The following is a 72,089-nucleotide window of genomic DNA, read 5'->3' on the forward strand; positions in this document are numbered from 1 at the left end:
CACTAAAAATTGGTACATTTGCTCTATTTGATGTCCTGAAAAACATATCAAAAGTCCCCTAATCTTCCGTGGTCGCTTCATAAAATTCCAAGTGGCTGAACTGCTGGAACGCTGCAGAAACGCAAAGAATCGTTGGAATCGCTCTTAAATCCCAACGAATAGGCCTCGGAGTTCAGATAGAGATCAAATGAAAGATTTTTAAAAAATGGGCTTTATTGTGAAGTGTTCATTTTATATCATTTACTGTCGCACAAAGAAATAAGACTTTTAAAGCAACTAAATAACTTTTTTTTTTTTTACTCTGGAAGCCTTAGCATCACAGGTACTGCAAAAACTCGATGTAAATCTTTTGAAGCTACTTTTGTCTTTCTAATGATATCAATATTGTTTACACAAGACCACTAGTACCGACGCACTGCACCTACACTGATCTTTGTCCAGCCTCACGTGATAATGCTTCCGTCGTTTGCCCAGCCAATATGCAAGATATACAAACTATGCACGCGGAATTCATGAAAAATTTCGTTTCTTATGATGACGCCTGTAAATCCAATGCTCTCGCAACACTTTTATCTACATGACCTATCATCTAACAGCCGCTTTTCAGTACTTTGGATACAGTATGTTAGGTAGGTGAATTTGATTTGTCTGTTTAATAGAGATGAAAGAACTGGAGATTGGGATCTGCAACTTAACAGCGTGAAAAAGTATGTTGCCTCATCTATATGCTGCAGGTCACCTAAAATATGCTAAATTTGCGTATTTGTACATTCAGGAGATGCAAAATTTGGAGCCCGAAATCGCTGCCTAAGAATATGAGAAGTTCGCCTTTCAAGGTTATTTCACGATAAGAAGTGACAAATTCTGGAGTGGAGTATGGAGTGATATGGTTTTGGAGCAGCAATTAAAACCTCTGGAGGACTTACGAAAGGTCGAGGTATAACGGACAGTACCCTGGCTCAGTGGGTGCCTGGAACTTTGCTAATGTGTGAAGCCTTCGGAAACTTCAGTGGCATCTCCTCATCGTCGTCCGAACAACATGTCTATCTCCGAGAATCTCGGCAACAATGCGACTACAATGATCTTGAGGAGTTTTTTTCTATGGTTCAATGACCATAGTCCATTTGACGTGGACACTAACAATTTTATCTCTATCGCGACTGGAGTTATTTCTGATGCTTCAGTTAACTGCGGTTCCGTTGAAACTTTGGGGAAAGCCTTTGTAGAGAGAAAGGTTGGGAAGGATTTTGGAAATTTAAAATTGATGAGATCTGACCGAGTAAAACCTATTTCGTACACAGATAAATGTATTAAGGTGCATGAAAATGTCCCGGTCCGGTAGATACGAATCAAATGTTTATGGGATAGCATGTGTGATGAAAACAGAGGAGATTCTAAACAAGTATCTGAAGTAAGAGTTAATCCCTTATCCACCGGCGCTATTCCGAAACACGGAATTAAGAAAACCAAACAAGTCTTCAATCTCTGATCTCTTCCAATTGAGCACTCCTAGTGATGATGATATCAAAGAAATGTTGTCCCATGAATTTGAAATTATAGGGGACGGAGATACGTTGCTTCGAAAAGTTGTTTAACCAAATTCAGCTATATACGAACAAGTTTTTGAATCCTATATTTGCTATGTGAAAACTCACTATATCAAATTATCCACTGTAGTTTTCGATGGTTATCGTGTTGCTACCAAAAAAACAAGAACAAATCCGAAGGGCAAGGAAACATAGCTGTACAAATATTTTAGTTGAAGATGCAAAAATGGTTACATTTAGTCAAGGGGATTTTATGTCAAACAGCTCAAACAAAACACAACTAATGAAACAATTGAAAATTCGTCTTGAGAAGGAAGGAATCCACGTGAAGGAAGCCAAGGGAGATGCTGATGCCTTAATAGTTGCTACTGCTTTAGAAAAAGTCGAATGTAATCGCAAAATGGCTGTAGGAGCCTCAGATAGTGTTATTCTGATCATGTTTGTGGTTATGATCCCTAATGGAGCAACCACCTTATGCCTAGCGTTGGGTCACATTCTGCCCGTTTACACAATATTTCAGATATCCAAAACAAGATTGGTGATATGTCAAAAACATATAATTTTGTGCATGTCATGAGTGGAAGTGATACTTCTTCTGCTACTTACATGAAGGGGAAAAATGGCTTGGAGAGTACTCGAAAACAGCCTACAACTACTGGAAACGGTGGATATATTGAATACCACTGACGCAGATTGTGACAGCGTATCAGAAGCGGGAGAGAAATTCCTCATTAAAGTTAATAAGGGCCATGATTTTAAATCATTAGATCAACTGAGGTTTTTGCAAGTACAACAGACTTGTTGCTAAGACCGCAAAAACTACCTCGATCAATTTAGCAACTCTGCCTCCAACGTCAGCTGCAGCATGTCAACATTTCCTCCGAGTGTACCACCAAAACAACAGTGGCTAGGAAATGGTCAGGACGCTTCACAATGGGGATGGAGACTTTTAAATTGCAAATATATTCTTCAGCTCACCATAATACCACCTACATCCGGGAGCTACTACACATCATATCCTGCAACTGCAAGGAAGGCTGCGCCGAAAAAAGGAACTGCAAATGCAGAACGGCTGGACTACCATGCACCAAAATGTATGGACGATGTTATAAATTATGTCCAAGTAAAGTAGTTGAGTATGAAGATGAATCAGACGAGGTCGAACTTCATCTTTAATGAAACTAAGTAAGAATATATGGATCTTTAAAAAGTTCATTTTTACTTTGTATATCACTGCAACCGTGTTTCCTAAGCACCTGTTGTATTACGTTAAAACAACCCAATAATTAAGAATGAATATAACTACCTAATGATGATTGTAAATATACCCTTTAGGTATAAAATGCAGAAACGAGAAATTGACGGAGAAGATGGTGCAACCTATAATTAGATAAAATCGGGAGCTCAGTTGTCACGCGAATTACATTAAAGCACGACGTGTTTTGTTTAAATCCAATGGCGGATCTAGCCCAGGGCCCGGAAGCCTGGCATCCAGTTTTTTGAGTAACAAAAGTAATTGAAGCTATTATTTATATATTTTAAAAGTTTATAGTAAACTCATGATATACCTATCATAGTCTGGGTTCTGGTTGCGCCCACCTCCCCAGATTTTACCATCTAGTCCGCCTCTGTTTAAATGTTTAACACCCAACTACAGGTCCTACATATAAAATATAGGTCTAGGCATATACTATATGTCATTGGATTTATATCGAGTTTTTGCAATACCTGCTACACTAAGGCTTCCAGAGTTAAAAAAAAGGTTTATTTTAGTTGCTTTAAAAGTTTTATTTCTTTGTGCGACAGTAAATGATATGAAACGAACACTTCATAATAAAGCCCAATTTTTTAAAAAATCTTTCATTCCAACCCTATCTGAACTCTGTAGACCTATTCGTTTGGATTTAAGAGCAATTCCAGTGATTCCTTGCTTTTCTCCAGCGTTCCAGAAGTTCAACCACCTGAAATTTTATGAACCGAACACGGGAGATTAGGGGACTTTTGATATGTTGCTAAGGATATCGAATAGAACAAATCTGCGAATGTGAACTGTAGACGTCTCACATAGCCTCGCTTCTAAACGGGACGCTAAACTAAAAATCAAATCAAATCAAAATCTTCCTTTCCTATACCACAGTAGATTCTGGGCATCTTTTCGACATTCATGAATATTCATGAGTGTCGATAATTTTGACATTTTAGCAGTTCCTAACGCACGTTTTAAAAAAAATGGATACACCCTTTTACGCATACTAATGACACATAATGTATGCAGGTGCGGCCGGAGGTAACATGACATATAATAAATGGTTTCCGGTCAAAATAAATGTTAATTGGACAAGCAGAATATAGAAAAGACCTTTCGGAAATAAAATATGCAGATCACACACGTAGAACAAGGTAATTCATTAATATTCAGCACATGTAACGCGGCAGCTGCTGCTGGAGAATATGCTAGAAATTTGGATCGTTGGTATGAGTGAAAGAAAGCACTGGAAACTTCCAGATCTTTTTTTTTAATTTATTATTGTTGGAATAGGGGAAAGAACACACTCGAAACTTCTGGAAAGATTGAAGGGCATATAAATACTGATGCATTTGCATGATGTGTACATTTAGAAAGAAGAGGGCACCAAGAACATCAAGTGTTAACTTTGCGAAGAAGATATTTTATTACTAGGAGAGATTGGAAGATTGGTAAGTACTAACGTTGTAGTTTTCTTGTATTATACTTGTTCATTTTTTATATGGGAAAGGGACATATTGTAATTGTTTGGAGTATAAGGGGGACGGAACTGTTTGGTTTTATCGGAAATTGATTGCGGATTTTCCGGCATTGAAAAATGATATGACTCGGTGTACTTTTATGGAATTATAACGTGACTAAGATATAGTATAATGTAATATGTAGGGAATCATCATTAATGATAGCACCGGGACTCGAATGAGTATTCTCCCACGTGGAGAACCGTACGCTAAATATTTTTGCTTGCAGTGCGAACTTGTTACTTATACATAGCTATTTATTGTGTTTAAACACATTCAGGTATATATAAATTATATTGTACAGAAAGTTAGCAGAATGCGCCCCCCCGGGACTCGAATGAGTATTTTCCCACGTGGAGAACCGTACGCTAATTTTTATGCTTGCAGTGTGAACTTGTTACTTATATATAGCTACGAATTGTGTATGACATAACAGGTATATATAAATTATATTGTATAGAAAGTTAGCAGAATGCGCCCCCGGGAATCGAACCAGAGCTTTACCACGTGAAAAGCCGTACGACAAACATTTTGCTTAGCAGATGTTGTTACTTATATGTAACTATGAATTGTGTAAGACGTATAACTGGTATTTAGAAAGTATATGGGAAATTTTATTGAGCAGGGAGCCATGATACTGCCGGAACTCGAACCAGGGCTATCTTATAATGGATAGGTAGTTAACAGAATCTGCATTGCGAATCGAACCATGGCTCTCTTACATGCAAAGCCAATATGGTTGAGCGTTAGTGTTACGTTGAATATCATATTTTGTAATTTGAAAAGTCGTAATACGGTAACTAAGTACACTTTTTTTCTTTTTTGTTTTAGGTGCTGAAGCAAATAAGTGATAGAATCGAGAAAAAGCAGAGAGCACGAAAGACGTGGATTGTATTTGGATCATCACTTAAACAGAGATAAACTAATATTCGGTAAGTATTATTATTATTATTATTATTATTATTATTATTATTATTATTATTATTATTATTATTATTATTTTCAAAATTTTGTTTGTTTTCAGGTTTTTAGTCATTGTATACATATATTGATTGCACTTTTTTGTCTTGTATTTTACAGAAAAAATGGAGTTTTACTTTGAGGAATTTAACGTGATTGATGAAACCATTTTCCAGGGAAGATTGAGAGGGTTGGATACTGCTGAACGTGTTTTACATACGTGGCAGCAGGTAGTGGACCTGCAAGCAGCAGGGTATATTGGATCGTCTGAAATTGATCTACTATCGCTTTTGTACCTATATTATAAAAATAATCAATATATTATACTGAATAATGTTCGCTCAGCAGCGGACATTATAGACCTTTTTGACCACGGATTTTTCCGTGAAGATCGACTGTATGATGCGGCATTTATGTCATATTTAAATTATATGGCTTCTGAGAAGGGGCAGTTAGAGCGGGTGAGTGACAAAAGTGTATCCGCGTTCTTTTCATTTACGGGAAATCGAGAAAATGTTCAATCAGAACATAATGATGATGATGACTCATTACATATTGATTGGGCACTATTAAATGAAATTAATTTGGATGAACCAGTAGAAATTCAAAATTCCGAAACTGACTTTACAGAGATGTTGTGGCAAAAATTGCAAGAAATTGAGGAAGAAAATGCGCGTGTTGATCGTCTGAATAATGCACATTATTCAGAAGATATGCGACCCACAACTTCTCAGCACCCTCCATTGCGAGGGTATGGAGGGAATGAAAGAGAGTGTAATATGTTTGAAATTGTGGGGAGAAATGTGAGAGAGTACCCGCGTTTCAATATGAAAGGGGTGGAAATTATTGTAAAACCAACGGTGCAACATATAATTACAAATCCCATGGATTATATTACATCCATGATGGATTATGCGCTTTCTACCGTTCTGAGGGATACACGACCCCACGATTTTGTTGGTTTAAGAATAAATTCCGACAGAGATCTCCTGAATAAAGAAGTGTTTGTTCCATGGCGAAAACGTCAAAATTTGAATACCGATGTGGTTCTTAGAACGGTGGAGAACGTATTAAATAGCAATGAATCATTTCTTTTAGGAAATCAATTAGAATTCCGGTTTGACATCGTTGATGGATTACACGGACAGGGTATACCTAAACGCGCAGCGGTAAGAAAATATGCAGAAATGAGTATGTTTTTCAAGGATCATGTGGTGGCCACAAAGGCTAGTGATTTTCTTTGTCTGCCAAAATCCATAGTATATTGGATTACGAAACATGAACAAAGTAAGGATGCACTATATGTTATGACCCTGCCTACACGCAAAACATGGGAAAATAAAGCACAAAAATTGTGTAACGATGCAAAAATGTACGTTGAACGGAAACAGGGATTTGATTTGGAAGATGTAGTTGCTTTTCAAAATTATTTAGTGAAAAAGAATTATCAAATTGTAGTATATGAATTACCTGAAGATTCCAGAACACCTGTGGTACGCTACCCAGGAATAAATGCGGAGAAAAAGATATTTATTCTGTATCAGAGAGGGGATACAGTGGGCCATTTCCAGCCCATTAAGAATATTAATTCATTTATGGGTAAGAGGAATTTTTGCTTTTCATGCTTGGAAGGATTTAGATCAGATTGTGGTGTTCACCAATGTCAGATGAGATGTTCGTACTGTGAACATTCTCATGGCAAAGAAACTAACGCGAAATTGGTACATTGTACACAATGTAATAGAAACTTTGCTGAAGGCATTTGCTTTAATAACCATTTAACACTAAATAAAGTAAAGAAATCCACATGTGATTACGTAAAATTGTGTAACGCATGTGGTGTAATTTATGATGTGAGAAAAAGAAAATCTCCTCATGTATGCGGCGACTACTATTGTAGTCTTTGTAAAGTGCACGTAACTGTTGGCCATCGATGTTTCGTTCAAAAGTGTAAACTAAAACGCACTGAACGGTTTTTGTATATTATATTTGATGTGGAAACCATGCTATTAGCACCAAATGAGAAAGGTGAACGGGAGCATGCTGTAAATTTATGTTATTGTTTGAATGTATGTTTTCACTGCATAAATACAGGAGTAGATAGTTTGTGTTTCAAGTGCGGAGATAAAATAACCGGGAACCGTATGTTTTCTTTCACAACCATGGAGGCGTTTATTGAACATGTGCTTATGGAAAGGCCAGAGTATCAGATCATTGTGGCACTTGCTCACAATAATTCGCGATATGATGGTCTATTTTGTGTTCGCACACTTATTGAGAAACAAAAAATAACTCCACATGTTCTTATGCACGGTCAAAAGATATTTCAAATTAGTATTAGTAATCGTTTTTATTTTCGGGACACTTTTCTTTATCTTGGTGTAAAATTATCCAAATTACCCAAAACCTTAGGATTGAATGTTGAATTGAAAAAAGGAGATTTTCCATATCTCTTTAATACAGAGGAACATCAAAATTATGTTGGAGAATGGCCGGCATTGCATTATTATGACCCAGACTCACGTAGTACGGCAGACCGGGCAGAACTTATGCTGTGGCATGAAGAGCGAGTACGGAATGGTGATATTTTTGATTTTCAGAAAGAATTGATGGAGTACTGCCGGAACGATGTGCGTATATTGGCGGAGGCAGTAATTAAATTTACCTCCATGATTGAAGAGAAAACAAATGGTATTCAATGTTTTATTTCCAGCACGACGATCGCTAGTCTAGCAATGTTGACGTACCGGTGTCATCACCTGATTGAAAACACAATTCCAGTTATTCCTCCAAACGGGTTCCAACTTACTCAACAACAGAGTATTAAAGCATTAAAATGGTTGAAGTATATGGAACATGTAACAAAGAGATCTATTGTTACTTCGAATAATGCGTTGGAGGAACGGTTTGGCAGATATAAAGTCGATGGTTTTGACGCTAAAACAAACACTATATATCAGTTTATGGGATGTTACTGGCATTCCTGTAAAAGCTGCTACAAAGATAATAGAAATAGCATTTTATGCAAAGAAAATGGTGCGTACAACACTTTTGAAAAGAGATACGAACAAACAGTGCACTGCCGCAACTATTTGAAAAAATTAGGTTATAATTTAATAGAAATTTGGGAATGTGAATGGGATGCAATGGTAAAACGTGATAAACATATACAGAAGATCCTCGAACAACGGTGCAAACATATTCGTGATCCTCTCATTCCGAAATCTGCCTATCAAGGAGGTAGAACAGAAAATTTTAAGTTATATGTAGACTGTACAGAGGACGAATACGTAGTTTACGTAGATGTCACCTCGCTTTATCCCGCAACAATGTGTAAACGAGGCATGCCTGTGAATGTACCTAAAGTACACAATGGCCCCAATTTCCCCAATGTGCGAAACATTCATGGACTTGTAAAATGCAGTGTTCTTCCACCCTCCGATTTATATTTTCCAATCCTCCCTTATGTTACGGGAGGAAGATTAATCTTTGGATTGTGTAAATCGTGCATGGATGAACAAAATGATGATGAATGTACGCACATAGATCTTGAACGTATCATTACCGGTACGTTTTGTACCCCCGAACTGCACAAAGCATTAGACAATGGGTATGAGCTAATTGAAATTCATGAAATATGGGAGTTTGATTTATTAGTCCCGGAAAAAGATGTTTGTGAAGGATTATTTGGGTCATATGTGAAATCCTTTTTACAAATGAAACAAGAAGCTTCAGGCTTTCCTGCAGAATGCACTACAAAAGAAGAGCAGGAAAAGTACATTCAAGAATATTTCAGGCATGAGGGAATACAGTTAAATTATGAGAACATAGAATATAATCCAGGCCTGCGCAGTACAGCGAAACTGTTTTTGAATTCGCTGTACGGGAAATGGGGACAAAGAACAGACCTTTCACAGTGCACAATGGTTGATACAGCAGAAGATTTTTTAAAAATTTTAACAGATCCTAAATATGAAATTCAAGCTGTAACACCAGTTGGTGAAACTCATTTAATTGTTCAATATAAAGACTGTGAGAGTGAAAATATCCCATTAGCATTTTCAAATGTTGTGCTGGCAGCATTTATAACCTCATGGGCACGACTGTGGCTGTATGATCTACTAACAAGTGTTGGAGAACAGAATGTAATCTATTGCGATACGGACAGTATCATGTTTATACAAAGAAAAGATGAGCAACTCCCATTAAAATTAAGTTCGTATTTGGGTGGGTTAACAAATGAAGTTCCCGAAGGTTGGGAAATACGTAAAGTAATAGCATTAGGTGCAAAGAATTACGCCTACGCTTTACGCAATGCTAGTGGGGAAATGAAATATGTGTATAAAATACGTGGAATAACATTAAATCACAGAACAAGTGATAAAATTAATTTTGATAGTTTTTATGATTTAGTGACGGGGAATCGGGAGGCAACTGTAATCGAAATGCCATCCAAAATTATTCGGAAACCAGATTTGCGCATCTTTTCTCGAAGAGAACTAAAGACACATCGAATGGTAACCAGTAAACGCAGACGAATAGACGCTGACATTGTGACTGACGTACCAAAAAGTGTTACTGTTCCGTATGGCTATAGATCTCATAAACGATTGGCCAGAGACTCGTTTTTTGGGGAATAAAAAGCAGAGTTTCTATCACATTGTGTCATTTGCAACGAAGATGTTACGTTTTAAACATCCGTGCACTATTCTCATAGCCGGCCCTTCTCGTGCTGGTAAAACTCACTTTGTGAATCGATTAATCAAAGAAAGAAATGATATGTTTAATGTTTCCTTTAAAGAAATTGTATGGTGTTATGGCGCAGTTATACCAAACTTGGACGTTGATGCAAAAATACGTTTTCTGGAAGGAATCCCCGATATAAATACTTTTGATATAAGTGAAAATTCATTACTCATATTAGATGATTTAATGTCAGAAACAAATGACGATGTGGCCAAATTATTTACCAAGTACGCTCACCACAAGAAATTAACCGTAATATTTATTGTTCAAAATTTATTTCCAAAAAACCGGCATGCTCGAGATATTAGTTTAAATGCACATTATATAGTGGTATTTAAGAATCCACGTGATAAGTTACAAATTGAATATTTAGCAAGACAAATTATGCCTCGTGAAAGCAAACAACTCGTGAATGTCTTTGAGGAAATTACACAAAAACCACACACGTATTTATTGTTTGACCTTACACAACAAACACATGATGCCCTACGACTGAGAACAAATATATTTCCCGGAGAAATAATGCATGTGTACAGTAGTGTTAAAAACGCGGCCACACCGTTTTATGTTTAGTTGGCATCAAGATGTTGAAGGTAAAACATCATTATAATACGCTCTGCACGCTTGCGAAATGCAAGCCATCCGATCGGAAAGTTATTCTTCAAAACGCACCGGGTGATTTGATTCGTACCATATCACAAGTAGCAAAAAATACTATAAAAGGAAATATCCCCATATCATTAATTCAGAAGCAAAGGCTCCGTAGACATAAGAAGATCTTACGTGCTCTCTCCTCAAAACTTTCTCTTAAAAAGAAAAAGAAGTTATTACTACAGAAAGGTGGTGCATTACTTCCATTAATTCTCGGGCCACTCATTGGTGCCTTAGCCTCAACAATTTTTGGAAGATAACATGTCGGAATTACGTAAAATGCTATTAGTTCCAGAAAATGCACTTCATAGAATACAATCTAATTTAAAGACGCATGAAGCACATCAATCAAGACTAGATAAAGATATGAGCGAAATCTTACATCGTACGGATTTGAGTAGAGAACAAAAATGGAAATTGTATCAGCAAGTATTACATCAATATTTACATTATAAATCGAGTCCCACACCGGAAAATCCTATTGCCCTACCCATTGTTGACTCAGAAAATGCAAGTAGTCGTACAGATAGTGGTATTTTAACTCTTGTACCCGATATATTACAATCAGTACCAAAAACACTTCGAAGGAAAACGGATTTATTACTTAAACAACTCATTAATTCACAGAAAATCTCGTGGGATCAAACAGGTACAGTAGCTATCGATGGAAATATCATTCCCGGTTCCAATATTATCGATTTAGTAAATGATGTCGTTCGTACACGAAAATATTCAACACAACCAGTAGGATTACAGCCATTTAAAACGTTATTGGATGATATTAATGTTCCTCGGGAATTTATTAGTTCACGTACACCAGGACCGCCTTCACCTGCTTTTACAACCCCGAAAGTGACTGGCAGTAAAATTCGAAAACGGCATTCTTCTTCGACTGCAGTATCCCCCGCAATTGCAGCTAACGTATTTCGGTATTGGAAAGAATATAAAATGTAAATAAGAAATGACAAAATTATCAAAAATCTATTACAAGTATTCAGATCCTGCATCTTTATCCAGTGTTAGTACATTAGAACGTAAAACAAAATTATCCCGAGAGAAAATTAAAAAATGGTTAGCATCACAAGATGCATATACAATGCACGCTCCAATACGAAAAACATTTCCACGGAAACAATATTATGTTAGTGGTCCTAATGAAACATTACAATGCGATTTGGCGGACATGCAAAATATTGCAAAGTATAATGACGGATATCGCTATATTTTATGTGCAATTGACATTTTTTCGCGGTACTTGTATTGCATTCCTGTGAAAACAAAGAAAGGGCCTGAAATGGCTAATGCAATAACTTCAATTTTAAATCAAGTGCCATTACTGGTTCACGTACAAACTGACTTAGGGTCAGAATTTTATAATCGCCATGTAAAGAAAGTGTTTAAAGATTTTGGGATTAATCATTATAGTGTACATTCGGAAATGAAATGTGCGTTAGTAGAAAGAGTAATTCGTACCATTAAAAGTAAAATATATCGTTATTTTACTGCAGAAAATACGTATCGGTACATTGGTGTGTTGGATCAAATTGTACACAATTATAATCATAGTTATCATTCAACTATTAAAATGGCACCCGCAGAAGTAAATGATTCAAATATCAATCAAGTGTGGAATACGCTGTACGGAAAGACTGTAGATAAGAAGAAATTAACTTGTAAATTTCAAGCAGGAGAATATGTTCGTATTACTAAATATAAACATAAACTTGAAAAAGGATATTTGCCCAATTGGTCTCGAGAAATATTTCTTGTTGATAAATGTATAAAATCAAATCCTGTAACTTATAAATTAAAAGACTGGAATGGTGATGAAATTAAAGGAATATTTTATGATGAAGAATTACAAAAAGTATTTCTAAGCTCAAACAAGACCTATTTAATTGAAAAAGTTCTTCAACGTAAGAAGGGGTGGGTTTTCGTAAAATGGTTAGGCTACCCAGAAAGTATGAATTCGTGGATTCGAGTATCTAGTATTCAGTCTGCATAATGAATTCGTCATTGAAACACGGTTTTTACGTGACGTTACCTTCCAATGCAAGTAGTACACTTTTTGATAATACAACATCCTCATTTCGAGTAAAACTTGCAAGGGCCATAGATTTAACGGACGGAGAGTGGGTTGTGGGCTTAACACAAATTAATATACCGTGGAGTTTTTATAATGTTGGTCCGAGTGAACAAATTACAATCGATACATTTATTGATGGTGAATATATTCGATATCCTGTTAAAGTAACAGAGGGATATTATGCATCCATTAAAGCCATCTTAAATCTAATTCCCGAGAAAGTACGTATGATAAAATATAATTATTTTAAGAATCAAGTGTATATTCAACATTCCTTCCGGTCACGTGATCGGTGTATTCTAGACATAACAAAAGGTTTACAACATATACTCGGTTTTATGAATGAAAATTCAAATTTTTATAATTCAGTGGTGTATATAAAAGATCAACATAGGGAACAATTTCTGGCTCCTCAGGGAAAATATCCCTGTAACCTTGATTATAATATTCCAACAGAAGTTAACGTATGTGTGGATATTGTAAAACAACAAGAAGAAATTGGACCTTTACTTCGTAAAATTAGTATATTTTACGAGCGGTATGGACGAATCAAAAATATTTTATTTCATAACCCGCAGTACGTGAAAGTTGAAAAGAAATATTTTGATACGATAGAAGTAAACTTAAAAGATGAACTCGGTATAAACTTACCATTTCGTTTTGGAACTTCGAACTTGACACTTCACTTTAAACGAAAATGATTTCTGAAAGCATCGAAGACAGCTTCTACATTACACTGGTTTCAAATGCAAGTACAGACGTTTATCCTAAAAATAGTCCAACCCATTTCATTAATAATTTGAAAAATACTGTACGTTTAACAGATACGGATTGGTGTGTCGGATTAAGTGAAATACATATTCCTTTAACGTGTCATAATGTCACCGAAGATGAAAATATCATTTGGTACAAATTAGAAGGTCATGAAATTATGAAAAGTAAAATTACTCCTGGATATTATGCAGTGAAAACATACATTCAAACAATAACATAAATTTACAGCATGCTCCCGTTCACCTTTCTCATTTGGTGCTAATAGCATGGTTTCCACATCAAATATAATATACAAAAACCGTTCAGTGCGTTTTAGTTTACACTTTTGAACGAAACATCGATGGCCAACAGTTACGTGCACTTTACAAAGACTACAATAGTAGTCGCCGCATACATGAGGAGATTTTCTTTTTCTCACATCATAAATTACACCACATGCGTTACACAATTTTACGTAATCACATGTGGATTTCTTTACTTTATTTAGTGTTAAATGGTTATTAAAGCAAATGCCTTCAGCAAAGTTTCTATTACATTGTGTACAATGTACCAATTTCGCGTTAGTTTCTTTGCCATGAGAATGTTCACAGTACGAACATCTCATCTGACATTGGTGAACACCACAATCTGATCTAAATCCTTCCAAGCATGAAAAGCAAAAATTCCTCTTACCCATAAATGAATTAATATTCTTAATGGGCTGGAAATGGCCCACTGTATCCCCTCTCTGATACAGAATAAATATCTTTTTCTCCGCATTTATTCCTGGGTAGCGTACCACAGGTGTTCTGGAATCTTCAGGTAATTCATATACTACAATTTGATAATTCTTTTTCACTAAATAATTTTGAAAAGCAACTACATCTTCCAAATCAGATCCCTGTTTCCGTTCAACGTACATTTTTGCATCGTTACACAATTTTTGTGCTTTATTTTCCCATGTTTTGCGTGTAGGCAGGGTCATAACATATAGTGCATCCTTACTTTGTTCATGTTTCGTAATCCAATATACTATGGATTTTGGCAGACAAAGAAAATCACTAGCCTTTGTGGCCACCACATGATCCTTGAAAAACATACTCATTTCTGCATATTTTCTTACCGCTGCGCGTTTAGGTATACCCTGTCCGTGTAATCCATCAACGATGTCAAACCGGAATTCTAATTGATTTCCTAAAAGAAATGATTCATTGCTATTTAATACGTTCTCCACCGTTCTAAGAACCACATCGGTATTCAAATTTTGACGTTTTCGCCATGGAACAAACACTTCTTTATTCAGGAGATCTCTGTCGGAATTTATTCTTAAACCAACAAAATCGTGGGGTCGTGTATCCCTCAGAACGGTAGAAAGCGCATAATCCATCATGGATGTAATATAATCCATGGGATTTGTAATTATATGTTGCACCGTTGGTTTTACAATAATTTCCACCCCTTTCATATTGAAACGCGGGTACTCTCTCACATTTCTCCCCACAATTTCAAACATATTACACTCTCTTTCATTCCCTCCATACCCTCGCAATGGAGGGTGCTGAGAAGTTGTGGGTCGCATATCTTCTGAATAATGTGCATTATTCAGACGATCAACACGCGCATTTTCTTCCTCAATTTCTTGCAATTTTTGCCACAACATCTCTGTAAAGTCAGTTTCGGAATTTTGAATTTCTACTGGTTCATCCAAATTAATTTCATTTAATAGTGCCCAATCAATATGTAATGAGTCATCATCATCATTATGTTCTGATTGAACATTTTCTCGATTTCCCGTAAATGAAAAGAACGCGGATACACTTTTGTCACTCACCCGCTCTAACTGCCCCTTCTCAGAAGCCATATAATTTAAATATGACATAAATGCCGCATCATACAGTCGATCTTCACGGAAAAATCCGTGGTCAAAAAGGTCTATAATGTCCGCTGCTGAGCGAACATTATTCAGTATAATATATTGATTATTTTTATAATATAGGTACAAAAGCGATAGTAGATCACTTACAATTTCAGACGATCCAATATACCCTGCTGCTTGCAGGTCCACTACCTGCTGCCACGTATGTAAAACACGTTCAGCAGTATCCAACCCTCTCAATCTTCCCTGGAAAATGGTTTCATCAATCACGTTAAATTCCTCAAAGTAAAACTCCATTTTTTCTGTAAAATACAAGACAAAAAAGTGCAATCAATATATGTATACAATGACTAAAAACCTGAAAACAAACAAAATTTTGAAAATAATAATAATAATAATAATAATAATAATAATAATAATAATAATAATAATAATAATAATAATAATACTTACCGAATATTAGTTTATCTCTGTTTAAGTGATGATCCAAATACAATCCACGTCTTTCGTGCTCTCTGCTTTTTCTCGATTCTATCACTTATTTGCTTCAGCACCTAAAACAAAAAAGAAAAAAAGTGTACTTAGTTACCGTATTACGACTTTTCAAATTACAAAATATGATATTCAACGTAACACTAACGCTCAACCATATTGGCTTTGCATGTAAGAGAGCCATGGTTCGATTCGCAATGCAGATTCTGTTAACTACCTATCCATTATAAGATAGCCCTGGTTCGAGTTCCGGCAGTATCATGGCTCCCTGCTCAATAAAATTTCCCATATACTTTCTAAATACCAGTTATACGTCTTACACAATTCATAGTTACATATAAGTAACAACATCTGCTAAGCAAAATGTTTGTCGTACGGCTTTTCACGTGGTAAAGCTCTGGTTCGATTCCCGGGGGCGCATTCTGCTAACTTTCTATACAATATAATTTATATATACCTGTTATGTCATACACAATTCGTAGCTATATATAAGTAACAAGTTCACACTGCAAGCATAAAAATTAGCGTACGGTTCTCCACGTGGGAAAATACTCATTCGAGTCCCGGGGGGGCGCATTCTGCTAACTTTCTGTACAATATAATTTATATATACCTGAATGTGTTTAAACACAATAAATAGCTATGTATAAGTAACAAGTTCGCACTGCAAGCAAAAATATTTAGCGTACGGTTCTCCACGTGGGAGAATACTCATTCGAGTCCCGGTGCTATCATTAATGATGATTCCCTACATATTACATTATACTATATCTTAGTCACGTTATAATTCCATAAAAGTACACCGAGTCATATCATTTTTCAATGCCGGAAAATCCGCAATCAATTTCCGATAAAACCAAACAGTTCCGTCCCCCTTATACTCCAAACAATTACAATATGTCCCTTTCCCATATAAAAAATGAACAAGTATAATACAAGAAAACTACAACGTTAGTACTTACCAATCTTCCAATCTCTCCTAGTAATAAAATATCTTCTTCGCAAAGTTAACACTTGATGTTCTTGGTGCCCTCTTCTTTCTAAATGTACACATCATGCAAATGCATCAGTATTTATATGCCCTTCAATCTTTCCAGAAGTTTCGAGTGTGTTCTTTCCCCTATTCCAACAATAATAAATTAAAAAAAAAGATCTGGAAGTTTCCAGTGCTTTCTTTCACTCATACCAACGATCCAAATTTCTAGCATATTCTCCAGCAGCAGCTGCCGCGTTACATGTGCTGAATATTAATGAATTACCTTGTTCTACGTGTGTGATCTGCATATTTTATTTCCGAAAGGTCTTTTCTATATTCTGCTTGTCCAATTAACATTTATTTTGACCGGAAACCATTTATTATATGTCATGTTACCTCCGGCCGCACCTGCATACATTATGTGTCATTAGTATGCGTAAAAGGGTGTATCCATTTTTTTTAAAACGTGCGTTAGGAACTGCTAAAATGTCAAAATTATCGACACTCATGAATATTCATGAATGTCGAAAAGATGCCCAGAATCTACTTACCACTGTTAATGACATCACCATTGATCTTGAAAGTGGATAGTGTGCAAAACCATAGTATAACTGGTCTTGGATTCGAATCCCGGTGGTAGAACAGTGAACACAATGCGGTGGTTCTGTTTCTATTTTAAAATGTATGTTCATGTCACATTTAGCTTCGATATTGAAAGGGGATGCTAAACTTCAACAAATAAACGTTACTGTTCGTTATGAATGACATCTTGATGTTTGTACTTCGTAGAGTGTGTGCCTGATCGTATATTTTATTATTTTTTCTCAAATAACTGTACCTTTGGACTGGATTTTTTGTCGTATCTATATATTAAAACGCTAGGTTTATATGTTCGTGGCCAAGAAAAGTTTACCTGTTTGTCTCCAATCCTTTCGACAGTGAGGTCTCGAAAACCACAAGTGCTAGAAACGTGCCGTTTTGTCGATTCCAAATTTTGTGTAGATTGTCCAATTTTTATTGAATATCTTTTTCTTTTTTTTTTTTAAAAAAAAAAAACATGGCCATTATTTCTTTATTACATTTTTAGGCGTATACTGAAAGTGTTGAAATTTTAAAAGAGCATCATATCCTACAAGTTATATATTCCAACACCACATATTTGTTTACAAGGGGTTGTATATCTCTCAGGCGTTTATTTCATGTCCAAATGATAGGAAGAAACGAAGGATAACCCATTTCTGAAGTCTAAGATGAATCTTTATTGTTTGGAATATTTTGCCCAATGAATAAAATATATCACTGACATTATAATTAATTGTGTATGTAAAGTATTTGCTTATTACATAGGGCATGCAAGAAGAAAGAAATCACTGATCATATATGAATTAGAAACTCCAACCGGAAGTAGTCTCTGTGTTACAAACGGTGCGAGATATTGAAAAATTAATCGAAGAAATCTCCCCTTTATGGTATTTCTTGCCGATTTTTATCAAGACGTCTTTCACTTGTATCTGTAAACGGACATGTACAGATATTCATGCTTATATGTGAATAATGCGCTGTGTAGAGCTAGTAGCTGGTATATATATAAAAGAAAAAAGTATTCTACGAGAAATAGTTTAATTTGAATTTCAGACGTTATTCATCGGTAACCAAATGAGTAATAGCTGAGAGAAACAACATTCATTATTTGAGCTAGCAAATTTTTATTTATGTAATCGTATTACATGTGTGCCGCCAATTTTCTCTCATTCAAAATCCTATTGTGTTAAAAATGCGTGTAAACGAGTAATTTATATACCATACCATTCTCTACAGCAGCTAAAACTCTGCTCTGGAACGAAAAATAGTTCAGTGCTGCAAGTAACGGAAAAACATGCTTTTCCTTTAAAGTTGAAATCCGCTTTGTTCTTCCGATGTTAACGCCCGGTGTCACGGTGTCAAGACAAAATGGCAATAAAACAACGAGAGATGTGTTGTTGCAACAGAATAGCTTTCCAGGAATGAGGAAACAGTATGACGTTAGGCAAGGAAGCTTCTTCTGAAAGAATCGTGGAGATGAATATTATTTCCTTAAACGTGAGGTGAGCTCTTAGCCAAGACTAAATTGTGATGTGTCCCTAGCTTCCGTGTGGGAGGCTTTGATTCGAATCCCGGTGGAAATTCTTCGTTAAACTGTACTAGGTTCACGTTTAACCCTTGTGTATTCCCGTGAAAAATATAGCATAGGAAATACCGTGGGGTCCCTTAGATACCTATAGAAAAGTACAGGGGGTCTACATTAAAAAAAAAAAAAACTTTATTGCATTACACTGTAATTCTCAGTCAAACTGTCATCTTCGACAACACTGACATCATTGTCAACCGAAATAGAAAATAAATACTTGATGACATTGTCATCAGGTAACGGGCCCAACTACAACCCAGAATAGTCAAGTTATGTCATCTTCTTGAGATTGTTGAAAATATAAGGCATTGAATTATAATATTATACTATTATAATATTATACTATGATATATTATAATATATTAATGTGTCCTCTTGGTCGGTCTATCAGCTGTACTGGAATCTGGACAAATGCTCAGGAATTTGGTAGAGAAAACTCGCTTGGCTTAAAAATATAAATCCCACAATTAAGATAATATTTTCTCATGCAATGCTACTTATTTGCATTCCCAATTATGTCTCGTCCCACAACAAAGATAAAAAACCACTTAAATTTATAATTGCCTTCTTTGGGGTTAGACCACCTGAAGTTCAGTCTCTGCTTAGTCGCCACAGTTACCGTGAGAAAATTTCACCTTTTATACTGGCACAATATTAAGGTTTCCAGGACTTTTATTTAGCATGTAGGTGGTCAAGGTAAATTCCAGCATTAACCTTAGTACTGTATTTCCCGATATGGATTCAAAGTACTTTACAAGTCGGAGTAAGGCAAACAGTGGCGACAACTGTTAATTCAGAACTTATCCTGTCAGACATTTAAATTTTTTTGAAAAAAAAAAGAGTAATTTTTGGGAGAAAAATGTTTGCTTTCAAATTATTACTACTACTAATTACTATTATTAGTATCTCTGTCTTTCATTAATATACTACCAATGTAACAGTGTCTAAAATTTTATATATATTTCAGAAAAACACTGGTTTCACATTTTATGTCACCATGTTTTCTGTTAAAAGGGCGTATGTGTCCAAAGTTTAATATCTCTTGCAGATTAAACCATAATTCTCAGTTACATCCTGTATAGTTAATAAACAATCAGTAACCATGTACATTTACACATATTTTTCTTTTCTTTTTTTTTTCATCAACCAAACCGACTCGTGGAAAAACTTTTTTTTTTTGTCATTTCCTGAAAATTATGTTTACTGCACATACGCCCTTTTAACAGAAATCGATTCATATATGAAATAATAGAGTAACTTTGTCTTCTTAACACATATATTAATTTTCATTTAACAATTAACATTCTTCTACTATAACACAATATGAATTCTTAAACTATCAAGAAACCAGGCCCTTGTCAATCTTCGAATGAAACTAACAACTTCTACAAAATCTTGCTTATCAAATCAGATAAGCATTAGTACTGTTAAAACTCGAATAACTCATTATTCGAAAATTTGAACAATGCATTCTTCGAAAATTCGAACTATATTTGGTTATTCCACAAATTATTTGAATAACGAACAACTATTCTAACAATAAGAAACTTATACATGAATCAACAAGTAAGTGTTAGGATAGGGGAAGAACTGACGGAAGAGTGCAATTGGAAGGGGAGTTCGACAAGGATGCTGCCTCTCGCCAACACTATTTAATGTCTATCTAGAAGAGATAGTGAAAAAGAGCCTACATGATGATGATGGCATTTCGGTAGGAGGTAGAATGATTAGATGCATAAGATTTGCAGACGATATGGCGCTTCTTGCAGAATCAGAAAAGAAAATCAATAAAATGTTAGAAAAAATGAGAAAGGGCTTTGAAGAATATGGGATGAAAATAAATGTTAGAAAGACAAAAGCCATGGTGATTGGAACGAAGGGGTCTGTGTCAAATACAAAAGTAGGAGGGGAGAAAATAGAACAAGTGAATAGTTTCCGATATCTGGGTAGTATTCTTAGTAATGACATGAAGTGCGAACGTGAAATAAAAGCAAGGATAGGAATGGCGAAAGAAGCCTTTAGGAGGAACAAAAGTCTGTTTTGTGGGACCTTGAATAAAGAGTTGAGAGAAAGACTCATAAAATGCTTCGTGTGGAATCTTGTACTGTATTGTGGCGGAAACATGGACATTATGTAAAGGTGACGAAAATCGACTGGAAGCCTTTGAAATGTGGGTGTGGAGAAGAATGGAAAGAATTAGTTGGGTCGAGCGCAAAACGAATGAGAGAGTGTTAGAAATGGTGGGTGAGAAAATAACACTTTTAGATATTATTAGGAAGAGGAAGAGAAACTGGTTGGGACATTGCCTAAGAAGAGATTGTATCATGAGGGACGTCCTAGAGGGTATGGTGGTGGGAAAGAGAGGGAGGGGGAGAAGGAGACTACAATTAATGGATGATATTAAATCAGAAAGATCATACGCGAAGACGAAAAGGTTAGCGGAGGACCGTGGAGCATGTAAGCTTCTCAGCTGCGGCAAGTGACCTGTCAATAAAGGCAGAATACCTATGATGATGATGACTCTAACAATTATTTGAATAACGAAAAAATGTTCTAAAAAAATATTTGAATAATAATTAACAGTAGAAAAAGAATTCGAATAATTAGAACAACACTCATACGGTAATCATAAATATTCTACTGTTTTCTGGCAGGTGAATGGCAAACTGAAAAGCTTCTAGTTACCACTGTCCTCAACCAAGCGTACACCCAGAAATTTTTGTTGGGAGGGGTCCAATGCTACAAACCACTATGTTAGTATTGAACGTGTATTATTCTGCCCCCGAAAAGACGGTAAGTAATTGTAAAATACTTCCCACTATATTTGCAGAAATAAAATGATAGATATAACTCGACAAGTTTCAAACCAAGATGCGCAGATCGCTACGGAGCACTTCGTATTCCGCCTTCCTCCCCACTACTCTTCCATCCACTTGTCTGGCTTTGAAAGTTCCAGTGATACTAACTCAGCAAACTTATGCTACAACAAATATCACCTGCTAAAATGTTTAAAGTCCGAAACTTACTTTTTTTTTTTTTTAAAGTAGGTAAGCAACCTCGTGGTAGAGGTCTGCACGAGCTCGGGCCTAGGGCCGGGCCCGGGCCGTAAATTTTTAAATAAACAATAATATTTCTCTGGACCTTTTCGGGCATAATACAACTTTATTTTCTGGAGAACTTTTGACGTACACCTAAATTTGTAACTTGAGACGCCTACACTTAAAATCACTGTGCAATTGAGAGAAAAGCTGTGTAATAGAAAAAAAAAGCTAAAAGTAACAGAAATAAATATGCGTAGCTTGTCTGAGTGAAAATACTGCTTCTTACACTGAATTAAAGAACAAGAGCATTGAGAACGTGTCTTGTTTTTTTTTTTCTTCAAGACAATGTCAGTTTATGTTATATGAGCATTTATATAATGACTTTTTTAAAAAGAGAATTCATAGTTAACTAAATGTAAAGGATAACCTTTATTTCCTTGTTGGTTCTGAATCATGAAAGCTTTTAAACTGCAAAATTAAACATTTAATTGTTGCAAATAAAAAAATACAATTTTGCCTTAATTGTTAAGTTTTTGTAATTCGGGCTTATTTCGGGCTCATTTGATTATCACATGGGGTCTGGCCTAAATGCTAAAACATATTTCTAACTCGGGTCGGGCCTCATATTATTAATTCATGGGCCGGGCCTGTGCAGACTACCTCATGGATACACTGTAAGCAGTGACGCTTTCCGACGGGGCGATCCCTTCACGCCTTCTGAAAGGAAAATTTCTCTTTTTGTTATTATTTTTTCATTGGTACAAACTGGCACAGTCAATATACAGCTTTTACCTCAAATGTCGTAGAAAATCCTCAGACCATTCCGCTCCCTGCAGATTGCAACACTGTAAAACATCATCGTCGCGGAAAAGGGAGTGGGGAAATGTAGGATTAGGTGCGCGACAGCTAGGCTGCAGCGTTCTGTTTACAAACTTTTTTACTTATAGTTTTTATAAGAGAAAGACTACAGATGACGTGTAAGATCAAATTTTCATGCTACATCAGTCATTTAGCTGTTAAATTAGTTTAGTTTTATTGTGAAAGTGTACAAATGTATGTTGAGTTAGGAAGTTTTCGGGCAGGATCCGGATCCGGTAGAGTATAGAGACCCCGTCCCCCTGTGGGTGCGCTTCTGTCCTCAGTTAACTTCTTCTTCACGTAGCATTCATGATTTGTAACCTTGTTCGCCCAGTCCCTATCTTTTCGTGTATCACGTCTCGTAGGATAGAAAAGGTACATCTTTTTACCCTTTCATACAAAAAACATTTTGCTTTTTCTAGATGCATATTTCGCTATTCCTATCTTTACTATTGTTTCACGTTCTGTCTTCATATACTCACTAATAAAATTCTACCCATATTCATTCCAGATAAGTTGATAGACAATCACAACTCTCCCATTCTCCTCACCTCTATCCCATTGCAAGTCCCAACCTTGACAGTGCCGTGTTGTGGGAAATCAGCGCCCGGGGTGAGAGTATACAATGGCGTCCCCTTACCCCGTTACATATGAGTGAGATCGACAGAGCACCAGCGAAGCGCCACCATGGTTTGCGCGAAGCGTAGGAAAATTTACAAAAATAATCCCTGCTTTTCCTTGATTTTGAGCACTTCTTATTACTTTTTCCTTCTTTTATATCTTTTCTTTCTTTCTCCCGAATTTTATGCCCCCTTACTTCGGCGCCCGGGGCAGTCGCCCCGCTCACCACCCTTCCACGGCACGGTACTGGATACAGTACTGGTATCGCTGTTCATTTTAAACACTATCGAACCCCGTCACCAAAATTTGTCATTTTGAATTTTTGTTTCTAAAAGAAGTATTGCTTATTATTTTTGAACTGAATTTTGGACTTCAGTAGTATTTTTTAAAATTAAATTTCCAGAAATAAATCTAGAAGAAGTCATTTGTTATAAGAATTTCGACAATTTTTTTAGTTGAGTCGGAAGAATTTGTGAATCAAACCAATCCTGTTTGTATTCTATCTTTTCTCTCTAGTGTAAGAACATATATTTATAAGAGGTCCGGAAGAGACACGTCTTATTTTTCTTACAATTTCTAGTTCTTCCGTTATCATATTAGCGCTCTGATACTTTTTCCATACCGATTGTACAGTATTTGTTCTTAGATCGTATTAATACGAAATTATTGTATGATTTCAGTAAGTACTCTTCCGATTTCAATCCTATGCTTGGAATTACGTTGCTTGGAATTACGACACCATGTATTACGCCCGACTATCAAAAAACCGACAATTGTTCATAAATTTACCATTATACTAAAAGATGTGTTCCTTATCTAACTAATAAAGATAATGTAATAAAGTGTTCTAAAATAGGTAAGTATAGCTATTATGAAAGTTATAATTATTATTTTTTAGAATATTTACTTACATTCTATGCATTCACGTGCGAGAGTTGATGGTGGAATTCACGCTTATCAGACCACGTGCGTGAGCGTGATAGGGGGGGGGGGGAGAACTTATTTTGTTCTTCTATCAGCTTAGTTGGAATGAACCATAAATACCGGTCGCAAACTACCAGTAATCTGTTATAATTTCTTCTCTCTTTCTTCTATATTTGATACCAAACTCTTTGTTCCAATTATTGATTTTAGCTTTCTACGTATTTTGTATTTTGGAATATGGGAAGTACTTTCATCCCATCTTCTTCACAGATTTTCCGCAAATTTTCTTGTTAGCTTTCTATTCAGTTTTAGCAAACAATTACTATATAATTAAATCTGCAAACTATATCCTCAGAATACTATGTTATTTATTTTCATACTTCTACCTTTACTTTTTGGTTTACATTAAGTATTTAGGAGACTTTTAAAACTAGAATAATCTCATAAAGTTGTCTTATTCAAATGAAAGAGGTCAGGAATTCTTTACTACTCCCTTACATGATACATCCGATGTAAAGACACTAGATTCCCCAAAACTTTAACATTCCTTTTGTAGTACAAAATAACGCAAACAAATTCTATGCTTTGCATGGCTATAGGTGTGTAGGTTTAACCTTTATAGATGTCTTAATAGGCTCTCAGGTTCATTTACTTTACTTCGCTGTGTTAATCCTAGTTCCGTGTCATTTTCGTTGATAAAATACCATAGTACATATAATCTTTGTAGTTTCGGTTCGATTTTTGGTATGGATACATGAAATATTTTTTAAAATCATCCCCTTTTAGCGTATATGGTACTGTAAAATCTTCAGTACCGGTACTCTTCTTTTCCTTCTTCGGGGACACGGTAGTTCTGTGGTAGAGTTGCGTGGGATTCCTGTTTCGATCCCCGGTTAACTTAGTTTGTGGTAGACAACTGGTGTTCGTAGGTTTCCTCAGGATATTCTTGTTTCCTCCCACATTCTCATTCTCATTCCACCAATTCTTCCATCATTATTCACTTCCCTTAATAATCCGTCTCCCTTAGCATAAAGGGCATAATTGTGGGACGTTAAACTAAAAGATTTCATTTCCCCCTTTTTTTCTTATCGATCACTTACAGACAGGACCCTAGAGCCACGACTCTCATTTTATTACGTGCATTTGCGACATGTTTGACTTGCATTTCTTTTAAAAAATACTTTCTTTCTCATCAAAGATTGACCAGACCTTAGAATGTTTAAGTAGTAACTACCTAGTAACGTTTAGTATAAGGAGATGGAATACTGAATTAGTGTTTAAGACATGTTTTTGATTTGTGATGTTAAAATTCAAATATTTCATTTATTCAAATACTCGAATGATGGACTATTCTAATATTTGATTACTCGAATAAAATTTGTTATTCAATTTTTCGAATAAAATATTGCAATATTAGTGATTCGAATAATTTTAACAGTATCAGTTTAGATATAAACTTTGTAAAGGCCTGGAATATTAGGCGTAGTTGGGACAAACCCAATAAATTAAGACAAAGTGGGTGGATCAATTCTTAACACAATTATTCCAACATGCAACAAACTCTTGCTTAACTAAAAGTACAGAAAGTGTACTTTGTTTTAAAACAATTTATTTTGTCATTCCTCTTTTGCAAAGGTTTGTCTTATTTCATATCTTTTTCTTATCTTCTTTTTTTTTCCCTTGATGACTTTTGTTTGAAAGTGACAGTGACATCCGCTGTTTCTCAATCCACGTGCCCTGTCCATCCACTTCATTTTGTCAGGAAACGAAAACGCATCAAAGACGTTAAGAATTCCATCTCTTTCCTTCCGAAACTACATCACCGTGACAACACTTTGTTATGTCGTATAAAAATGACAAAAAGCTTCAACTTGCCGCTAGTTTCTCAGTGGGACCGTTTTTAATAACATATTGTAATTCTTTTGATCATGGACTTTAAGGTAAGATACTTTTTCAGTAGTTTTACTGCGTTGCACAGATCAAGCCTTAAATAATTCATACAGTTTTAGCCATATACTTAAACATTTGTTGGTTGATTTAGAGTTGAGTGTGGCGCGCAGAATCGAAGCTATATAAGACATGAACTTTAAACTTAACGTAGGATCCCAACTGCGTCAAAGGCCCTTACACTATCCGTATGTCGAATTAGAAAATTAATGTGTGTTTGTGTGTGTGTGGGGGGGGGGATAATATGAGAACAAACATGAAATCTGAAGGTACAATAATTCAAAATGATAATCAGTAACGTAGCGTTAAGTTTAGAAATGGGTACAGCTCTCTCAAGGGTAAGAGAAGTTTTAAGATTTCCATGTTGCCCACCAACCTATAGTAGAGGTGAACGAGAAGAAGAAGAAGAAATTAGACCCATAGCTAGGGGCTGACTAGAAGGGGCCCAGTCCCTTTGCAATCACTGTAAGCCGCACGAAACTTTTCAGTTGTAGGCCCTATGTTGTATGTATATACAGTGGCGTATTTAAGGGTGGATTCCGGGTTTAAGCCCCCTTCCCGAAATTTTATTTACTATTTTAAAATAAATGAAATATCTTGCAGAATTTTCACATTCCCAGGAGTAAAGTTAGCAAAACACTACCCGAAACAAAACCGTAAATACGCCACTGTGTATGTATATACAAGTATGAGTGTTAAGTGTACTGCATTTAGTACCAATTTCTCTGATTTTTTTTTTCAGTTAAATACAGTCTTCTCACTTAGATTGGAAATGTCTTACTTGTTTTTCATCTTTTTTCACAAGGAAAGAGAGATGAAATGGGTCGCTTATTATTTGTTTCAACGTTTTTTCTCTATTGCGAAACGGGTGAAATACACACCTACTATACGCATATCACACAAAACTGACAAACTACTCTCTATCACTATTTTAAAGAAACAGGAACAACGGATATAAACCTATATTCGGTATAAAAGTGCGGGAGAATGCGGGAGGACGCCGACCCCCACTTCCAAAAAATAAGTACGGCGTTCCTCCAGTTCCTAAAAAAAAATTACAGAGCTCCTTCGTGGCTAAGCGGTTAGCGTATGCACCTTTGGCGAGGGTGACCTGGGTTCGATACCCGCCGGGAGCTCATGTGGTTCGGATTCCACGTTAATCAGTAGGTCCACGTCTCATATAGCCTCGCTTCTGAACGGGACATTAAACTCAAACTCAACTCAAGAAAATTACAATGGGCAAAGATAGGCAGGGGGACAGCGGGATGTCATGCGCTACCTATTGTCCCCCTACTTTTTCAGATCCATTTTTACCCCTGCCTATATTTAAGTATAAATTCTCCAAACCATACACGTAAACTTCACCACTTCACCCACAACAACACACATCAGCGTATTAATACAAAGCAGTAGTGTAGAAGCGAACAATCAATTGTCCTAGTGTATGCTTTTACGTAAATAGCTATTTTTAGATGGATTTTTTTTTTTTAAATATGCTTCACCTGGGGCCTGCTTCCGTATTGGTTCTCGCCAAATTTGCTGATCGCGACGCAAAAAGTACAAGCAATTATATTTGCTAGGCCGATTGCTGCAAACTAAAATTAAAATTTTGTGTTGTGATAATCCATGATAGTTCTACCATGGGCTAATTAATCCTAGTTAGCTTCGTTCGTCAGCATTCGTCCACTTTCGTTGCACCGTGTTGAATTTGCGTATTCCTCTGCTGAGAGCGATAGATGATTGGCTGTTGCCGCCTACCCTACTTGATTCCATGAGAAATTCTAAAGGCTAGCAGAAATTAGCCTGAAATGCGATGTTTCAGGAGCTCTACTTCAAAATCTATTAGTACTCGCTTCATGTTTAAACAGGCATTATAAAATAAATCAATTTTAATAAAATTCATTGTACCGTATCAATGTCTATAAACATTATTTGAGGCTGGTATATAAATATTTGGATAAGCTTAGTCTTGTAGTCATAATGGACACTGCGTCCCTGATGGTAATTACGCATTTCTTCCCCATTTCCCCAACACACACACACACACACCATTATGTTTATCTTGCAACAATACAAATAAGAAATGTATTAAATCAATCAAGTTAGCAACAATAACAAATCAAATAAAATATATTTCCTGTGATACTCACATTTTACATTTCTGTTTGTATTTGAGAATAGGGTTGAAAGTCCTGTATCTTACATTGCGTACGTACAGTGCAAGTGATTTGAAAATCCATATATGCATTTTTATACCATTTGTTATAGGTAGTTAGTATAACGTATTCATCCAATTTTATCTTCAATGATGTAATAATAGGTATGAAGATTGGCATCTGTAAGCACAATAAAATACTTAAACTGGGCGATGGTGAAGACAAAGGAAAGGAATGTGTATATTGTGGAAGATGTAAGTATAAATAAAATTAGAAGGCAAAAATGAATAGTACACGGCGACTCAGTAGTAGAGCGCTTCCCTTTGGTACCAGTGGCGGATCCATGAGGGGGGGGATCGGGAAGGTTTTTCTTTTAAATTTTATATATAAATAAAAGCCATCCCAGAGTTTGAAGCTCTTTAAAAGTAGTTCTAAGTAGTAGTATTACAACGCACCGCCCCCCCAGAAGTTCGTCCTGGATCCGCCCCTGTTTAGTACATGGGGTTCCTGGTTTGATCCCCTGCCAAGGATCTAAGTTTGTGATGAACATCATGTTCGTGAGTTTTCTTGGTGTACTCCAGTTTCCTCGCACATTCTTATTCAACAAATTATTCTATCATCATTAACTTGTTTTAATCAGCGTCTCCCTTAGCCTAAAGGGCATAGGCCTAATCGTGGTACGTTAAACTGAAAGGCCTCAAAAGTGAATAGTTTGCATCTTTCATTTGGTAATACCTACCAAAGTAAAATTTCATGCAAGGACAAAAATCAGTGGAATTTGACAATAGACTAATTTCTGTCACTAAACATTGTTTGGGGGAAAAACAACCATCCTCGGCAAGGATGCTTGACAGTTTCTTTGGGGTCTATCGAAATTTGATCAACCCCATGATAATTTGGACTCTGGTTATAGACACAAGGAATTAAGTTATACATTTGTGATTTAAAAGTAAGCCATAAAAGGTACTGTGAAAACCTGAAAACGCTGGCTGCTATACAAAGAGAGAAAGAAAAAAATTCTCTGTCATCATACACATGAAATTTTGACTCTTTTTACGACTCAGAAGCAAAAATCAACAGTAATCTACAGCTTCTCTAATTATCCTACTGAAACTTTTTATAGTGCATTCTGTAAGCCAGAGAGGAGACTTTCAGATAGTGGTATGTTTGTTCCAATGCAGCAAGCAAGAGGGAAATAATAGAATAGAAAAAGGGATATTTTCCGAAATTTTCACCTAAAAATCGGGAATTAAAATTTTCTGTAGTTGGATAAACTGCTACCAGACATAGGCAAACTATCTTAAAATAAACCTTGGTACCTCACCAATATATCCTATAAGAATCTTGGCTATATATAACAAAGTAAGCATGAAATTCTTTTAAGAAAATCTCATTCTACCTCAGAAATTCACAATTTTCTTACCATTTACAGAACATGATTTAATATAAACGTCAACTGTACTTTCCCTAATTATATAACTGAAACTTTTAATAGTGCATTCTGTAGCCTAAGGACGAGGCTTTCAGACGTAGTACGTTTGTTCGAATGTAGCCACCAACAAGGAAATACTTGAACATACGTAACTTTATTGTTACTTTAATTGGCGAATGGTCTAACTTAGGCTATTTTTCAACGTAACTTTATTGTTACTTTAATTCACGAATGGTCTAACTTAGACTATTTTTCAAGGAAAATGTGGGGCTATGATGACTCAGCAGTAGAGTGCTCACTTCTGGTGCGGAGTCTCGAAGGTGGACAATACCGTGCCCATGGGTTTCCTCGAGATTGTCCTGTTTCCTCCAATATTATTATCATTATGCTAATCCCTGTCATTCTTCTTCTTTTTTGGTGTGGAATACCCAGGTTTGATCCCCCGCGGATTCCATGTTAAGCTATAAGTCCATGTCTCATATGGTCTTGCTGTTGAAAAGGACCATCTGACTGAAGTTGAACCTGACAATCAAAATCATATACTTTTTTTAAATCGTCCTTCTACTTTGTTTATAGGGCATACACATGGGACGTAAAACTGAAATGTATACATCATTGAAATGTACATTCTGATTGATTGATTGACTTTCAGTTAGCGTCGGATCCGAACCACATGAGCTCCTACCAGGAATCAAACCGCAGCCTATAACAAAATATATGTTTTGAATATATAATTTTGTTGAATATAACTCTATCATTGATTAAACATATTGGTATAAAAATAAAATCATTGAATTTTAGAATCAACATTAATTTGATCAAACTTAAATTGCCTTTGCCAACAAGCATTTTGTTAGAACTATTTTGGGAAAACGAATTATCAGTAAGGATAATTCTCGAATCAAACCTAGTAGCCGATTGAAATTTCAGTTGTCTTTGATATGCTTCATCCCAAATTCAAATCCCAGTCCAGGCACGGAATTCTGTTTGTTGATCCCGCTTTGTGAAGCAGTCTGAAAGCTATTTGAAATGAAATAAATTTAACTGCAATTCGAAACAATCAATCTGAAATAAAGTGGGGGAAATTAAGGTCTCAACAAAACGTCAGTCAAATTAAACTCGTTTGTTCAACCCAGATTAAATATGTTTTTCTAATCTTTGTACTCTGTAGGCTATAATACAAGCGAGGTTTAATTTAAGAGTAGCCACCATTCAGATTTTATTTATTCTGTTTCTTTCTTTCTTTTTCTTTGAAGGACATGTTACAGTTTCTTCTCATCCTCTCGATGTTCTTATTACCCTTTGCGTCGTGTGATGCAAGCAAAGAAGTAGAGAATGAAGGAAGTAGTGAAAAAGAAGAAGATAAAAACTACAAGATAGAAGAGAAAAAGGAAAAGCTGGAAGCATCTGGAACACACGGATTTCTCCATGCGTATCCAGGATATGGTTATGGGTTCAATCATCCAATTGGAGTTGGCTTACCTGCAGCCCCATACTATGCTTACGGACATCCTCATCACATCTATGGATACTCCCATGTTCACGGGTACAAACCTGGTTATGGACATCCAGGCTATGGGCCATATCTTGGACATGGCCTGCCATATGGTTTCGGACATTATCATCCTTATCTTTATGGGTATGGATTTCCATTTGGATTCCCAGGATATTATCCAGGATATCATTTCCCACATCCTTACAGGAGTCCACATGGTTATCCTGTTCCTTATGCCTATGCTGGAAAGAATGTCGGTCCCATACCTTTCCCAGCTCAACCAGGCTTAGGTAAGTAACTTTTTTATTTTTCTAATAAAAAAAGACCCATAAGTCACTATCTTTCAAAATTCAAATATTATTCTAAAATGTTTAGTATTTAGATAAGTGTATTTAAAATGATTGAGATATTGTTAATACTAGCATATATTATACGCTTCGCTGGATTGAAATGAAAATGTAAATGCACAACTCCATATCACATGTGTTTAGTACCAGTGAAATATGCTGCTTTCGTTTTTAATGGCATCGATTTAAACAGCATCGGAAAGATCATTGAACATCTCGGTGATCCCGAAAATCATGGATTCGACACTAATATTGGTTATTTTCCATCATTATATATATATATATATTGCCCCCCCCCTTTCCCCATGTTGAGGGCCATGGCATCGAAAGTATCATCGTTCATCTCAGCGAACCCAAAAAATGTGGATTCAGCACTAATATCGGTCATTTTCGATTTTTTCCTCCCCTTCCCCCAAGTTGCGGAGTTGAATTTGAATCTAAACGGGATCGAAAGTATCACTGTTCATCTAAGAGACCTAGAAAACTATGAATTCGACTTTGATAGTGGCCATTTTCGATCATTTTTATATATCTCTTTCTACCCTTTCCCAAGTGGTGGGGCTGATTTTGGATTTAAATCGGATTGAAAATGTCACTGTTCATCTGAATGATCCCGGAAATCATGGATTAGACACTAATATTGGTCATTTTCGACTATTTTTATATATAGCTCCCCCTTCCCCCTCCTCCTTCCTGCGGCACACGGCATCAGAATCGTCACTTTCAATCTCAGCTACTCCTGACACTATGGATTCGACACTAATATTAGTCATTTTCGATCATTTTTAAATGTTTATCCCCTCCTCTCCTTGTACCCTCCCCTCCCCAACTATCAGGGCTGGGTTTGGATTGAAACAGCATCAGAAGTGTCACTGTTTCTCTCATCGACCACAAAAACTATGGATCCAACATTAATATCAGTCATTTTTGATCATTTTTAAATTTCTCTCCCCCTTCCCTTACCCTACGTTACCTCGTCAAAGTGAATAGCCTAAAGTAATCCCTGTCGCGAAACTCATGTATGTCGAATATTTCATTGGAATCGGTCGAGTGGTTCAAGAGTGATGAAGTCACAAAGGCAGTCATTTTAATTTTTTAACATATATCTTCCCTCTCCCCCTCCCCTAGGTTGGCTCGTCAAAGTGAAACGATAAAAAACACCCAAGGTCCGATCCTCGTATATATTGAAAATTTGATTGAAATTGGTTGTGTGGTTCAAAAGTTATTAAGTTTTATTAGTTATACGTCCCCTCACCTCCCCCTCATCTAGGATTTACCGTTAAAATGAATTTACAAAAATGTTTCCAGATCCGAACCTCATGTATCTTGAACATTGATTGAGATCGGTCATATAGTTCAAGAGTTATTAAGTTACAAAAATAGTAACCTTGGTCTTATAAAAATTGATTTTTATGTATCTCCCCCTCCTTCTCCTCCCCTACGTTGCTCCGTCAAATTTAAATCATAAAAGCGATCCCAGGCCTGAACCTCATCTATGTAGAAAATTTGATCAAGATCGGTCGAGTGGTTCAGGAGTTATTAAGTTTTATTTATTTTTAATACTCCCTCCCCCGCCCCTCAGTTCTACCATCAAAGTGAATAGCCTAAAACCAGCCCAGCCTCGAACCTCATCCATGTTACAAATTTGATCGAGATCGGTCGAGCGGTTTAGGAGATTTAGAGTCACAAACATAGTGATTTTCAATTTTATATATATATATGTAGATAACCAAAAATAACTGCAGTTTGGGTAACTTAGCAGTTAATATGTTATACTGATCGGCAACTGAATTAGGATCTTGAGGTTCAAGTTTCAACCCTCTTTCTAAAGTTTAACTTGAATGATTGTGTAAAATGAAATGAGGAGGATGGTTTCAAGACACTTCATTTTAGAAATAAAGGTACACGAATGTTCAATGTAACCATTTCTTGCTTAAACATATTTGCTCCGTCGGCTCTTAAAGCTTTTAATACCATTTGAGGAAAAAGAAGAAGAAGAAAATTTGGTGAAAACTGTGTCCATCTCATTTTGAAAGCTGAATCGTTCCGGAGCAGATTGTTTCTACTAGTATTACTTTTGGAATTTTTGTGGATATCCTAAATACAATAAAGAAAATCAAAATTTGATGAAGTGAACTTAACAGTTCCTTCATTGTACTGTATATTGAACTATAGCAATTGCTTCAATTGTTCCTTTTAAACGACGGAAACGTAGATATCCAGTGTATGATGCAATTATGGGCAATTTCTACACACATAAAAAGAAAGAGGAACAAAAAACTGTTCAGGGCGTAATTTATTTGATACTTTCAGTAGAGATTTATTTGTAGGATTGTTTCAAATGTTGCTGATAACACTGTTCTCAGTAGCAATTTTTAATTTTATATGTGCCCTTCTAAGACCACATCTCACTGGATAAGTGACTTAAAAGCAATTGCGCCTAGATTATGTATAGATATACATTGAAAATTTTACTTGGTTTTAATCTTTGTAACAATACAAAAAGCGATAGAATAATTGTCATTTAACTATGGGACAGATCAAAAGTGTCCAGTAGTTGGCAATTTTGTAAATGATTCTCGAGAGCTACATACATGTTTAGATGTGTAGTAATGATATATAATAGATGTATAGTAATGATAGATAGATGTAATGATAATAATAGATATGTGATATGTATGATAATGTGATAACGTGTGTGATATGTGATGTTTGATATGTGTGATAATGATAGATGTGTGGTGTTAATAGATAGATGCGTAGTAATGATAAATTGGTACAAATGTAGCTTTAGAGTAATACTTCATCTTACTTCATACAAAATTTATTGACTTTTCCCGTATATCATCATCATACGTATTCTACAATTACTGACAGGTCTTATGCCGCAAACTGTGAAGTTTCCATACGCCACTGTTCTAAGCATACCTGTTCGTCTATTTAATACCCATCCATAAATTGTAGCCTCTCTCTCTCTCTCTCTCTCTCTCCTTCTATCATATTTCCTGTAATGTCTCTTATGACAAAGTTCTTCATTAGAAAGTCACTTGGCGCGATTTTGGCAGGTTGCTTTTAGTTCTGTGCTCAGCTTTCTCTGCCAGGACAAAGAAAAAGTATTCAATCCGATCTCACTGCCTCCTACAAACGCAACCGAAAGAAGCTATCGAAAATTTTACTGGTTGATATTTTGACATATGGACGAAGATTGGTATAATTTGTCGATATCTATTTTTGATATTCAAATTCGAATAAGGCACAACTTTTCCCTTCATGTTCTACTCTCTCCAATCATTCTCATGATACCCATTTGATGCCTTAATGTATTCAACAAAAGATAACTCCAACATCATGGGCGTAATCTCATTGTTTTTCGTTCTTTCTCTATTTCACTGAAGTACAAGTTGCATTCTTGGATGACGAATAGCGTTTCTACTCGGTAGGTACTATCTAGTATTGCCAGCGATAGCAAAAAAAGTACTATGTTGGTCATAGATGGGGAGGAAAGAAATAGATGTTTTACCGTCGGTAGTATCTAGGCGTTTCAGAATAGCGAATGGTAAATCTTTGAGTCCTCGGAAGGACTTTATTTTTACTTTGTGTGTACTGTCTAAATGCTATTCACTTGCATTGTTTACGTGTTCTAATGGTTCTTTCATATGCTAAGTTGGTAACGAATTCTGCCATTTATGTATGCTTCAATCGCTGCAGTGATTGTTGTGCCGTAATCTACAACTTCTCTCTTCTAATATCTTCGTATGCAGTAAAAATCGACCTGTTCAATATTATTCATCTAGACAAATCTTCTTCTCTCACTCCCTAATTTATCACCTACCGTATACCCTAACCACATTAATTGTAACGCAACTTGCTTTCAAATAATATTTTAATAATCTTTTCCCATTTTTAAGTACTTCCACAATCTCTTCATTTCCCAAGTTTGGCTATACTTTCAAGTTCTACTTACTGTCACTTAATTTTCTTTGTTATTTTCCATGCTCATAGTTGAAGGCTTCCATTTATGTTTAAAATCCCTTGTAACTTTTAAACTAATAGATTGAAAACAATAAAATACTGTACTATGAAAATATTGACTGAGAGGAATTGTCACACATATATACTCTGCAATACTACGAGATTAGCAGTGTTTCCGACTCAACATAAATTTTCCTTTTTTTCTGCCAATGCGTAAGGCTATTACATATTTTAAATTCACATGTTAAAAACTTACAATACCATGTTCATTAGTAAGCATTACAAACTAAGAACGTTACAATACCACAATGCCTGCTACATTAATAGTAACGCAAGTGAGGCGGACAGTACAACGCACATCAAAAGCACGTTAGTGTCAAGTGCTATGATATGATACGACGTATGTATCGAATAAATAGGAAGGAAGTAACAAGGAACTGATAAGTTTATTTTTTCCGAGAGGGGTTTATTTTGATAAAGACTTTAATAATTATCACATCTAATTACATAGATGATTTTCTGAAGATCTAAGGATCATAATGCCGTTTTCAGTAATACTTTAAACAGTTACAGAAAAAAATGGGCAGATATGAAAAAAATGGACAGAGACTACGGTACTTAAAATGACGTATTTGTAGGAAATTAAAAAAAATCATTGTTGCTATAATATAGTTAAAATTACAAAAAAATATACCAATTACGTAACTTTAATTAGTGTTGCAACCTTGACGATTGTGTATCAGTGTTCGTAGTTCGAGGGAAATTTCCCTAATCTAGGGTAATTTCCTAAGTAAATTTACCAAATAGGAAAAAAAGAGAGGAATTTTTCGATAAAACTTGAAAATCCAGGGAAATTCTCTATCTGACTGATTGATCAATAAATGTTTGCTTAAATTTTTCTTTGTTCTTCAGACATCAACCAACACAATAGGAATAGTTTGTGTATTGTGTGTCCGAAGTAGCATACTTCGCACTCATTGTTGGTTGGCTATATTTGTATTTTCTGTTTTAAAAAAATATAAGCAAAAAACGAATGAATGAAGCAAATGTGGTTGGCACTTCCTTTAATATAGCTAAATGTATCTTATTACATAACTCCTGTCATAGAAATTGGACATTTAACAAACTAGGGAAAATTTGATAAGAAAAAGCGGGAAATTTTTGTGTCATTCGAGGGAAATTTTCTCAAGGAAACCTATGAACACTGCTGTGTATCATATAGTCAAAACGACTTGAGATATCAAATTGCTGTAAACGTTATTATGATTTTTAAGTGGTCAATAACGAGATTGGATGTGACATTTATTGTCTGTTTTTTTTAAAAATAAAACCTATTGAAAAAAACTCGAATTTTCAATCCTTGTAACTTCGTTCTTATTAATTCGAAATATGTGATATTATGATAACAGTATTCTTCAATAAGATACTTGCTATGGATTTGTATTATTCAACTTACGTTATTAATTTTGTAGAGGCCTCCAAAAATTTAAATGCTTCTGATCTTTAAGTGTTGTTTCAAACGATTCTGTACATGAAATAATTCTTAACTTCTAAAACAATTAACTTCCTTAGGTAGAAACGTTTCGAAAAGGATCTACAAAAGCGGAGAAAACACATCTCGTCTTTAAAGTTCACTTTCTCTCACATAAAGAGAAGATAATTTGTTATTTCTTAGGCTTGAAGCTAAACATCAGTTACATTACACATCTACGTTCGCTAAAATCTAGTGACTGTAAATTAAGCTTTGTTCACAGATATGTATTAAACAACACTTTTTCTACATAATTTCACTGTATATGTTGAGTTTTATTCAATTTAACATGTAAAAAGAATAACAAACCTATTATACAGGGTGTCTCAAAAGTCCTCTGACAGGGTAATTCTGTTATCAGAGGTACAACAAAATGTAAGAGGGGAAACAGTCTCCAAATATAATGTTTTCAATCTAAAGCGCAGGATTTTTTAAAATCGGACTAGTCATTTGGGGTGTATACTTTTTATGCGCCGAATGTTAAATGAAAATGCAACGTTGCCATTTCCCTGGTGCTGGGGAAGGGAAGGACGGGACGGAAGGTGGACAAATTTTGTAAGAGTATGGTGAATGAGGGCATATTTGGAATGGGGGCTTGCCATCGACACTTTAGCATAACAGTCGGTAAATTCATTCACTTATGTTGTAGATCTAGGTAAATGGCAACGTTTCATTTTTATTTAACATTGGGCGCATAAAGAGTCTGCAGTCGAAATGGCTCGTCCGATTTAAAAAATTACTTCACTTTAGATTGAAAACGTCATATTTGGAGACGGTTTGTCCTCTTATATTTTGTTGTAGCTCTGTTAATAACAGAGTTACCCTATTTCAGGGGACTTTTGAGACACCCTGTATATGTTCTGGAAGTGGAAGATGAGGGTTCATATTTCAAAGCGTTAACTAAAAAATATTTAATTTGACAGTAAATTATGTAGGTAATTATTCTTTTATATTGTACGTATTCTTTTTTTGTTTCAGCATATTCTAAGCAGCCTGTCGCTTACGCCCCACCAGTACACAAACATACTGGTGCTTACGTCTCCAAGCTACCAGTTGGCTACAATGGATAAAACCTGAATAAAATATACAGTATATACACAAAAGGAACATCAGGGACAACAATCTTCAGTGCTACTAGTCCAGTGGTCTATTTGCTCCATTACATTTGTGATTTTGCTTTACATACATGTAAAATTCATTATTGAAATAATAAATATTTACGTTAAACTATTATTAAAATATAAATTTTATTATTTATTGTATTTATATTACACAGTCTCCAGTTGTGGTAATGTTCGCGAGATTTAACTCGAGTCATTTGCCGAACAAAATACAGAGTTGTTTGCTGCGCACTGCTGCCAAATTAATGCTATAGAAGGGGCCAGAAACGGTTTTAATTCCAGAAACTACTCTGAATACGACTTCTTTGTTGATTCCTTTAACCTGCCAGTACAACTACCAAATTGAGAAAGACGTAATATGATTGGCTAGCTGTAAAGAAACGCGGTCTATATGAGCACAACCTTAAAAGTAAATTTGATTAACATTATATATATATATATATATATATATATATATATATATATATATATATATATATATATATATATATATATATATATATATATAATAGAAATACATAAATATTATTTGACAATTTTTACACTTAATATCAAATACAACAAAGGATATTAAACTGATTAATAAATTAGTAAAGAATTGTTTAGAAAATAATTCGAATAAAATAGGAATGAACATATTAAAGTACAAGAAAAATAAGAATACATCAAAATTTTACATTTTGGAATAAATTCAAAAAGAAGCTTAGTCTAAAACCTGAGACTGTTTTGATTTAACCAGACTTCACAAACAATTAACAGCATTTTATAAGGAGTACATGATTCTATATGAGTCACACTTGTTTGATATTATTAATGTAAATAATATTTATTATAATAGTGAAACTTTTTAGTTTATATAATGACTCTATATAGCACCTGAGCTCCCACTGGGAAACGAATCTTGCGTTGAAATCGGAAATCATTATTTGCTACCATTACAGTTATGAACTGAAGGATACAGGGTAGAGATGAAACCTATATTTAGATCAGTAAATCCGTATAGAAAAGCTGTATATCACTATATTTTTTTAGCGAATTTGATGGAGCAAAATATAAAAATACCCAAAATGGTAGTAGATTAATTGAGAGACAAAGGTAGATGTGAAACCTATTCTTGAGACGGTGAACCCATTCCAAAAGATGTTGCCGATGAACAGCGGTAAAAGGGGGTAAAGCGGAGGACGAAGTTACCCCACTTCCAAAAATATATCTATGACGTCCCCAACTTCCTAACAAAATACAATGAGCAAAGATAGATACGGGAGACGGCGTGACGTAACATCATGCGTCCCCCTACCTTTCCCGGTCCACTTTTACCCCTGCCCATAAGGCAACACTAGTTCACCCAGCTCTCAAATAATGTCTTACAATTAGTGTTACATGATTTATAGTACAAAAAGAAGCCTATAAATTGATAGAGTGACATAAGAAATATATTGAATAACATTTATTAACGTTTAAAGACATTTTTGTTATTACACAGTATACTCCAATAATAAAATAAAATGACTTTAATATTTTTATATCACACCCTTCGTGGACCTCTTGTAACGCGGAAGTATTCTGACAACTTGTAGATCAACTTAAGAAACAATTGAGTTTCGTTTCACAGTGTAAAACAACAGTAGATTTTAGGGATGTCCAGAACCGGTTCCACGGATCCAGGTCTGGAACCGGTTCTACGGATCCAGGTCTGGAACCGGTTCTACGGATCCAGGTCTAGAACCGGTTCTTCGGATCCATGTCTGGAACCGGTTCTGAAAACCGGATCTCAGAGAACCGGTTCCTCGCGGAACCGGTTTCGCCGGAATCGAAACTTTGTGGCCATCCCTAGTAGATTTGCAAACAATGAGAATTTGATACTCAAACTTCAAGTAGTACATCTATTAAGGACTGGTTGTAATAAACTGATAAAATCAAAGATAGAACCAGGTCCTCAGATGCTGAATCGATATCAAAAAGCCATTACTCGCTTTGCCTTACTGTTTTTGTTTGATGGCGATAAAGGTTGGATTTAATAGAGGATTAAGAGAGGCGATAGCACTTACTGTTAGGAAGATGAATCCATTGTAAAAGACCGCATCTAGATACCTGTTACCATTTTGCTCTATGGATATAAATATTGGAACAGGAAATAGTAGTAAATTTCACCTACTTCTGGTCTTCATAAAGTGTTTCAGATTCTGATGGTACGTTCTCTTGCTGAAAACACTTGTCCTGATATATTTACCATTTGTGTTCTATGGTGATTAAATTGAAACCCGAAAGCGTAAATTTAAGCCATTCTCGGTTTAATAAAGGGTTAATAGAGAAGGCAGAATTTATTTTTTGGGAAAGTGAACAAATGACGAAAAACCGCGTTTCCATATCTCTTCCCGTTCATGCTCTGTGAAAATCAGTATTGAAACCGGGAAATAATATTAAATTTGAACCACTTTCGGATTTGGTATAGTGCAATATCCATGTTACGTTGTATTGAGATACAAATTCCTTTTAAAAAAATGTCGCTATCTGCTATGACGGTAAATGTTAAAATCGGATATTGCTAATTTGAGCTACCGAAGATTTGAATAGAGAGTTACCGAAGGAGATAGAAAGTATTGTTGGCAGAATCAATCGATTTCAAACATCCGCGTCTCAATATTTCATACCGTTTTTGCTCTGATACCTTTCGACACATAGATGGACGGATGGACAAAGGCATTCTTTTTAAAGTTCTGATACTTATGTATAGCGAGTTGGGACGTTTAAAAAATTAAAGCATAAAATTTGTACTTATATGTGCGAAACGAAACGAGACGTTAAAATGTTTTCAAGAATCAAGACAAATTTTTTTTTCGAGAATCGAGACGAGATGAAACTACGAAATTTCGAGACTAGACTAGAAATACTTATATATAGTCTCATCTCGTCTCCTGAGCAACAGGGTGTATAACATAGGTCGATAAATCTGTTTAAAATTGTATAAAATCCGGCAGGAAATAAAAATTTGGTAGTAGATCGGGTATTTGTTCAATGTGGCATATTGTATTTATGTTTCAAATTATGGAATGCTGAAATGTTTCTGCCTTGTATTCTAAAATTATGCCTTATAAATCTGCTTCAAAAAACGGCGCTATAGTCAAATCAAATTGGTCTAGCAAAATCCTAATCCTAATCCTAACTATACAGGGTAGCCCAAAAGTACCGTACTGATCAGCTCAGTGTATTTTATATAATTTCTTATTGTTATCAAACAAGTAGACCTAGTTTGTTTATTGTTTGTTCTTAACGTCTTTTTACTTATAACTTAAGCCCGGAACAGTCGAAGAAAATCAATCCATAAACTAGAATATTATATTTGAGCAATGCAGGGGCATATGCATACTTTTGGGCAACCGTGTATATAAAACTAAATGAACTAACTCACTGACATAAAATACCAATACCGGGCAGGGGAGCACGCAGAAAATTTTCTAAGGAGGGGCCCATCTCCATGGTTGCTATATTGCGTCTTGTGTTTCTGCTATTTAATATACGTGGTTTGCTACATTACGTATACATTTTCGTGAGACAAAGGGGGGCCCGGCTCCCACCCTGCAATCCCCTTCTGGCGCCCATGATACTGGATACTTTCGGTTGACCTGGAAAGTTGAAATTGCCATAATCACAGCTTGTGGGACTAACCCACAAGAAAGTTTGCCAAAAGGAAATATTTTTAATCTTTAGGGGTCAAAAGGGGGGATGAAGAAATTCCCCATGTTATTTAAATGGGAATTTTTTTTACCTATAATTTAATATTTTAGGTACCTAGAATTGGAATAAAACTTGAAATTCAGTATGTTTGTACGTTGTCGTTAGTGTTACCAAAGCAAATCACTAAAAAGCAAAATTTCCAAGTTTACAGTAGTTTTATGGGCAACTGAAAAATCTGTCCTATGCTATTTATATAGAACATCTACACCCCAAGATTATTGTGCACTTCCTGTAGCGTTACAATGATTAAATTTGGCATAATTATAGCTTTTCGGGACCCACCCAAAACTGCCATTTAGAAAACTGCCAAAAGTGAATATTTTTAATTTTCAGGGGTTCTAAATGGGGATGAAGAAATTCCCCATTTTATTTAAATGAGTGTTTCCTTCGGGTTCAAAATCTTGCGTTTTAGATAGTTGAAACTTCAAATTCCGTAGAATTGTGGGTTAAAAGAGGTACGAGGCCGTAGGCAGAGTAAAAGTGGGAATCTGGGGGCAATGGCCTCAGCTGGCCAAATTCAGGAAATATTAAAAGCAAATGCACGAAATTCATTCTTGATGCGAAGGCTGATATCAGGCTGTAGGGCGAGCAAACTCGGGGTCTGAGGGCGTAGCTCCCAGCTAGCCAAAGGCTAGTCTATCTACAAACTATAAAACTGTAATATATAGAATCGCTTCATACGTTTGTCTCCATATTATGCAAATCTATGAAAACAAGAACAAACAGGGGCGGACTGGCAACCATAGGGCCCACCCTGCTAAACTGAAATGAGGGCCCACTGTATAAAAATGTAAAAAATGTACTTGGCATTCTTCATACGTATTACATATAGAAGTCCATCCTCGAACCCATAAATTGTATCCCATAAGTTTTCCAATGGAATAAGGGCATGTAGCCTATTCAGGGCCGGCGGAGAATGAACAACAGATATTTTAAAATTACAAACTAGTTAATTTTGACATTATTTTACGCATGTCTGCTGGAAATCCCAAAAAATAAAGACTGGTGTTTCAGAAAATGCCATCAGATTAATAAAATAAAAAGCAGTAGAGGAGATATAGACATTTGGGAAACGTTAATTAATTTTGAGGCAATTTTTATTGCGTTTTCATGTAAAATAACATATCTGAATTTAAAAAAAAAATAACCAAACTGCAACCACCCTACTTAACGAAGATCCGTATTTTGTCATGGCTGATCTGGGGATCCCCTCCCCCTTGATAACGTAAAAAGTACCACTTACTTCAGTCGGGAGTCTGCTCGCGAATGTGCCGCAATCTCTCTCTGTACCTGTCTTTTATCGAGAAGAGAATGTTGCAACCCACATACACAAACTCGTCTAAATATTGCTGTATAATCTCGAGAAAGTACGCCCCGCTCTTAGCAGACAACTCCCCCCCAAGCATGTCAGGTGAGACAATAGACATGGTGTCAGTGCTGGAAACTTGAAAAAGCTGTAACTTTGTGGCCTCAATGCAACACAAAGAATGCGATTGGAGGTAAATTCGCGATAGATTTCGAAACGCAAGATTTTCCTTGACATAAGTAAGTCATAATGATGTCATAAGTCATAATGATTCATGTCACAGAAAGATTAGATATCGTCTATCGTCTAGTGGAGTCTTCCCATTCCTCGGCTGGCTCCAACTTCTCTTTTCATATGAATACCTACTTTGCACATCACAAATAATTTTTACATTTTACTACACTTTTATTTTAAATTAACTTTAAATAACTAAAGGGAAGTTAACATTTACACAATATACACACTGATTTGACTGACAGCATAAGTGTTCAGCACTTTCAGAAGTTACACCAACGCTTACTGAGCCCAGTGCCGGCAGCTAGTGCTCTCAAACGGGTCAGGTCAGGCTTCATCGGGTCAGGGCTCGAGTCGAACCTCCTTGGATCACAGGTCGGATCAGGGCTGCTTTAGCCACGGGTCAGCTCGGGTCAACTTTCTTATGCGTCGTTTCGGCTAAAACCTATTCGGGTCGTGAATCGGGTCGGGTCGACGTTCAACTCTACCCGACCCTCTCGACCCGAGGATTTAGCCGAAACGGCGCATAAGAAAGTTGACCCGAGCCGACCCGTGGCTAGAGCAGCCCTGACCCTAGCGTAGGTGACTTGACCCGACCCGTGTCTCAAGCAGGCTTAACTCGACCCCTGACCCATGAAAGCCTGATCTGACCCGTTTGAAAGCACTACGCGGCAGCAAACAGCTCAGTTAATTTCGTGTTCGCCTGTTGAAGTTGTGTAATTTCAAGTAAAAATAGCCATAAAAGATAAGCTACAATTGACTGAAATCATCCAAAGACGTGGTGTATACATTATAATTTATAAACACCTTAGACAGAAAAACAAACAAAAGAAATACCTGGCAACTGTCCTGCAGTACTCGAATGAGTCACATTACGCTCATTTGTTTCTTGGGACTTCACAGATTCAAATAGCCTAAGTTGTTTTGGGTCAGATGCAGCTTTTTGTAAATCACATCTTCGTTTGTGTTCTCGCTTTTAGCACCACTTTTATATTTTTTCTTTACAGTAATCTTACAATCACTCCTACCATCCATACTGAAACAACCACATCTGTCTCTTCCACGACAAACGACACGTAACTGGTGTTCTAATAATTGACTTGCTGCTATCGGATTTGCTCTTCGATGTAATATACAAATAAAACACGAGCCGAGGGCAGCAACTTCATAGTAATTGTTTGAGGTTTGTATAAAACAATCGTTGATAGTAGCGACTAATTTCTTTTCGTTTTACCACACTAAAAAAATAAAACAACGAAGCCTGATCCGATTTCTTTCTTCGAAGCTTGGTCTGAGGACAATGCAGTTCAAAAACGTTCCGGCTCCACCTCCACTTTCCATAATAACAATATCTACGAAACTATTGTTTCTTTAAAACATCGCCCCTCGCCGGCTTGTAAAGGGACCGGAGTAGGCAATGGTATCCAAATCCAATAACAGCCTGAAATCTACTGTGTTTCTTATATTTAAAAAAGTATTAGTTAACGTGCTCGTTTTTAACAGCTGCTGTATCACAAACCCCGCAATGTTTTAGGGCCTGATTATCTCATAGACGGAACCTTTTCAAGTCGATAAACGTGAAGAAGAATAAGGTCTGTTCATGAAAGTTTAACTTTACGTCTTTTTTATGCAAAACACAAGTTTGCGGGAGTTACCCTGCCATGTTTTTGATGCTGGTAGGTTTAATTGAGCACATCTTTTTAAAATTGGTGGAGAGGGCCCACCTGTTTGGGGGGCCCACCCTGCGTTTGCAGGGTAGCAGGGTGGGCCAGTCCGCCCCTGAGAACAAATATACTGTATCTACAGGGCCGGATTTAGCATTTTGGCGCCCCCTAGGCCCAATAATTTTTTCCGCCCCCTAGTCTGGTTAAAGTTACTTTCCTAAAAACCTTTATTAAAAAATTATACCAGACCTATATGTAAGTTGCTTAAACACCACTCCACGATGCAATTTTATCATTGTAAGTTTTTTGAGGAATTTACTTGGTTCTGGGCTTAACAAAATACCCTTAATGTATTAACAAAAGATTGGTGAACTTTACCAACAATTATTTGTTCCAATGAACTTCAAAATCAGAATGCTTCATTAGCCTGATTTTTTAAAATCAATTCAAAAAATATGTTAAGTTATGGCTATTTATTTTTATTTCTAGATATTTTTAAATTTTTTTCTCTCGGCCGTGCGCCCCCTGGGAGCTTGCGCCCATAGGTCCGGGCCTACCGGGCCTATTGGGAAATCCGGCCCTGTGTATCTACATCGTGAATAACAGCAATGTGCATTGTTGACAAACATATTTCATACGTGGGAAATTGTAGCGTAGCCAGGCGTGAACGCTAGGGCAATGAAACACTAAAATTGGTTTGTCCTTCAAACCTTGCTTTGTTTATTCTTTGTTTTTGTCTTTTTCCATGGTATGCATATATTTTTGTTTTGTCAGGGAGTTCTTTCTCATATATATCAACTTTTAAGAGTAACATAAACTAATTATTTGACACACTGAGCATAGTCTGGTAAACAGAAAAAAAATCTGTTTCCCTTCTTCATAAATGGTAGTTCACAAGCACGGCCTTGAGAACATTCAACTCTTGTCACAAATTTCCAAGGTTACAGCACAAAATAATGTACTACATCAATAAAAGCACGCAACTTCAACTGCACTCTTAAAATTATTTCTTCAGTTTAATCACATAATATCAATAAACGAAAAGACACATCTTTAATTATGATTTATTACATCAGAAGAACATTAACAAATAGACTGATTAGAATATAGTTTACTGTCACAGATGATGAAACATTATTGAAAGCGAAAATACTACGGTTTTATTCATGCTTCATCATCTTACTTGCTCTATACACTTGATCAGTAGGACAACCCAAAAGCATTAAAAGCATAACAACATTTCACACATATGGTTGGTACCTTGAACATGGTTGTGGTTGTCTAAGGGTCCAGAAGAAACTAATTTTAAAAGCATAATTTTAGAAAATAAAGCATAAAGCATAATTTAAAATATATAGCACAATTCTTGAAAAAAATCTATTAGAACAATTCGGGGAAAATTCTGCTCAACTGCAAGTTTAACATACTGTATTATTTTTTAAAACCAATATTTACAATGCAAAATCATTGAGAACGTAACAATGAGACAATGAAAAGCTTATTTTTATTTCGGCGTAATCTTTTAATGCAGAGAAAAGAAGAAAAGGAAAAGAAGAAGAAATCTTTCAGCCAACAATGAATAGTACACAAGAACTCCACACTATATTGTTATGTGTACCTCTTGAACTTGAGCACTTCCTATACATTTTGGTGGTATTTTTACTTTCTCTTTCTGTATATATGCACCCCTAAGGAGCAACGCGCGCCGACTACGTGGGTGCTCCGGGGCTCCAGCATCCACACCAATAATCTTGTGGGTGTGGCGCACCCACAAGGTTTTTAGTAGTTTGGATCCGAGTTTGAATCCGTTTTTCTTACGCTTAAATCAGACGTGTTATCGACTGAGCCAGAGTAGCCCCAATTTATCCTTATACTACCGGTATATTTTACTGTATCACACGACAACCCTTTATGAGGTGTCCCTAAAACGTTTTAACTACAAGGAAATCAATCAAAAAATATGGAGACTCCCCTGACAACATAACACGTCCCGCCCTTGATGTGCACCCATATAAATTTTGAAAAGTCGACGCCGTTGTAAGGAGCACACAGGTGACAAAAAAAGTTACTCGAGTAAAGCATATCTCTTTACAGTGTATTAAGTAGAAAGTTTATTAAATATGAAAGAAACTGATTGCATAAAATATTAAAAAACAGATCAAGATATTTAGAATATTTAATGTATAGTAAATATTATACATTATACACGATTAATGTAAAACAATGATTGAAATTAATAATAAAGCATAACACTAGTTAACAAATTTAAACTTTTTGTTTGTTACATGAGAAAAATCACCTGATCTTAAAGGAACTTTTTGCGCTGAATTCGAATATGCACTCGGTTTCTCTCTATCACGTACAGTTTTCCCGTAACAGAGGGATTTTCGGGAAATTCCCTCAAAAATTTCCCTTTTTCAGATATTTTATTCCCCTAGCTCCTGTCCCCTTACATATAGTAACATAGAAATTATATCTAAGTATACCTTGATTTATATTTAATAAATCCTAAAAGTTTCGTAAAAATCGCTTTGTTCTTTCTAGAGAAATAAATATATTTGTATGTTACTGTGTGCACTGTTTATTGCACCTGATAGTAATGCTTTCAGATCTCCTGAGTTGGGGTAAAAACGATTTGCTTTATTACTACAAACACAGACATAAAAATGAATATTTACAATAGTCAACAACACACTTGTATTGCTCTCTGTAAATTAGAAACGTGTATAAAAATAGAATGTACTTCCAACGTATATTTTTTTTAAACGTACAGTATATGTATATCTTAATACATATATATACAATTCTCCAAGTTTTTTCGTTTTGTTCATGAAATGGTTATCAATATTTGTTATCAAATGTAACAGAATGACATTATGACTGATGACAAACATTATGAAGTGAAGGAATGGGAACCTAGAGTGAATTACGTACCTGGAGAATGCAACGTCAAATACGCTCCTTTGGTAGATCCTAATAAGATATTACTACCGCCACTTCATATCAAGTTAGGACTTATGAAAAACTTTGTCAAAGCCATGGACACATCTGGTGAAGGTTTCAAGTATTTGCGAGATAAGTTCCCTAACCTGAGTGATGCTAAGATTTCAGCGGGAGTGTTTATTGGTCCCCAAATTAGGAAATTAATGCTTGATGATAGCTTTGACAGCAAGTTAAACAGTGCTGAGCTAGCTGCCTGGACAGCATTTAAGTGTGTTGTGCGCAACTTTCTGGGCAATAACAAAGCTGAGAGTTACACAGAAATCGTACAGGACATGATACAGAAATACAAAGAGTTGGGTTGTAGGATGTCTTTAAAAATCCACTTTTTGCACTCCCACCTCAGCTTCTTTCCTGCTAACCTAGGTGCTCTCAGCGACGAACAGGGGGAAAGATTCCACCAAGATATAATGGCAATGGAGAAAAGGTACCAGGGACGATGGGATCCTTCAATGATGGGGGACTATTGTTGGGGTCTTGTTAGAGAATGCAACATTTCTTACAAAAGAAGGAAGTAGTGTACGTTTTTGTAACCCAATAGAAGTTTCATATATTGTGATAGTTTTGATTGTCTTTTCATGACCTTTTGGTCCATTTGTGTTATTGTTTATTGTAAATTATCACACTTGTAAATTATATTGTATTATATTTTATATATGTGTTTGTGGTAATAAAGCAAACGTTTTACCTCAACTTAAGAGATCTGAAAGCATTACTATAAGGTGCAATAAACAGTAAACACAGTATACATACAAACATATTTATTTCTCTAGAAAGAATAAAGCGATTATTACGAAACTCGGAGGGTTTGTTAAATATGAATCAAAGTATACTTAGGTATAATTTCTATGTTAGTATATGCAAGGGGACAAGATCTTGGGGTGTGAAATAAACGAAAAGGGAAATTTTTGAGGGATTTTCCCGAAAATCCCTCTGTTACGGGAAAATCGTACGTGATGGAGAAAAACCGAGTGCATATTCGAATTCAGCGCAAAAAGTTCCTTTAAGAACAGGTATTTCCTTTTATGTAACAAAACCTTTGTTAACTAGTGACAAAAAGTAAAGCATAATGTGGGTTGCTCTATTGATCAGTGTGACCACCCAGCAAAAATATTTCGTGCTAACCTATGCAGAAAAACGTACTAGACCTGGGGAAAAAGCACTAAAATTTTATTTGCTCCCGTTTCATCCTATTTATGACATTTTACGATAAACTTATTAGAATGTTTTCGGCAGCTTCTCCTCTCCTGTGGGTGGGGGAATAACCCCCACATTCTTGAAAGAACCTCTAATTTTTATTTTTTTTTTTTAAAGTCAAAATGCGTCAAGAACCTCAAATGTTTAGATACAAACCGTGCAAATCATTTACATCCTCTCCAATTTTGACTTTACACCTCCAGACAAAAATCCTTATGGAATCCCTGCTTAGTTGTCGTATCTGAACTCACTGTTAAATCACTAAAGTAACACTAATGTGATAAATATAGAGGATGTCGTGAGAAAACAAGAGATATTTCCTAGCATAAAATAGGCTTATTGAGAAAATCGAGTTTTATTTTGTTAATAGCCTACTGCTTTTACTGTGGCCATTTACTAGCCGGAAGAGGTGACCGGACCGCATGATATATGACCTATCTCCCACTTCCGCTCTTGTAAATACCACTACTGAAAAATAAATACCAGAAACAGTGAAATTTTCATGAGATTCCCTTATCTCTCCCAAATGTATTTATCAGAAAAGAAGAAGAGGAGAAAAGTAATGGATTTGTTGGTGAATGTACTAGAACACTAAAATATTGTAAAGGGTACTAGAATAGGTCTAGTACGAAAGTACTAGCAGTGGTCATACTGCACTTGACGGGCTGTTCGTTTCAAACATAGATCTCCTAAAATCCGGCTCAAACCTCTTGACGTCTGTCGAAAGCCAATAGTGTATGATCTGTCAGGAAAGTAAATGTACACCTATTTTTCGAGTCTGGCATTCCTGCGCTCCATCCGTGGAGAGTATGAGAATTAAATCAATCAAATGTTTACTGAGGGGCAAAAAGGAAAAAGCTTAATCTGAATAAGACATTGCAGAGGGGCACAAGCTGTGAATACGAATAGTGCATTGTGTAAATAAAGGACGACACCGAAAGAGAAAGCCAGAAACAGCTGTTAAACTTACAAAAAAAGAGTAAAAATTGTCGAAGTGGGAACATAAAACACAAATACAACAAATACGCCGACAACTAAATGGTCACCATGCCATGATCTTGGTGTAGTGGTTAAGGCGCTGGCTTACAAATACAAAGGACGCAAGTTCGAATCCTCGGCAAGGACATTTATAAAAATTTTTGTTAATAATACATACAACTCATGAGAGATGGTAAAAGAGGTCGTATTTAGTTTTTCGTAGCAATTATTATTGGTAATGTTTAGTACTGATAATACTTTTTGTCTTTGCGTATTGCTTTTGTTCTTGTCATCATTTCGAAAGGGAAGAATATCCGAACAAATGCCACCAAAATTCCTCATATTTTGAATGTAAACGCCATTTGCAATTAGTAAAGAATAAAAATTGAACGTTCCAAAGTAGCTGCAAAAAGTAAAAAGAAAAAGATGGAAGTCGACCATACTCATGGTTACTAAAAATACAATTTCTACATGCCTTACACCTCCCGACCACGTTTCTACGTTAGCAAGTAAGAGGCTTGAGTTTAGGTTAGGCTCGTCAATACGTTTTGCAAAGGGGCCCGGTTTAGCTCTGACGCACCACAGGTGCGAGAAGGGAGAAAAACACTTTTTCTCTCTTCCTCTGTGTGTCTATTTATCTATCTATTTGTATATATATAATGCTATTTGTGAATGCCATAACCACCCTAATTTTCAGCGGATTGAGACAAAACTTGGCACAAACATTAATTGTTGAAATATTTTGATGAGTTCGTTAACCAGAATAATGAGATGAAAATGTTCAAAATGGAGGCCCTTCAAACTCTTAAAAAGTTCCAAGGGAACCAAATTTCGCCCATAAATAGGTATTCAGAAAGTTTGAATAAATTTTCCTCTTTTACTGAAATATTTGTGTGCAGAAACTTATTGAAATATTGGACCCGATTAATCGCCTAAAGAAGGTTCACGCCCTTTCGCTAGGGTCATTTTTTTTTTTTTTTTTTTTTTTTTTTTGCAGGAGTGGGTTATCTTCCTATTGGAACAAGGTGATTGTTACTGATGATATGAAATTACACATTGAAAGTGAAGTAACTTGTGAAACGTGTTATTTGAAAGAATAATATAATAAATGTGCATTCCTCTAACACAGAGAACTCATGTATTTCGAGCTCGGGAGCCTGAATGTCGAGGAGTGTCATTTGATTTGCTTTTTAGTAACACATTGCATTGCAAATAAAGGTAGGCAACATTAGTGGTAAGTAAAACAACAATAATAATAATAATAATAATAATAATAATAATAATAATAATAATAATAATAATAATAATAATAATAGGTGTTGTTTGTGGCAAGGCAATATCTTCCTCAGTTCTTCTTCAAACGTAATGACTGTAACGCCATATCTCCCTTACAAACAAAATATTAGCAATTTATATCGAGAGAACGAGAAACTGTAGAGCGATGGGAGCAACGTTGGACAGTATGCACTCATAGTACTCAGAAAAGTAAGCGATTTCAATGCAAAATGAACGAAGAGTCATTGTCATGGGTACTCATGGGGCCACGGCAGAGCCCTCTTTAGGCAAAATGTCGATAGCTTATATCGAGAAAACAGGAGGTGATACTGGGATGGGACCAACGTTGGACACCGTGGACCCATAAGGCGCATCGAAAAAATTAGGGAGGCGGGCGCCAGCCAGCCTTACTTAATTCCACATAATAATATAAAATTATATTGTCGAAATACACACACGAGATAGCTACTAATATTTCATATTATTATTATTATTATTATTATTATTATTATTATTATTATTATTATTATTATTATTATTATTATTATCTACAGCGTCTTTTCATTACGTGAGCATGTTTGACATGAAACCAAAGAGAAAATCCATCCTGTAACGAAAAGAAACAATACTTTCTCTCAAATGGATAAAATATCAAGCCGAGATTGATTCGAACTCGCATGGACGGCGCGAAAAGCCAGTGCTTTGTCCAATTTTTTTTTTTTTTTTTAACTGACTCACCGAACGCGTTTCAGTAACTTACTTATTGCTAATTTTACTTGCTTCACTCGTTTAACTTGCTTTTTCTAATAACTTATAACGACAGGGACACGAACACAGGAACATCGAGAACAGTTAAAAATGATAGATGCTCTCCCGCCGAGAATCGAACCCGAGACTCCATACACCAAAGGCTCACGTGCTAGCCTCTAGACCAGCGGCGATGGCAACGCTCACTTCCTGTGTCGTTAGGGATTACGACCACTGTATTGCCAGCTATCACTTCTGTGGGTTGTATACTATGATCACATGTCTCTTCTTTGCTGGAAGAGTAAAACCTACATTATATGTAACACATGAGGTATTTAGACCTACATGCTCTTCATATAATGTAATAAAAAGGTCATGGTGTCGGATTTTAATACATGACGTATTGCAGTATACAACATGCTTTGCATTACCTGTTTGTTTGTAGACAGCTACTAGCTTAGTGTTCTGAAAGGTTGTGTATAAACTAGGGATAGCCCGTTCCGGAATTATTAGTTTTCGGACTCCCGAAAGTAAAGCCGGACAAATTCCGGAATTCGGAAAATTCCAATTTTGTAATAATTTCGGAATTCGGAAAAATCCGGAATTTAGAAATTTCTGATTTCGTTAACATTCCGGAATTCGGAAAATCCGGATTTTTTCGAAAGTCGGAGTTTTTCTCAATTCCGGAATTTTCTAAATTCCGGATTCTTTCCGAGTTCCGAAATTCTTCTGAATTCCGGAGTATAACTGAATTCCATAATTTTGCGAAATCCGGAAAGTGAAAGTTCCGCTTCCGAAAAATGAATTTTTTTTGGTTAATATGAATCGTGGCGGAAATAAGTCTTTGACCAGGTAATGGCGACTGCTTTGAAAGAAATGGGGAGTATGAGAATTCAATCTGTCATATTTGTAGTTTCGTGTGGAGAAAGAACGAACTTGTGAACCAGTGGTTTAAGAAAAACTCAAGTTATTAATATAAACTTTGCCGACTTCATAAAAGAAATACGAAAGACATTTTGAATCGAAAAATATAACATACAAGTTTGCAAGCGGAGACAAAGAAACCTAACGTAACCAGACTAAAGACGGATCGTTTACCGCGTAGCGATCGCGGTTCAGTGGTCAAGGTGCTTCTGCGAATGCACGTTGCAATTTTTTTTTCTTACTTTAGAATTTTTGATGGCGATTGATCAGCGATAACATACGTTTTATTATATTCAGATATTTGAATACTCGGATGTTTCAATACTTGAACTATCAAATCTTCAGGAATAATAATAGTAATAATAATAATTATTATTATCTCGTAGAAGATTAAAAGCTAGAAGCTAAATTATCGCTCAGGTCATACCATTACAAGGAGAAACGTGACATTTGGAAAGAATATTTCGGTTTGGTTTAATGTTGCTCACGAGAAGAGGAGTTTCTCATCTCGTTTCTAAAACAAATAAAATAACATGAGAATTAACATTTTACATTCGAGACGGGTCAGGGCTAAATCAAAATTTTCGTCTCTCTTTGGAGATGAGAATCGAGACGAGACGAAAAGTATCGTAAACATTTCCCGTCTTGTCTCGATTCTCGAAATAGTGTATGTCCATTCTTTAAGTAACAATTGCTCTGTAGACTGAATCTCATAGGCTATTTCGTTACATTGTATTTCAGAGCTCATTGAATTATGGTCTGTGTAGGTATTTTTGTAGCAAAGCTTTTATATTTACCTCTGCATATTCTAAAAAGTAGTTTATTATATGCCTTACTGTCGCGTGATATTCAGTTATATTTATTACAGTTATTTTCCTCAAAACATACTTTCTACATGAAGCTTCAATAAAAGGTTCTAGTTTAAAATGTTGGTAGTTGCAGAGGTGTGTCTTGAAGGTGCGGAACCCTTTCCCCGAAATCTCTACTTTTAAGTAAGTTTTGCCAAATTTCAGGGCAAGTTTAAAACTATTATTATTATTATTATTATTATTATTATTATTATTATTATTATTATTATTATTATTATTATTATTATTATTATTATATCAACTCCATGTATAATCTTTAAAAGATATACGGTTTGTATCTGAATAGTAAAAGCTAATTGACTGTCGATCTCGGTCGTCTGGAAGTCTTCAGGAGGCAAGGACATCGGTCACGTTCTGGGTTTGAGTTCCGAAGAGGCAAGTATTCGGGCTCGAGCCATCGGCTCAATTGAGCTGAGTCGATGGCTTGTTCCAACTAAGCCGGCTCGGGTCATCGGCTCATCCCAACCGAGCCGACTCGAGCTGTTCGCTCAGTTGATACGAGCCGAGCCGGTTGATATCACTACCCGAGTTGGTCTTCTGCTTGGGCTCAAGAATTCGACCGTGCAGATCTCAGCCTTGATTTTAAGAACTACAGTATATACTTATATTGGTGATTACGACATTTGAGGCTGTCTCGTAATAATAATAATAATAATAATAATAATAATAATAATAATAATAATAATAATAATAATAATAATAATAATAATAATAATAATAATAAACTCTTGTCTTCTCGTTATCTAGACGAGACGAGATACACTAAAAATGCCCCGCGAGATGCACTAAAATTACGAGATGAGACGCACCTCTGTCGTGAGCAACACTAAAAGTATTCCACATTACTGCTTATATTTCTCATGGCTTTTGCTTTCCAGTCTGATCAGGCCAATATTTCAAAACGAGTTAAAACGAGCTGAACGAGCGAGAGAGCCATTATCAAACTCAACTCAACTCGAAACTAGACCTCGAAAACAGCGACTTGGCTCGGAACTCAATTCAAGAAAATTACCTTTGACTCGACTCAAATTGTACTCGAGTTGAATTGAATTTTGGCTCGACTTGTGCTCATCCCTATTCGTGTTTGTATTTTATGTTTCCACTTCAACAATGTCTACTCTTTTTTCTCCTTTTACCTGCTGTTTCTGGATTTCTCTTTCGGTGTCGTCCTTTATTTACACCGTGCACTATTCTTATTCCCAGCTTGTGACCCGCTTCAATGTCTTATTCAGTTTAGGCTTTTCTTCTTACATTGACTTCACATGTGATTGATTTAATTCTCACTTTCCGCGCACGACCGATGAAAATGTTTTATTATTATTATTATTATTATTATTATTATTATTATTATTATTATTATTATTATTATTATTATTATTATTATTATTATTATTATTATTATTATACTATTGAACTTGCACGGCGAAATTACTGTATAATACGATATCATTTCTGTAATTTTACTCCATTGTATGTTATTTAGTTTATTAATGGGCACTAAATTGTCTCCAGATCAACGAATAAATTAACTACGGCATGCACTTTGGTGGAAATATCGTTGCAATAAGATTATTCGTTCGTTCCAAACATGTTCATGTAATGATATTTCCACCAAAGTGCATGCCGTAGTTAATTTATTCGTTGATCTGGAGACAATTTAGTGCCCATTAATAAATTAAATAACATACAATGGAATAAAATTACTGAAATGATATCGTATTATACAGTAATTTCGCCGTGCAAGTTCAATAGTATAATAATAATAATAATAATAATAATAATAATAATAATAATAATAATAATAATAATAATAATAATAATAATAAAACATTTTCATCGGTCGTGCGCGGAAAGTGAGAATTAAATCAATCACATGTCAAGTCAATGTAAGGAGAAAAGCCTAAACTGAATAAGACATTGAAGCGGGTCACAAGCTGGGAATAAGAATAGTGCATGGTGTTAATAAAGGACGACACCGACAGAGAAATCCAGAAACAATAGGTAAACGAAGAAAAAAAAGAGTAGAAATTGTTGAAGTGGAAACAAAATACAAATACGAATAGGGATGAGCAGGAGTCGAGCCAAAATTCGACTCGACTCGAGTTCAATCCGAGTCGAGTCAAAGGTATTTTTCTTGTAGTACTTAAAATTATACTGTAGTTCTTAAAATTAAGGCTGAGACCTGCACGGTCGAATTCTTGAGCCCAAGCAGAAGACCAACTCGGGTAGTGATATCAACCGGCTCGGCTCGTATCAACTGAGCGAAGTTGTTGTATTACTATACATCTGCTTTCGCCCCTGTCAAATCTGGTCGATCTCGTTGACGCGACATATTTGCTTTTTAATACCCCTTTCTTCGTTTACTGAACAAAACAGAAACTATTCTGAAATATACTACTGCGCATGCCTCGTAGATAAATATTTCTGATGCCAATAGTTTCCGTTTTGTCCAAGGAATGTTCTTTTTCTTATTCCCAGCATGACCCTTTTATTACATTATATGAAGAGCATGTAGGTCTAAATACCTCATGTCTTACATATAATGTAGGTTTTACTCTTCCAGCAAAGAAGAAACATGTGATCATAGTATACAACCCACAGAAGTGATAGCTGGCAATACAGTGGTCGTAATCCCTAAGGACACAGGGAGAGAGCGGTGCCGTTCCCGCTGGTCTAGTCGCTAGCACGTGCGCCTTTGGTGTATGGAGTCCCGAGTTCGATTCCCGGCGGGAGAGCATCTTTCATTTTTAACTGTTCTCGATGTTTCTGTGTTCGTGTCCCTGTCGTTATAAGTTATTAGAAGAAGCAAGTTAAACGAGTGAAGCAAGTAAAATTAGCAATAAGTAAGTTACAGAAACACGTTCGGTGAGTCAGTTAAAAAAAAAAAAAATTGGACAAAGCACTGGCTTTTCGCGCCGTCCATGCGAGTTCGAATCAATCTCGGCTTGGTTTTTTATCCATTTGAGAGAAAATATTTCTTCTTTACGCTACAGGTAGTCCACTCTTCGTATTTTTCGCTGTCGTTTACAGTTAAAGTAACTGACTATTATTCTTTCTACGAATGATGGATCTTCTCTTTGGCTTCATGTCAAACACGCACACGTAATAAAAAGACGCTGTCGATAACAATAATAATAATAATATGAAATATTAGTAGCTAACTCGTGCGTGTGTTTCGACAATATAATTTTATATTATTATGTGGAAATAAGTAAGGCTGGCTGCCCCCCCCCTCCTATTTTTTTCGATGCGCTTTATGGGTCCACGGTGTCCAAGGTTGGTTCCATCCCAGTATCACCTCTCTATATAAGTTATTGACACTTTGCCTAAAGAGGGCTCTGCCTTGGCCCCATGATTACCCATGACAATGACTCTTCGTTCCTTTTGCATTGAAATCGCTTACTTTTCTGAGTACTATGAGTGCATACTGTCCAAAGTTGCTCCCATCGCTCTACAGTTTCTCGTTCTCTCGATATAAATTGCTAATATTTTGTTTGTAAGGGAGATATGGCGTTACAATCATTACGTTTGAAGAAGAATTGATTAAGATATTACCTTGCCACAAACAACACCTATTATTATTATTATTATTATTATTATTATTATTATTATTATTATTATTATTATTATTATTATTATTATTATTATTATTATTATTATTATTATTAATAATAATAATAATAATAATAATAATAATAATAATATTTTACTTACCACTAATGTTGCCTACCTTTATTTGCAATGCAATGTGTTACTAAAAAGCAAATCAAATAACACTCCTCGCCATTCAGGCTCCCGAACTCGAAATACATGATTTACAGTTCTCTGTGTTAGAGGAAAGCACATTTATTATATTATTCTTTCAAATAAAACGTTTCACAAGTTACTTCACTTTCAATGTGTAATTTCATATCATCACTAACAATCATCTTGTTCCGATAGGAAAATAACCCCCTCCTGCAAAAAAAACAAAAAAAAAAGCCTGACCGTAGCGAAAGGGCGTGAACCTTCTTTAGGCGATTAATCGGGTCCAATATTTCAATAAGTTTCTGCACACAAATATTTCAGTAAAAGAGGAAAATTTATTCAAACTTTCTGAATACCTATTTATGGGCGAAATTTGGTTCCCTTGGAACTTTTTAAGAGTTTGAAGGGCCACCATTTTGAACATTTTCATCTCATTATTCTGGTTAACGAACTCATCAAGATATTTCAACAATTAATGTTTGTGCCAAGTTTTGTCTCAATCCGCTGAAAATTAGGGTGGTTATGGCATTCACAAATAGCGTTATATATATATACAGATAGATAGATAAATAGACACACAGAGGGAGAGAGAAAAAGTGTTTTTCTCCCTTCTCGCACCTGTGGTGCGTCAGAGCTAAACCGGGCCCCTTTGCAAAACGTATTGACGAGCCTAACCTAAACACAAACCTCTTACTTGCTAACGTAGAAACGTGGTCGGGAGGTGTAAGGCATGTAGAAATTGTATTTTTAATGACCATGAGTATGGTCGACTTCCATCTTTTTCTTTTTACTTTTTGCAGCTACATCGGAACGTTCAATTTTTATTCTTTACTAATTGCAAATGGCGTTTACATTCAAAATATGAGGAATTTTGGTGGCATTTGTTCGGATATTCTTCTCTTTGGAAATGAAGAAAAGAATAAAAGCAATACGCAAAGACAAAAAGTATTATCAGTACTAAACATTACCAATAATAATTGCTACGAAAAACTAAATACGACCTCTTTTACCATCTCTCATGAGTTGTATGTATTATTAACAAAAATTTTTAAAAATGTCCTTGCCGAGGATTCGAACTTGCGTCCTTTGTATTTGTAAGCCAGCACCTTAACCACTACACCAAGATCATGGCATGGTGACTGTTTAGTTGTCGGCGTATTTGTTGTATTTGTGTTTTATGTTCCCACTTCGACAATTTTTACTCTTTTTTTGTAAGTTTAACAGCTGTTTCTGGCTTTCTCTTTCGGTGTCGTCCTTTATTTACACAATGCACTATTCGTATTCACAGCTTGTGCCCCACTGCAATGTCTTATTCAGATTAAGCTTTTCTTTTTGCCCCTCAGTAAACATTTGATTGATTTAATTCTCATACTCTCCACGGATGGAGCGCAGGAATGCCAGACTCGAAAAATAGGTGTACATTTACTTTCCTGACAGATCATACATATGTGACATTGTCGGATTTTGCTTCCTTTCGTGTATAGACATAACGTGAAACATTAATGCGAAAAATTCAGATATTGAAAACCAAATTCGGTTTTACAAATTTGTTAACGCTATAGTAACATATATCATTAGGACGTAACTTTGAAATTGCTTTCTCCTAATCCAGGAACAATGTTATTAGACAACATAGCCCAACTAGTCTTGGATATCGGGAAAAGGAGGATACGCATTTAACATCAGAAGGTTTGAGCCGGATTGTACTCAAGTAAACATAGGGGCACATGCGAAAGACAGACAATTTGACTAATTGAGGCGGGTCATACAAGCACAATTCAACGTATATTATCACATCCACCACAAATTTTTAATAAAGAATTACAAACATATGTTTAGCTCAAGCAGTCATACAATATACAAGACTCATAATACTAATACAATTTACCAAAGTTGTAGATGTACGAAGTAGGTACTCAGCAGGAAAAGTAGATCCCACTTTGACTCATATAACTCAATTAAGTCACGTCTAGTCCTTGTGCTGCTATCATAAAGTCTGGAACAGATGCGACCCAAATTACACCTAAGTTTTCAACCAGTACACGACAGTTGGTAAGCCTGTAGAGCACTGATACAGGCTTTTGCTGTGGATTTCATGCAAAAAGAAATTTCTCTACTTTGAGAGTAATCTCTTTTGTTTAGAACGTATTGTACAGTGTCATATAATACATAATTCATAATATAATTACCTGTGTGCATATTGTGTTATTCACTACATTCTTAATGTGAGAAGAGAGAAAAATACACTTATCTTACCTACATGAGTTAGAAAATGGTTGAAATTAACTCAAAATGTGACATCTGGAATAATTAAAGGAATAAGTTTGTAAATCTTTGTCTCCATTCATAAACCTACTCCAATTTTCCGTGAGTTTCATATCTCTTTCCCTCTCCACAGAAGAAGATCTTGCATATCATACAGAATATGGATTGAAATTGAAGCACGCTAAAAAATTTCCCTCCTGCGGAGATTCGAACCGGGGACGCGTTGGTAGAAATTTGATTCCTTAACTTCTTGCCTTTCGTGTGAGACTGGTTCAGATACTAAGGCCTGTATGTTGAGTTAATTTTCTTCATCAAATTTTATTGTCTAGGTAAATGTCATTGCAATTATATTGTTGTATTAATATTATTAACATACATTACAACTCCATAATTTTACAGATTCGATCTGTTTCACACCAGCAATTGTGACGTAAAATAAAATGTGACTTGTGTGAAAACTACATTTGTATATACATGGCAAAACCTGAAACTTCTAGTCATTCGCCGCAAACTCAGTCGAATCTGATGATAAACAAATACTAGTATTGAATAGAAAATCACATTACAGTACACTAAACAAATTTCAAGTGGCCTTCGAAATAGTAGAGCAGTTTGGGTGGTTAGTTTGTCAACCATGTGTTCGTGTTCAAATCCTGCAGTAGGTCATTTTTCTTCTCCTAACCTACCCGGAGACTAAGAACATTACTTTCAATAACCTTGTGATCCACTCATTGGACTTACGATCAAATCGCGGGAGTTCGGTGCCTCAGTGGTAGAGCGCTTGCCTTTAGTCCGTGGAGTTTCTGGTTCAATCCCAGCCAAGTAAGTTTGTGGTGGACAATATCGTGTCCGTGGGTTTTCTTGGGGTATTATCGTTTTCTTTCTCATTCCTTCAATTCTTCCATCATCATTCATTTGCCTTAATCATTGTCTCCTTTAGCCTAAAGGGCATAGTCGTGGGGCATTTATATTAGCCTAAAGGGCATAATTGTGGGACATTTATATTAGCCTAAAAGGCATAACCGTGGGACATTTATATTAGCCTAAAGGGCATAGTCGTGAGACATTGATATTAGCCTAAAGGGCATAATCGTGGGACATTTATATTAGCCTAAAGGGCATAATCGTGGGACATTTATATTAACCTAAAGGGCATAATCGTGGGACATTTTTATTAGCCTAAAGGGTATAATCGTGGGACATTTATATTAACCTAAAGGGCATAATCGTGGGACATTTTTATTAGCCTAAAGGGCATAATCGTGGGGCATTTTATTAGCCTAAAGGGCATAATCGTGGGACATTTATATTAGCCTAAAGGGCATAATCGTGGGGCATTTATATTAGCCTAAAGGGCATAATCGTGGGACATTTATATTAGCCTGAAGGGCATAATCGTGGGACATTTATATTAGCCTAAAGGACATAATCGTGGGACATTTATATTAGTCTAAAGAGCATAATCGTGGGACATTTATATTAGCCTGAACGGCATAATCGTGGGACATTTATATTAGCCTGAACGGCATAATCGTGGGACATTTATATTAGCCTAAAGGGCATAATCGGGGGACATTTATATTAGCCTAAAGGGCATAATCGGGGGACATTTATATTAGCCTAAAGGGCATAATCGTGGGGCATTTACATTAGCCTAAAGGACATAATCGTGGGACATTTACATTAGTCTAAAGAGCATAATCGTGGGACATTTATATTAGCCTGAACGGCATAATCGTGGGACATTTATATTAGCCTGAACGGCATAATCGTGGGACACTTATATTAGCCTAAAGGGCATAATCGGGGGACACTTATATTAGCCTAAAGGGCATAATCGTGGGACATTTATATTAGCCTAAAGGGCATAATCGTGGGGCATCTCGAAACACCGGAAATTTTCATTTCACTTATGATCAAATCGGATTATATTCAATTATTGAGCTAATTTGGACATTTTTGCCTGGAAAGGCCTTCACAAGACAATTCACGTAGGAACAGTTTGAAGTTAGAACTGAACACAGCTCTATGTCATGCGTGTGTTGCGAGATGCCTCTCTCACTCTATCTCAAATATCCTGCAAACACGCTGAAGTGAAAAGTGATGAGTATCGATAACAAACAAACAAACTGTAGATTCATCGTTCAATATGTAGAAGTGTCATTGTGTTTGATGAATGCTTTCGATTTTCCATTTTCCTAAACTTAGGTGTCCCTCCTCTTGGCTCTTTGTTCTTACCTTTAGAAAAGTGGATGATTCTTTTTAAAACAGAAGAACAAAGAAAACAAAGTAATATAGGAATGTACTACAATGTAATATTATAGATAAAACTAAATTCACGTTGTAACATATCAACATAATTATATTTAATTTCTCATACATACTCATACGAAAAGTCTCTCTAATATTGCCCTAAATTGATGACTAGATATTACTTACACACTTACAGCCCACGGGAAGGAAAAAAATATAAGCACCATATAATGTGATGCGTACCTAGTGCGTATCTTTGTGTAATAAATATTGCATAAGCAAAATCACCGTAGCGAAACGGCAGAACAGAGAATGTTGTATATTGCAAGCGAGGAAGTTTCACTTTCAGCGAGGAAGGGAAGAAAGAAAGCTATTGCAGAATCTTAGCGTAAAGGCCATATATCACTGGAAGATGCGCTTCGTTGCACAAAATGAAAATATCATAAAAAAAAAGAACTTTTACTTTTCAATAGTACTTCCCAGATTTTATCTTCGTTATATTTTCTTCTCTTCTTCCTTGCTTTTAGTGCAGCTACATTTTCTTGCAGCAACAGTGGCGATAACAACTGTCCCACTGTACCTAAGTAAATATAGGTGAGATTTTTTTTTTTTTTTTGACAGAGAACAAATATTTGACGTTTTTGTTATTTTCATCAATGTTCAAAATTTAAAATTATCTCGCATCTTGGCAGGATTGCAATTCAGTTTACATTTACCTAACATCAGAGAAAAATTATTCTTGCAATCACGGACCCCCGAATAAAATTTTCTAGGGGGAGCATCTTCATGGTTGTTATATTACGTCTGGTATTTAATATACATGGTTTGCTATATTGCGTATACATGTTTGTGAGCCTGGAGCCGGGGCCCCTTCCTGCCCCCCCCCCTTAGGGCGCAAATGCTTGCAATTACACACTGGGATTTGTAAAAACCCAACTAGTTAAATTTTCAATTTATACTGTGCATTAATTTTTATCAGTCTGATGAATGAGTGTTAATGTAAATTTAGCTCCCAGTATCAGCTTCCGAAAACCTAAGTTTTAATAACTTTTCGCATCAAACCAAATTATTATGTTTACAGATAATTTGACAATATTCCTTCTTACTTGTCCTTTTTGCTTCCATTTTTATTCTCATATATAGCGTTTTTCATTTCACTTTGGTTGTGTATAAATACGAATGTGACATACTACAGTATATGCCTTCTGCATTACAGTTAAATATATTTGTAATCGAACATCAATCAGAGACCTACTTCGCAATCCTCTACGCTAGAAAAATGAGATGAAATAAATATTTTAGTTTAATGTCCGCGCGGATGATTAAGACAAGTGAATGATAATGGAAGAATTGGTAGGATGAAAATGTGAAAGGAAACGGGAGTATCCGAGAATTTACTTGTCCGGAGATCGAACGAGGGACCCTACGCACCAGAAGCAAGCAATCTACCACTGAGTCTCGGTGCCCCTCCCTCCTCTACTCTAGAAATTCATAGTTCGTAGCTTATGTACAAAAAAGAAGTGTGTATTTAAAGATGTTATAAATTTAATATAGAATTGATACTCTATTCTATTATTTAACATGTAAAAAGTATTCGATAGCATCATTTGTAGAGCGTAGAGTGTTAATCTACAAACTTCATTTTTTGGGGGGGGGGGGGGGTGGATTATGTGCGTCTGCCATATTACTTTGTTCGTTGCATCATATAATATATTCTTTTATTAAGGTATCCGATATTTCAAGCATCACATGTTGTCAGTGTTATTAATGTTGAATATTTTACGTCTTATACTTATTTACACGATATTCGAAAAATCTCATACGGCGTCTCGAATTTTTTCTTTGCGTACAACACAACTCTTCCTTCCACTGGAACTTTTTCGTGGGTAATTCGTATATGGTTAGTGTATGGTTATGCCTTTGCTGCGAAAGAACTAGGTTCGATTCCTGTGGGAACACGTGGGATTGAGATCCTACGTTAAGTTGTATATTCACATCTTCGCTTTTGAAAGGGACGCTAAAACAAAATCAAACCAAAAAAAGAAAAAAAGAAAGAAAAGAAAATAAATAAATCTTTCCGATGGTACATGAATACAAGCCTATAACGTGCAACATAATTATTTCATACGTACTACAGTCATTGGAAATTTAAAATTAAAAGTTATTATACAGAGTGTTTCAAAACAACACCGACAACGTTTGGGAGGTGATTCCTGACATCAAGTTAAAACAAAAAGTATAGACCAACCTGGGTGCACAAACGCTTCCTTTCGGAGTTATAGGCTGCCGAAAACACGAAAAAAATTAATTTTAAAGGCCCATAGCTCCAAAACTATGGGACCTACCTTAGTCTGGTCAAGACTTCACTTAGGAACTAATATGTGTCCTATCCGAATATCCATGTTTCAGAATCCTACGGTACTCACGCAGCAATTTTTATAGAGAGAGCTTGGTTAAGGGCATATAATTTGAAGCACTCACCAACTACCTCTGTAAAAATTGTTGCAAAAGTACCGCAGGATTCTGAAACATGGATATTCGGATAGGACACAGACTAGTTCTTAAGTGAAGTCTTGACCCGACTACGGTAGATTCCATAGTACTGGAGCAATGGGCGTTTAAATTTCATTTTTTCATGTTTTCGGCAGCCTATAACTCCGAAAGGAAGCATTTGTGCACCCAGTTTGGTCTATACTTTTTGTCTTATCTTGGTGTCAGGAATCACCTCCCAAACGTTGTCGGTGTTGTTGAGAAACACCCTGTATTAACGTTATTTGTTCATCCACCAAAGACACGAGCTCGCATATGACACACTCAATACATCTCCACCTCACATTAAGGTGCACGAAGGAGTTAATTTCGATTCAGAACTACAGGAAACAACATAATCAGATTAAGGAAACAACAACCATAGGACGTAGTCTTTTGAAGTGGGACTACTTAGGAATTACAAGCTAAAAAAATAAATATCCTATCTATAAAAGTCCGATTCTGTCAGAAATGTTGAATACTTGGTGTTAAAAGTGTATACCTAGGTATTTACAGTGTAACTGGTATTTTACACTGTCAGATTGGATAGAGTACTTGATCAAAAAAGTATAGTGCCCACTTTTAGTCCATTAAAGCGAAGAATGAGTTTAATTATTCCCGTGGTCTTAAGTTGGCCCTACTTTTCAACAGCTTTCACCCAATTCTTTATCAATCTTTTCACCTCCCCTCCAGGTCCGCAACCAGGCACCCCTGAAGTTTAGTTGATCCCCCCAGCTCAGAATGCGTCATTATGTGATATCCAGAAATACAATTTACGAGAATACAAAGGCAATTAATTAACTGTATTTCTTTTTTATTTCCTTTCACCTCATTAGGTAAGTTAAATATGAAGCAGCTATTAAGCTCAGCTCTCTACAATAGCAGAACTGTATCTTAAAGTGAACAGTGAAAGATAAGTAGAAAATTTCTAGTTTTCTGAGGGATACATACAACTGATCGATAAATTATTTTTCCTTATAATTACAACACAATCCGGGATAATTTTGGAACTGGGGGGGCCAAAATCAGGTAAAATCACAATGTTTACAGGAGAAATTAGTTGATGTTACGCAAGTGTAATTACTAAGTACTAGCATAAGATAACCTATCCTAACCTACTCTAACCTAATCTAAACCATCAAAAACACAGAAAGTATAGGAAGAAAGTACGAATTTTAAACAAAGAATTCTGGGCCCCCAAATCCAAATATCCTAACCTAACCTAATCTACCTAAACCATCAAGAAATGCAGAAGATATAGCAAGAAAGCACGAAATTTAAGCAAAATATTCTGGCCCTCCAGTTCCAAAAATATACCCATAACCCTTCTATTGTTGCCATTATAGTATTAGTTGATTTCTACTTATAATCCTCGTAATTACATTCCTGAGAAATGGATACGTTAATTCGATTTCGTAACTATTTATATGTTGTGATGTCAAATCACAAAGAAAACATTTCGAATTTCAGAATTCATATATTTTCATTATCACAGACAATGTATAGATTTACATAGTTGGCACATTTATTTTTCTCACTCGATGTATTGGGGTTATATTAGTTAATCATACCCAAATCAACTTATCTGAATTCCAAGTAGATTCTGAATTCTAAAAAGTACATCCTAGCTAGTAAAGAGCAAATACGACACTAAATATTCATGTCACTAATGCTTCATTAACGAATTCTCTCTGAATATCGCCGTTAGAGACTGGCTTCGTATTTCATTGTATTATAGTGGATTATTTAAGCAATGGTGCGTAGCTCTTTTGTCGTTTTAGTATGCAAATGAATTAAGAAAAAATAAACACTTATCACTACTGAGCTTTTAATTGTCCTTTGTAACTCGTAAGTTCAGTTTTGAGAAACTTGCACTTACGAGAATTGCGACTAGCAGAAGTACCGGTACATGAGTTTTTACAAGACTTGTTGCTTTCAGAAGCAGGTTGGTGTCATAAATTCGTTCAGTATAAAATGTCTGCAGAGAATGTTTCCTGTAAAGAGGACTTTTGACTGAAGTTTAATCTTTTGTATGCATGGAAGGTGAATGAGACAAGATCTACTGCTTAAAGTGAAGTGCTGGTTTACTTTTGACACACTACATTTTGAAAATTTACTGGTAAAATTCAATACCTTGTATGAAAGGACTATTTGTAAGGAACAAATTTCTGCAGGCTACGTAATTAAATACGAAGTAATACAGCTGTATTTTAGGTTTACAAGGGTAGGTTGTTTTGTATAAAATCATTACAAATACTTTACGATGAATAAAATAAGTGAGTGCATATGAAATATGACTTATTAGATGCTATTTTCCACTGGCAGTGTATTTCTGCATATTGTACGGAAGCTGTATTTTATGTTTAGAAGTGGATAGTTACTAGTATGAAAGCAAGAAAGTGCTATTGAAACTCGTGTCATTGCCAAAAATCCACTTCTTTTCACTACCTCTGCTTATGCGTATTTACACCATGCGCCGAGCCACATCGCTTTTGCTGTAACGAACTTCCTGACCAAATATGGCATCACACAGCTTCTCCAGCCACCTTACAGCCCAGATGTCACTCCTGCAGACTTCTTCCTCTTCCCTCGACTGAAAAGGGTCATTCATGAAAGGACGGCACCACGGCTCGGTTCAGGCCATTCAAGAAGGCGAAACGAGGAAGCTGAAGAGCATTCCAGTTTGTGCGTTCCAGGGAGACTTCAGTGATTTGTAGAGTCGGTGGAAACGCTGTATTGATGCAGAAGAGGCATATTTTGAATAGTGTGTCAAAATTGTGAATAAATTTGTTTAAAAAAATTCAGACCTATTAGTTTCTGGACTAAATCTGTATGTATTATTATTTGATTGATTGGAATTTAACTTTTCCCTAGCACCGAGGTTAAAAGAGATGGGCATCACAGATTAAACTTGTAACCAATCCAAGAACTCCTTCGTCGCTATATGATTAACGTACATGTCTTTGCCGCGAAAGAGCAGAGTTCGATTCCCGATAGGAGATAATGTATTTCGAATCTCACCTTAAGCAGTAGGTCCACGTCTCATACAGCCCTACTGCCTAAAGGGCGCTAAACTCAAATCTAAATCCAATCGTAACAAAACGAACTGGCCACTTCATTCAAATATGAATATTTTCAAGTGCCAAAGCACTTATGAAAGAAGTATCTTAGTTAAACAAGTGAACGGATCTCCCTTCTTTTGAAGCTAAAACCAAGTCATCTTTTGAGAATAAGGTAATCAATTGTTCGAACAACAAATTGCCTTCTCAAAATAAAGACTTTGCATATCTCGTGATTTTCTCTTTTTTTCTTTCTCTTTTGATTTAGCTATTCCTACACAGTACGACAATTAAGTTCCTGAACCGTATTTCATAAAGTGAAAAACATTACTGCAGGAAAATAATGTTCCGTAACACTTTCTATGTACTCACCTTGTTTCATGATACACAACCCCACTCGCTGTTATAGTAATTGGAAGCATTTGGAGAAGTTATCTTCCTGAATGCCCTTCAAATCCCTCGTCACAGTCGTCTTTGATGGCTTCTATGCCCCAATCATGTCCTTTGAGGAAGATTTTCAACTTTGGGAACAGGAAATAGACTGATGAAGCCAAATCTAGTGAGTGGTGTGGTGGTCGAGGACACCTATTTTTTCGGTGAAAATATGCCTCACAATGTTACAGTTAGGCCCTTCAGAACACAAAGGACTCAAGTTCAAGTGCCAAAGTTGTGCGGGAAAGAGGCATATTGTGAACATTTATAAGTGCATGGAAAAGTTAGTTAGTACTGTTTTCTATAAGATTTACGATATCTTTCGTATTTACATTATTTTAACATGAATTTTTTAAAATCTGAAAACAGCTTCAAATAGAGATCTTAAAGGCGAAATATGTCTAAAATAATCGAAAGTGGGCTTCATACTCTTGCACTAAATTTGCCAGATATGTGAGGAGGCGTTTATTTAGACAAGACTTCAATTACATGAGTTAATTACCTGTGGTCTGACATGGGTCATTCACCAGAGAAGTTGCTACGTGACCTTTCGGTCTTTTGGACCTTGGAATCGAGATAGGCAATCAACATGCAGAGTGATCACAAAGTCACTTACTCCTATTACATGAATGTTAATGGATTGTTTCTTATTGTTGCAGGTCCTGATATACATCTAAACTCATTATACCTATGGCTCAGTGGTTGAGCGTTCACCTCTAGTGAATGAGGTCCGTGGCTCGATTCCAGCTCGCACCATGTGAACTTTGTGGTGAACAAACACCGTGTGCGTGGGTTTTCTCGGGGTTCTCCCGGTTCCTCTCACTTTCTTCATCCCACCATTTCATGTATTTCTCATCACCACCTTCTCTTTTAGCCTAGCCGGCATAACCATGGGACGTAAAACTGAAAAATTACATTTCATTTCATTATCCTTATGTATTACATTGATGATAATGAATTGTTGATTCTTATTGTTGCAGGTGCTAGTATACATCTAATTCACGGATGGTGAATTCACTCATGGAGGAACAGATCGTAATGAGCACGTGGACTCATGGACGACCTCATACAAGAAAACCAATGAGAGATATTCAGCATGATTTCACTGTAAGGGTTCAGAAACCTTACTCTCCAATACCAACTATTTCACGAGTGGGAGAAAAAGCTCTTTGCAACTGATTACATAAAAGATAAGACCCGTTCACGACGGCCGCCAACACGACTGGAAACGTGTGTTGAGGCTGTAGAGTTTCTTGAACATTCGTCAAAGAAGTTCATTCATAAGCGTCACAGGAATTGGGTTTTCCATGCTTGACATTATATAATCATATGATTTGCATTTAAAGAAATTTAAACCTTGATTTGTAAACAAATTGAGTGATAGTGATATACAAAAACGTCAGCATTCTTATGGGCAAATGATCGATGTCTTTGTAACTCTTCCTTCAAGAGGGAACGTGTTTTTCTCGGAGAAGTGTGTAATATATCGCAGTGCAAAAGCCAGAAACGTTTATTTCTGGAATAAAGAAATACCACTTTTTTATATATCTATACAAAGAACTTGTACACAACCTGCCAAATGCCATGATCTGGGCTGCAATGTCTGCAACGCACTTGGTAGGTCCACATTTCTTTGATGGTGCTGTGAATCACATTGTGTATTTCACCATGTTACGTGACTGCTCGGTTGTGTATGGTTCCAGCAGGATGGGTCACCAGCTCATTATGCTTTTGATGTTAGAGAATATCTCAATGACGACTTTCCTGATAAATGGAATAGACGTAGTTCTGTCCACTTGCCTGCCACCCCAAAGGCCTGTTCTGTCATCTTACTGCAATGTATTATGTGGGTTCATTAAACAAAAGGTTGCAGCTACAAGTTGTCCGTTTACTGTAGCTTGGCGTTGTGTTTTGACACAAAATCTGGCTAGCGAATCTTAGCAGTCCTTCCCCTTCTTTCCCCTTATCGCAGTGGTAACAGTGGCACTAACTCATCAACTTTAGCACTAGTAGGGTTTGGTATTTGCAAGTTGCGTAAATTTCTAAACAGTTTACTTCTTCTCTAATCAAGGCCGTAACTTGTGTGGGGCAGGGGAGGGGCAACTACCCCCAGGGAAGTTCCCCGCCGTTCGAAGGGGCCCATTTTGAGACAAAATTTTCTTAATCCATATACGATACGAACATGAAATTATATATGAAGCGTCAAACAGTTTTACTACATTACATAAAGCAGCGCACAAAAGGTAAACAAAACAAAAGTGAGTCGTGAGCCCACTTCAGTAAAAAACGTCTACTATTAGGGGCCTTAGAAATAACATTTATTCTTATGGTTTTGAGATTTGTCAATATTGTCTCCTGAATTAATTTGTCATGTATGGAAGGGGCCCAGGGGCGTAAGTAACGGCCCCGCAACCTTTGCCGTTAGGGAGGGCCCACAGGCTCCGGGGGGGATATAAATAGTAAGAGAAAAATAGAAAGAGGAGGGCCCAAGAATGAGAAAAAACTTTTTCTAGGAGGCCCAAATAGACGTATTAATGCTTGCTACCCAGGAAAAAAATCTAAGTTACGGCGCTGTCTCTTCTGCTAATAGTTAAGTATATCAGGTTGGTCTCTTTAAACCTTGGGCAGTGTTGGCAACATAATATTCGGCGGAATATATTTCCCGCCAATTCTGGGGCCTCAGTGTTTGGCCCAATTCTGGCCTTACAGCAGTGGCGGATCTAGGGGGCGATCGGGACGATTGCTCCCCCCTCCGGAGAGGAAACTTTCTTATTTTATATATTTAAATAAAACCCATCCCAGAGTTTGGAGCTCTTAAAAGTAGCTCTAAGTAGCAGTATTAAAACCCACCGCCCCCCAGAAGTCCGTCCTGGATCCGCCCCTGCCTTACAGAAGCTATCGTCTAGGCATTCACCTCGTGGGACTGAGGAAAACCTTAATAAGGAATACCAGCCAGAGCTGGGTTCATGCCCACTCTCGATCTACCTATATATATATATCCTATATATATATATATATATATATATATATATATATATATATATATATATATATATATATATATATATATATATATATATATATATATATATATATATATGTATGTATATATATTTGACAGTGTCTGGTAAGGGCACCCAAAAAGGGTAAATGCATACTCCTTTAAAATGTCTACATGTTAAAATTCGCTTTATACTGTACTTTGAACACGTAATTCAATGTGTATTATAATCTTTTTATAGCAGCGTGCTTTATTTCCTAATACTTTAAGTCTATGGTTGTTAGTAATTATAATTATTGCATCATGCTAATCCTTCTCAAAGCTTGTTCAATTAGTATGAAATTCTAGACTCAGCAGTTTGCAACACTGCATGCCTTAACCAACAGGCAATATGTAGCGAGAATATTTC

General features: G+C 36.0%; 1 protein-coding gene across 2 annotated transcripts; it reads left to right on the plus strand.

The window, feature by feature from the left end:
• Positions 1–26,208: 26,208 nt before the first annotated feature.
• LOC145662136 (uncharacterized) lies at positions 26,209–38,571 on the plus strand. 2 transcript variants are annotated; one of them, XM_081727470.1, is made up of 3 exons: positions 26,209–26,404; positions 31,256–31,784; positions 38,323–38,571. In XM_081727470.1, the coding sequence occupies exons 1-3, from the start codon at positions 26,393–26,395 to the stop codon at positions 38,412–38,414; spliced, it is 633 nt and encodes a 210-aa protein (XP_081583596.1). In that variant the 5' UTR covers positions 26,209–26,392; the 3' UTR covers positions 38,415–38,571. The 2 variants fall into 2 exon arrangements, with proteins under 2 accessions (XP_081583596.1, XP_081583595.1); XM_081727469.1 differs by lacking the exon at positions 26,209–26,404 and adding an exon at positions 28,571–28,821.
• The last annotated feature ends 33,518 nt before the right edge of the window (positions 38,572–72,089 follow it).

This window comes from Thermobia domestica, chromosome 10 (genome assembly GCF_964235325.1).
Source record: "Thermobia domestica chromosome 10, izTheDome1.hap1.1, whole genome shotgun sequence".
Taxonomy (NCBI): domain Eukaryota; kingdom Metazoa; phylum Arthropoda; class Insecta; order Zygentoma; family Lepismatidae; genus Thermobia; species Thermobia domestica.

Coding starts and splice junctions, on each gene's coding strand:
- LOC145662136 (XM_081727469.1), top strand. CDS start 28,780: ATGGTGAAGACAAAGGAAAGGAATGTGTATATTGTGGAAGAT. Junction 28,822..31,255: donor ATGTGTATATTGTGGAAGAT/GTAAGTATAAAT, acceptor TTTTCTTTGAAG/GACATGTTACAGTTTCTTCT. Junction 31,785..38,322: donor CCCAGCTCAACCAGGCTTAG/GTAAGTAACTTT, acceptor TTTTTGTTTCAG/CATATTCTAAGCAGCCTGTC.